Here is a 71,387-nt window from a genome sequence, read left to right on the forward strand (position 1 = left end):
TTTGGGGCTGGCAACCTGGCTCAAAGCGCAAAGGTGCTTGCTGCTAAGCTTGATTACCTGAGTTTGCCGCCCCACAGGGTGGGAGGAGAGAATCAACTCCTAAAAGTTGCCCTGACTGCCACACACACAGACATACACACACGAACACGCACACGCACACGCACACACACCATGGCATGTGTGCATGCACATACGCACAAGTAAAAAATAACTAATCAAACAAACAAACAAAGATTTTGAAACGTGATTGTTTTAGGGACTTGGGATGTACCTCAGCTGGTAGAGTGCTTGCTCAGCACGCACAAAGCCTAGGTTCAATCCCCGCACCCAATAAACTGAATGCGGTAGCCTACCTCTGTCTTGTTATCACTCAGAAGGCAGAGGAAGAAGGATCAGAAATTCAACGTCATTCTCAGCCATGCAGTGAAGCTAAAACCAGCCCAGGCTTCATGCAACCTTGTCTGGAAAACAAAACGATCATGTCAATGTTACCAATACAAAAATATTAATGAGATCTTTTGTTTTTTCACCCACCCCTGACCAAATCTATAAGATGGTTTATCTTTTTGTAAAATTTATAGTTAAAAAGAGTCATGCATCACATTTGTTCGAAACATATTTAAAAGTTTTTCTATAATTGAATGGGACTCAATGGAATATTTATTTTAATTTATATATTTAAATTGTGTGTTTATAGTTGTATGTGTGTGCATGTGTGTGTGTGCTCGCGTGTGCATGTGCGTGATTGTGCGTGTGTGCGCACGTATGCACGTGTGTGTGTGTGTGTGTGTGTGTGTGTGTGTGTGTGTGTGTGTGTGCATTCATATGTATAAAGTGCTGGGAACTGAATCCAGGGCCTCCTGTGTCTTTGGCAAATGTTTCACCACTTATACTCACCACCTTTTTTCTTTTTTCTTTTTTTAACATTTGTGTTGTGTGTGTTGTGTGTGTGTGTGTGTGTGTGTGTGTGTGTGTGTGTGTGTGTGCTCGAATGTGCCTATGTGCTTGCTCAATCAAATGTGGAGGTCAGAGGACAACTTCCCAGAGTCTGTTCTCTCCTTCCTCCAGGTGAGTTTTGGTAATCAAACTGGGGTCCTCAAGCTTGGTAGCAAGTACCTTTACATACTAAGCCATCTAGCTGGTGTCTTCATTTCTATTTTGATAGAGGGTTAAACACTACGTTAACCAGGCGGGCCTTGGACTTGAGATCCTCTTTCGTCATTCAGCCCCAAAAGTAACTGGTCTATGTCAGTTACTGACAGGCTATGTCACCAGGCCTTTCATTTTAATGTCTCTGGGTGTAATGCTGTAGGTGCATGCAGGCTCAGTTGTGCCTGCTCCTGTGGAGATCAGAGGTTAACACGAATGTCTTCTCCTATCTATTCTTTAGTCTTGTCTTAAAGATAGGGTTTCCACTGAATACGGAGCTGACAACTTCAGCTATAATGGCTGGCCAGCAAGCCCAGGCAGCTACCTGTCTGCCGGCCTGGCGCTGGGATTACAGATGGACACTCAGCTATTGTGTGTATGCTGAGCCATCGCCCCAGCTTCTTAATGTTAAATTAAGATTAGAAACTCACACGATGGTCATACTGGCTGCATTTCAGCTATGGACAGTGTTGCCGACCTTATGTTGATGACTTATCCCACAGTCAGCTTGAGAGGGAGGATCCGACAGCTTAAGACAGAGAAAGCATGACAGACAGACAGGCTGTCTGTGTTTGAACCCTAAGTCCTCTGCTCACTGTCTGAGTGACCTTTCGTGAGAGAATTCATCTCTTTGGGCCTCGGAGAACAGGACACAGCAATAGTACCCACTGCAGAGGGCTGCTGTAGAAGAATGTCTGGCTGTGGAAGCTGCTACTCACCTATTTCACGGATGAGAAGACTGACTCCCTGCCAAGTCACTGGACAGTGGGAAGGGGCACACATCAGGCCTCTGGGAAGTCAGAGGCGCCATGCCATCACCTGTGGCTGCTCACCCGTCACAAGCTTCTGACCACCCTGCTTTGCTGTTTGTACTATGACTGCAATGTTACCACTAGAGGCTCTCCTGAGAGGGGAAAGCAGTCTGGGAAGTGATCATGACTGGAATCCTGGGTTCAGCTCCCAGCATCTCAGGGACCTCGAATTTCTGTGACTCGGCAGCTCTGCCTGGAAAATGGTGGTGATTAGAGTATTTACCTGGGACTGGAAATATAGCTCAGTGGGCAGCACATGTGCCTACTCTACCTCCAGCACTGCACGAACTGGGCTGCTCGCCTGTCATCCCAGCACTCCAGACGCTGAGACAGCAGGATCAGAAGTTCAAGTCATCCTTGGCTACTTGTAGGACAGGCTGGGCTACAGGAGGTCTTGTCTCTAAAACAAACAAGTTTATATATAAAAGGGTTACAACACACTTGGTACACATTTTGAATATACAGTTTAGTACACAGTATTAGTGCTCTGACAGAGATAAACTTTTGTTTGTAGGGTTATTCTTAACTATATTGTTATTTCTTTTTTCTAATTCTTAAAGTTACTTTTTGGGAAAGAGCATGCCAAAGCATGTGTTTTAATCAAAGAACGGCAAGTTGATTTCTCTCCTTTCATCCTGTGGGTTCCAAGCATCAAACTCAGTTGTCAGACTTGGAGGCAGGCACCTTTAACCCACTGGGCCACCCACCAGCCAGCACCATTTTATGGGCCACTAACAAAAAAGAGGGAAAGCCTGGGGAGTTGCATTGTGTAATCCTTTTGTAAGGAAGAGATGCTAAAGCTGGGGGAGGGAGAGGCATCATAACTTACTTTAGAAGGCACCATGTAAAAGCCTGGCTTGATGACTCACTCCAGTCTTCCCAGCACTCAGGAGCCTGAGGCTGAAGGATTGGGTGTCTAGACTGACTGGGGCTACACAGACTCTTTCTACTAAAAAAAAAAAAAAAAAAAAAGTGTGGGGTAATTAGTCAAATAAGGCATTAAGCCAAGATAATAGCCACAATTGCTTCAAATGTGGTGCTCAGGGAATCTTCTTTCTAAGAACTACTGGGGTAACTAGAGAGAGCTGTCACCGTGGTTAATGGCACTTGCTGTCCTTGCAGAGGACCTCATCCTGCCGGTCTCACAAATGCCTGTAACTCCAACTCCAGGGCGTATGAGGCCCTCTTCCGGCTCCCATGGGCACCAGGTACATGGTGCACAGGCATATATGCAGAAAAAAACATCCACACAAATAAAATAAAAATAAATAAATAAACCTTTGAAATATGAGAGATCGTTTTAAAGTTCTGAGATGTTATCATCCAGCTTAGAAGGGGATCCCCAGGAGTAAGGTCATCTCCAGAAAGCCCTCAAGACTGATCCTTCTCCTTGGCTCCCCACAGAACATGTCAAAGCCCTCAGAGGCAGCACGTCGTCGCTGCTCCGGCCTGACCCGGCGGGCACTCACGATTATGTTCGCACTGCTCATCCTGGGCCTCATGACCTGGGCCTACGCCGCGGGCGTCCCTCTCGCCTCTGATCGCTACGGCCTCCTGGCCTTCGGCCTCTACGGGGCATTTCTCAGCGCGCACCTGGTGGCGCAGAGCCTCTTCGCTTACCTGGAGCATCGGAGGGTGGCGGAGGCGGCACGGCGTGCCTCGGCAAAGGGACCCCTAGACGCGGCCACTGCACGCAGCGTGGCGCTCACCATCTCCGCCTACCAGGAGGATCCCTCATACCTGCGCCAGTGTCTGACCTCAGCACGCGCCCTTATGTACCCTCGAGCGCGGTTGCGCGTCCTTATGGTGGTGGACGGCAACCGCGCAGAGGATCTGTACATGGTGGACATGTTCCGCGAAGTCTTCGCTGATGAGGACCCCGCCACCTACGTGTGGGATGGCAACTATCATCAGCCCTGGGAGCCGGCGGAGGGGGCAGGAGCAGTGGGTACCGGTGCCTACCGCGAGGTGGAGGCTGAGGACCCAGGGCGGCTGGCAGTGGAGGCGCTGGTGAGGACACGCAGGTGCGTGTGTGTGGCGCAGCGCTGGGGCGGCAAGCGCGAGGTCATGTACACGGCTTTCAAGGCGCTTGGAGACTCCGTGGACTACGTGCAGGTGAGTGCAAGGCGCCCCGTGCCACCTCTGAGTGTGATCTCACACCCTCCACTTCAGAAAGAGTAGTGTGCACCTCAGGCCTTGGGAGGTGGAGGCAGGAGGATCAGAAGTTCAAAGTCAGGCTTTGAAGTATGAAATAGGAGATGCTGTTTCAAACAGATTTGAAGAAACCTCTTCTTTTCCTCTTTTCTTTATTCATTTGGTGAAAAGATCTTTCTATAGTTATTCATGGTTTTATCCATCCTCCAACAGATCATTAATTTCTTCAATGTATCGTTAATCCTGTCTTCTCTTATTTATATGTGAGTGTGTGGGCGTGGGGTGTGTGTGCGCGCTGTGAATAACTGAGAAAGCCATCCTATGTCCTGCTCTTTCATACTCCTCCTCCCTCATTCCTTGAGACATGTCCTCTCACTGAAAGACTAGGCTGCCAGTCAGTAAGCTCCAGTGATCCTCTTGTACACACACACACACACACACACACACACACACACACACACACACAAAACACACACACACAAAGAGAGCGCACACTACGTTACAGGCAGGCACATGCAGCCACACCTAGCTTTTTATATGGAGGCTGAGGATTCAAATCTGGGTCCACCTAGCTATCCCTCCTGCCTTAAATCCTTTCCTCTTTCCTCACTTACCACACATTCAGACAGAAACTCTAATTCATCCATTCACTCATTCATCAACCACAGATGAACTGATTTAATATGGATATTTAGTCAATCTTATCCATCCATGTGATACAATGATTCCTCCTTTTTTATTCCTTTGGTGTGTTTCTTTTGTTAAATGGTACGTGCATCTGCATACACACCCAATACAGTGCTCATTCACTCTATCCATTTGTATATTTGTTGCTGTCACAGAATACCAGACCAAAGCAACTTAAAGAAAGAAGGGTTTATTCTCGCTCACAGTTTGAGGGTGCAGTCCATCATGATAGGGAAGGAATGGATTCAGGAGCTTGAGAAAGCTGGTCACATTGCTCCTGCAGAGAAGAAAGAGAAAGAGAAAAGGAAGTGAGACCCACTAGCTGGCCCCCACTTCCTAAAGGTTATATAACCTTCCAAAACAGTGCCACCAGCTATGAGACCAAGTGTTCAAACACATGAACCTATGGGGAACATTTCACATCCAACCACAACCCTGAATGAAGAAAACCATTCCCCACTTTCTTTCATGCAGCCACTTAAAACAGAAGGAAACTCTGTTTGAGCATACATTCATTCATCCTTCTATGCAACTACTCATTCATTTGATACAGAGATTCATTCGCTTAACCACTCACCCACTCATCTATCTGGGTATTCAACATAATGTTAATTACTTTTTTTCTTCATGCAATATGGAAATTCTTTCCTTCACCATTCTCTGTACCCATGGATCTACATCCAGTGTGGACCTCATCCACTTATATATTCATTCACTTACTTTTTATATAGTAGTTTGTTCTCCCACCCTTTTTTTCCTTTCTTTCCTTCATGTTGAGATTTTTGTCATCCATCCATCTATAGGCCTTTATTTCATCATGCATTCATCCATTCATTGTGGCCATTCACTAACATGCTACTGTCTTAGTTCCTTCTCCTGTTACTGTGAGAAAATATTCTGACAAAAAAAAAAAAAAAAAAAAAAAAAACATCGTAAGGGAGAAAGGGGCTTACTTTAGCTCACAGTTCAGGGTAAAGTTCTTCATGAATGGGAATTCAATTCACAGGAGCTTGAAGCAGCCTGAACTTGTGTTCAGCTCACTTTCTCCTTTCTATATAATCCAGGATCCCAGCCCAGGGAATGCTGTAAACAGTCTTCATGCCCTTCCAAACCCCAGCCCTATATAAGTTTCTGGTCTGATCCTGGTCCTGTCCTTTTCACAGGTCTGTGACTCAGACACAAGGCTAGACCCCATGGCACTGCTGGAGCTTGTGCGAGTGCTGGATGAAGACCCCCGGGTAGGGGCTGTTGGAGGAGATGTAAGGATCCTTAACCCTCTGGATTCCTGGGTCAGCTTCTTGAGCAGCCTGCGATACTGGGTAGCCTTCAATGTGGAGCGAGCTTGTCAGAGCTACTTCCACTGTGTGTCCTGCATCAGTGGTCCTCTGGGTGAGCGAAAGTGGGGCTTGGAAGGCTTGTGGGTGGATGATGATCAGGAAAGGGAGCCAGGGACAGGGTAAAGGTATGGACAAAAATAGGGCTGGGGTCCGGATTACAGATAACGTAAGATTGGGGAGTGGGGAGATGGTGTTAGAGCTGCTGGAGAGGAATGAAGCTGGGAAAGGGAAAAGGATGGAGACTGGGGAGTTGCTGCAAAGGGAGTTGCGGAAGTGAGTGAGATGAGGTTGGGGTGGAGATGGGGTTGAACCAGGGCACTGAGAGTGCTGTGGCGTTGTGGGGGGAGTGGTGACATTACAGTGCATGGTCAGGTGACAGACACGCTGGAACGGGCAAGGGGGTTCAGTTAAGACTGGGCTGTATTTGGGAGTGATGAGGGGCCAGGCTGAGACTAGGATGGAGATGAGGAAGCACAGGGTAGGAAACAGAGATGCATTGAGCACGACATTGACCATATCAGAGGCTGATGCTTGGGTACTCTACCCACCCCCCCAACCCCCACCTAGGCCTGTACAGGAACAATCTCCTGCAGCAGTTCCTGGAAGCCTGGTACAACCAGAAGTTCTTGGGCACCCACTGCACTTTCGGGGATGACAGGCACCTCACCAACCGCATGCTCAGCATGGGCTATGCTACCAAGTAAGTTGAGGGGACCACATGTTTGTGTCTGTGAAGAGTGTCCCTGAGTGAGAGAGACAAAGGGAGAGACAGAGAGAGGCAGAGGATAAATATCATAAGAGGCAGAGGAGCCATTTGTACTCAGCCAATGGCCTTCAAAGAGTTTGATATTAGGAGAGAATTGGAGGTACCAGAAAGGTTGTAAAGGGTTTTGTGAACACTTTTCCCCTCTACCAAACAAGACAAGGTGACGGTGAGCAATTTCACACAGAAGGAACAAGGTGGACAGGGTAAGTGGGCTGTACCATGGAGACCAAGCCGGCGTAGACCACTCAGAAGGGAAATGAGAAGGGTGAGATAAGTAGATGGGGTGGGTTAAAACCAGTGAGAGAAGCAACAAGAAAAGAGGCAACTGAGGAGGAGAGTACCTGATCTCCACATGGCAGACTCTGGAAGAAGTCTTTTAGTGACAGTACGAATTTGGTCACTAAGTCTCTGTTGGATGCTCTAGAGGCAGAGCAATAGGCAAAAGGGCATATATTCCTCTTACACTGAGGAGACAATGTATCTACTAAGTGTGGTGAACTAGGTAGTATATTGTGTGACCTTTCCTGGGGAAGACGTGGTGTCCTAATTTAATATCCTTGCCCAAAAGTAATGCAAGGGAGGGATTGTTTATTTGGCTTACAATTCCAGATCATGGTCCATCACTGACAGAAAGTCAAGGCAGGAACTCAAGCAGCCAGTTATATTGCATCCACCATCAAAAGCAGAGAGAAATGAGTGGACCCTAGCAAGCTGCCGACCTCTGCTTAAGTGTTTAGCTAGCCTTCTCTACACTTAACACTATTCAGCACCCACCCTGTGAAGTAGGGCTACCCAAACTCAGGATGAATCTTCTCACCTCAATGAACAATCAAGACAGTTCCCCCAGACATGCCCAAAGGTCAACTTTATCTAGACAGCTCCTCAGTGGAGGCTTTCTTCTCAGGTGATGCTAGGTTGTGGCAAGTTGACAGTTAAAACTAACTAGCAGAGATGTAAACAAACATCCATTCACCCCAGACAGGGCACAAATGACAGATCAAAAACAAGTAAATTAAAAAATAAAATAAAATAAAATTCTACCTGTCATTTGACGTTGGTCATAGGGGCTGAAGTAGAGAGAGAAGCTCACCAAGATACTAAACCCTCATTTTCCAAAGTAGCAGAGGGGTTCGGTCTTCTTGAAAAAGACTGACTCCCCAGCTAGCTCATTCAAATTACTTTATTCAAACATATACAAGGTTGGGCTGGAGAGATGGCTCAGAGGTTAAGAGCACTGACTGCTCTTGCAGAGGTCCTGAGTTCAATTCCCAGCAACCACATGGTGGCTCACAACCATCTGTAATGAATTCTGGTGCCCTCTTCTGGCTTGTAGACATACATGCAGGCAGAACATTGTATAAATAATAAATAATAATTAATTAATTAATTAATTAATCTTAAAAAAAACATATACAAGGTTAATAGAGGTTAGGAAAGGTTCCAACTATCAAAGTTAACTTGCTTTTGCTGCCCGTGAGAGCAGAAAACCCATACAAATCTCAGTTCCTTTTGCCATAACCAAAAGAAAGAACTCCAGGTCAGCCTGAGAACTTAGGCTGTTTTAGGACTAAGGTTGGTGCAGCTACAAGCTCTCATGTAGCACCAAGTGCAGATTCTGCAGAAAGACAGTATTTTTTCAAAGTTGAAACAGTCTCAGAACAATTTCACAGTATCTACTGATTAACCCAAAGGTAGCAAAGGCTTTGCTGAAACATTTCTCCCAAAGCCAGACACAAGGCTTTACTATATGTTTCACTTAAAGTCAGACACAAAGGCTTTACTTACATATAACTGCATCTACCCAAGTCTAACTTGATGCCAGTGAGTTTATTGGGTGTATTTATGCATGAATGATTCTGAGTCAGCTTTGACTACTCACAAAAGCCTCACTTTGCAGGCAGCTCTATTGAAGGGTCATTCACCACCACCACCACTCGTCAACCCTACACAGTTTTTCACCTCCTTGAGGAGGGCTCCCCTCAATCTTGTAACACGTTGTAATGTTTTAAGCTTCCTGGGTCTGGTAAATTCCTTGAACTTCCATTATGTTTTTAAGTCTTCCCTCCTCCCTCCAAGAGAAAATGTTTCAATTTGGAGGAAACAGCTAGAGTTGGAGCTATAATCTCATTTTAGCCAAGAGCATCAGGAGAGCCAGCAGGGGTCCCCTTGTGAAAGACTCACAGGACCTTCCCTGAAATGAATCATGAAGGGCTTTGAGCAGAGACTGACATGGAACAGCATCCTCCAGGCAGATGTTTTGGGTACAAACAGCAAAGGCAGAAGCAAGCAGAACACTGAGGGTGCCAAATGACACAAGACACTGTCAAGTACTGCCCTTGGTGACAGACTAGTTTGACGGTCGCCTAATGAACTAACTGCTAATGGCCACCTGTGACTTCCTTAACTGGGAGTCTAGCTACCCTGCATGGGTATGGCTAAGCCATGTAAGGACAGATTAATGGTTTCTGACTCAGCCATAGGAAGGGGTCCAACTGTTCTTTTGAGAACTCCTCACACAGAGACTAACCTGGGTAGTGGCCAGTCGTGTCTTACTCCTCATGGCAGGACCTGCCAATTTAGTCAGCATTTAGTCATGTCACTGATGGTGTTTGTGTCAATGACTAATATTAGTCATGTTTGTAGTAACAGTGTTAGTCACAGTAAAAACAGCAGTAGCTCACACGGACTGAGCAATTACTAGAAACTGCCTGGCGTACCATCTTCATCAGTCGTAGCTGTTGCAAATATTAAACGATGATAAAGGACCATAGAAACGATGCTGAGGAGGCTGGAGAGGTGGTCCATCGGTTAAGAGGACCTCTTCTGGAGGAGCCAAGCTGAATTCCAGCACCTTCATCTGGTGGCTCACAGTTGCCTGTAAGTCCATCTCCAGGAGACCTGAGACACTTTTCAGGCTTCCTTGTGCATCCATACACTTAGACATACTCATACACACACCACACATAACCCCACACCACACACCCCCACACCACACACACACACACACACACACACACCACATACACACACACCACACATACCCCCCACACCATACACACCACACACACCCCAGGATTCATTCCCCTCTGCTTCCTGTCCATGGATTCAGTGGGATCAGTTGCTTCGTATTCCTGCCTGCTTGCTTTCCCTCCCAGGCCAGACTTTAACTTTGAACTATGAGCCATAATAAAACCCTTATTTCCTTTACCTGTTGTCGTCAGGTATTTTGCCACAACGACAAGAAAACAAATACAAACAAACAAAAAAAAATAAACCCTTCACCCAATAGCAGTTAAAGTGGTCGCTTCGAAATTCTGCTCACTGGACTACAGAGGTAGCTCAGCTAATTCAGAGCACTGGCTGCTCTTGCAGAGGACCTGGGTCCGATTCCCAGCACCCACATGACAGATCATAAGCATCTATAACTCCAGTTCCAAGGTCTGTGATGCCCTCTTCTAACCTCCTTAGGCACCAGGAACACATGAAGCACACGTACATACATGCAAGCAAAACATCCATGCCCATGAAATGATCTTAAAATTTAAAGCTCCTGCCCAAGCCCCAGGGAGAACCACACTGATGTCTTCTCTTGTTTCTCTGTGCCTGTCAGATACACCTCGCGCTCCAGATGCTACTCGGAGACGCCCTCTTCCTTCCTGCGCTGGCTGAGCCAACAGACCCGCTGGTCCAAGTCTTACTTCCGCGAGTGGCTATACAACGCCCTGTGGTGGCACCGCCACCATGCATGGATGACCTATGAAGCGGTGGTCTCGGGCCTCTTCCCTTTCTTCGTGGCTGCCACAGTGCTGCGGCTCTTCTACGCTGGGCGCCCGTGGGCTCTGCTCTGGGTGCTGCTGTGCGTGCAGGGTGTGGCACTGCTTAAGGCGGCCTTTGCAGCCTGGCTACGAGGCTGCCTCCGCATGGTGCTGCTGTCGCTCTATGCACCGCTCTACATGTGTGGCCTGCTGCCTGCCAAGTTCCTGGCATTGGTTACCATGAATCAAAGTGGCTGGGGCACCTCAGGCCGGAAGAAGCTAGCTGCTAACTATGTTCCGGTGCTACCCCTGGCACTCTGGGCTCTGCTGCTGTTTGGAGGCCTGGTCCGCAGTGTTGCCCAGGAAGCGCAGGCCGACTGGAGTGGCCCATCCCGGGCAGCTGAGGCCTACCACCTCGCTGCTGGAGCAGGCGCCTATGTAGCCTACTGGGTGGTAATGCTGACTCTCTATTGGGTGGTTGTGCGGAGGCTCTGCAGGCGTCGGAGCGGTGGCTATCGAGTTCAGGTGTGAGTCTGGCCATGAACATGACCACTGAGGGCGTTAGGGGAGGCAAGAGGAGTCCTGCGGGGTAGCTGCAGGAGCCATGAATTCCATGGGGGCTCCCTGGCCTCAGTTTCCCTTCTCTTTGAAATGAGGGAGCCATCCAAGATTCTTGGAATGCATTATTGGAATATAGCCAATGGACTGTGTTGGAACTCAAGACTTGTGGGTCTCTGGGGAGGGGTAATTTATTGATCAGGGTGTGTGTTTGTAGGACCACGGCCAGAAGGTCCCTGTTTTCTTCCTGTTGCTATTTAATGTTTGTACTGTGACTAAGATATAATAAATTTTTTATTTATTTTCTTCCAAGCACCTCTACCTGTTTTTCTTGTCATTTAGAATTAGGGACACAGGGTCCAATAAAGGGTGATGGATTTTGCGCCTCCACCGGGCACTCTTCCTGGGAACATAGGTTCTGTCTTCATACAATACAGGTATTGGAGCTGGGGAGATGGCTCAGCAGTTAAGAGCACTGGCTTCTCTTTCAGAGGACCTGAGTTCAATTCCCAGCACTCTCATAGTGGCTCACAACCTCTGGAACTTCAATTTTAGGGAATCTGGCCTCTGTGAGTGTAGTGCACAGGCATGCATGCAGGCAAAGCACCCATACATCTTAAATAAAAATTAAAGAAAACACAAGTATTAGGCAGACGATGTGAGTGAGGCACACCTATAATCCCCTGGAATTTGAAGGCAGGAGGATCAGAAGTTCATGGTCATTCCCATTAGTTTTGTTTCCTGTGGCTGTAAGAAAACACCCTGGCAAAAGCATTGAGGAAGAAAGGGTTTATTTGGTAATTCCAGGCCACTGTCCATTATAACAGGGAAGTCAAGCCAGCAGGAACCTGAAGCAGCTGCTCACATCACATCCACAGTCAAGAGCAATAGATTAATGCATACATGCTGGTGGTCAGCTCAGTCTCCTTTTCAATCAGTCTAAGGCCATCCCATAAAATGGAGTCATCCCATGTCAGTTCACCCAGTTAAAATCACTCGCAGTCATACCTAAAGGTAACTCCAGTCCAGGTAATTCTATGTGTCAAGAATCAAAACAACATCACACTCTGCTACATAAGGAGTTCAACGCCACCCTGGTTACACAGAATCTTGTCTCAAAAACCTTCTAAGACTCTCTTGACCTCAATTTCCTCCTAAACTACTGTGCCACTTCCCTTTCTGTGGATAGCAATATTCCACGAAAAACCTTCAATTTTAGTAAGTTGATCATTAAGTAGCCATAGCTACAATCTAACTTTATATTTTCATGTCTCCCCAGGGGATTCCATACCCACTGGTGGTCATGCCTCATCCCACTGCCCCTTACACACACACACTCAAGGCATCCACTCATCTTCTGTGAACTGGCCTGTTCTAGATCATATAAATGGAATCGGGCAGTCTGTAGCCTTTTGTGACTTGATTTAGCATAACACTTTCAAAGCTCACCTTAGCCATTGAATCTCTGATTCATTCCTTTTTATTGTTAAGCAGTATACCATAGCAGGACACAAACCATTTTTATCTACCCTATTATCAGTAGATAGATATTTAGGTTGTCTCCAATTTGGGACCTATGATGTTCTTTGGTAGTTTTTTGTGTAGAGTTAAAACTTTAATTCTTGAGTGTACATTTAGGAAAAGAACTGCTGGGTCTTATAGTTCACTTATTATTTTTTAATATTTCAAAACATTTATTATTATATAATAAATCATTCATTGTTTTAAAAATAATTTATTATTGTTATTATTATCATTATTATTATTTTTTTTTTTTGAGACAGGCTCTCATAGAGCACAGGTTAGCTTCAAACTTGGCAAGGATGACCTTGAGCTTCTGATCCTCCAGGCTTCATCTCCCAGGTTCTGGAATTATAGACACAAAGCAGCACTTTGTGTTCAGGGAGTTCTGAGGATGGAAACTGGGGCTTTAAATGTGCTAGGCGATTGAGCCACTAACTCAGCCACACTTACAGCCTCAGCCATTGCTTTAATTTTGTGTTATCTTTGTGTGTATACTCATGTATGTGACTGTGTCCACACAGGTGGGGGTCAAAGGACATGTCACCCGAGCATCCAGTCCTTGCTGTCCATCTTCTTTGAGGTAGGGTCTCTAATTCGCCACTACATCTAAAGTCTTGGTGGCCCACAAGCATCTTGGGGTTCTTCTGGCTCCATCTCTCATCTTGCTATAAGAGAGCTGGGATACAGAAGTTCAGTGTCTTGTGCCGTTTTACATAGGTTCTGGAGATCCGAACTCAGGTCCTCATGATTCACTGCAAGTCTTTTGCTCACCAAGACAGCTTTCGAGATCCTAATTCTGGGAAGACACCACAGATTTTTCCACAGAGGCAATTCCGCTTTACCTCATTGCTGGCAAAAGCGATGAGGGTTTTGATCTCTCCGCCTTCTTGCCAACCCTATTATGTAACCCTTTAATTACAAGCTACCCTCGTGGCTGTGGTTGGGTTTCTCTGTAGTTTTCATTTCCACTTTCCTAATGACTAATGTTGACTCCTGTTGTTGGGAAAACCAAACCAATCACATGACCAGCACTCCCTCCTCACCTCTCCCCCATTCCACAAAACTGGTCATTAAGTTCATTAATGATATCTCCACGGCTAAAACCACGAGCCTCCCATTGAGGTGGCAACTTCTGCAGTCTGTCCGCTTTCCTCACCCCTCCATGCCCCATGTATGTATAGGGGTGCATATTGGGGTTTTTTGTTGTTGTTGTTATTTTTGGTTTGATTTGTTTTCTTTTGCTTCTGAGACAGGGTCTCTCTATGAATGAAGCTCTGGATGGTCTGGAACTCACTATGTAGATCAGACTGGCCTTGAGCTCAGAGATCCACCTACCTCTGCCTTAGTTTCCTGAGTGCTGGGATTCAAGGCATGTGCCATCATAACCTGGCATGGAATGTTTGTCAGGAAGAAACAGGAGCCTCAGCAACCCCTACTCCTCAGTTTTTTTTCCCCCTGGTTCTGTGCTAAGGATGTTGCTTAGCTCTTACAGTGCTTCTGAGCATGCATGAAACTGACTTTGACCCAGCACTGCATAAACTAAGAATGTTAGTGCAGACCTTGATCCCTGTACTTGTAATCACTGCACTCGGAGGGTGAAGGATCAGGAGTTCAAGGTTATCTTTGTCCAACTTAGCCAAGGAAACACAAGCTCCAGATTCAGGGAGAAAGATGGCAAGTGACAGAGCAGGACATCTGAGACTCTCTCTTGGACTCCAGAGCACAGAGAGGCAAGCACACCCATTTGCATAATAAAATTGTCATACTCTCACCCAATATAAATACGAAAGTGTTTCAAAGCCTTTCTTTGGGTTCCTTCTCATGCAGTCATTAGAGAACCACTTTTCTCATCTGCCTACACATGGCCTGTTAGTTACTCAGCATTATGGCTCTAAGTACCCTAATTACACTCTCCACCTCCAGACAGAATTCCTAAACATTGTCTAAATTCTAGACTAGTGTATCCAACAGCTTCTGAGATGTTTCCACTTAATAGTTAAATGGCATCTCACACCCAACTCCAAACTTTCCTCCTCTTAATCCATCTCCCTGTCTCAGCCAACACAATAGTATCATCCTAGCTCCCTGGGCCACAGATTCAAGCCAGAGTAACCACTACAGCTGTCCACCAGCTCATTGATTCAGTCAGAAACCCAAGTACATTACCAATTCGCAAGGAAAGAGATATAGATAAGTTCACAAGAGAGTCCTAGCCAACCCACCAACTATGTTCTGCAATTAAGAATACCAGCACGGTGGCCTAATGCAGAGGCTCTCAACCTTCCTAATGCTACAACCCTTTAAAACAGTTTCTTGTGTTGTGGTATCTAACCATAAAATTATTTCATTACTACTTCATAACTGTAATTTTGCTACTGTTATGTAAATGTAAATATCTGATATGTGACCCCTAGGAAAGGGTCAGTCAACCCCAAAGGGGTCACAACCTACAAGTTGAGAATCACTGGCCTAGTGGGGAAAGGCTCTTGCCGTCAAGTCTGGCATCCTGACCTCAATCCCCAGTACCCACAAAGTAGTAGAGTCCACCCCTGTAGGTTGTACTTTAGCCTCCATGGAAATAAATGAATTAATTTTAAAGATTTAAAAAGACTCCCCAGAAGCAGCAGGCATGGTAGTACACACCTAAAATCCAAGCACTTTGGAAACCAAGATAAGACCCCAAGCTCTAGGCCAGTCTAGGGTAGACATGGAGACCCTGTTCTCAAATTAAAACAAATAAAAATAGTTAAGAGTACCTGTATATTGAGTGTGATGCCACATAGACTCTCCCAGCATTTAGGGAGGATGAAGAAAGAAAATCCTGAGTCCCAGGACAGCTTTGGCTACAAAATAAAACTCTCAACAAATAATAATAATAATATTAAGAAAGTGTTTCAGTTGGTAAAGTGCTTGCTGCCTACACACAGAGACCTCAGTCCCTCCTCCATAATCTACGTAAAAACCCAGGGGCAGTAGTGCATGTCTGAAATTTCAGATTGGGGGAGGTAGAGATAAGTGGGGATACCTGGAGGCCAGCAAGTCTAGTTAAGTGGGTGAGTTCCAGGTTCAGTCAGAAACTCTGCCTCAAAAATATTAGCAGGTTTGATTGAAGGAGATGCCCAGCATCAACCTCTGGCATACATGCAGACCAAAAAGAAGGAAAGTCCCAGACATACGTGCCTCTGTGACTTCTGGTGCCCTGGAGCAAGTACTGCACTAAGTATAGTTACCTCTAGTTGTAAACACATGCAGCAAGACTTGTCCCTTTCAAGTCACTTGCAGACAGTGGGTAGCTGGTACAGCTCTGGACAGACCAGCATTAGGTCAGGTCCATTACAGAGAATGCTACTGAGCTTTCCTTGGGGTCTTCTTGTCTCTTAGACTCTGCATTCCCATCTATTGCTGGGTCCATCTTCTGGATAGAATGGAGTTATGGTTTAACTGAGATATGTTCCCGTGTATGTGAACACTTAATCCCTAGTTGGTGCTGTTTGGGGGAGGCTATGGAATCTTCAAGAGGTGAACCTTGCGGTCAGGCTTTGAGGGGTTCTAGCCTCTCTGCTTTTTCTATTCTCTTCACTGCCTATGTGTAGATGAAACTATGATCAGCCAGTTTCCTGTTCCTGCCTTCATGCCTTTCCCTGCCTGCTGCCAGGCTTTCCCCACCATAAGGGACTGCCAGTTAACCTGGAATCATAAGCTAAAATAACTTGCTTCCTTAGGTTGCTTTTGGTCATGGTGTTTTATCACAGCAAAAGAAATGTAACTCTTAGACTGGGAGTTACTCCCCTTCACCCTTGGCCTAGATCTTTGGTTTTTACCTGGTTTCTACAGCACCTCAAAGTGAGTGACACCTCCAAGACTTGAATTTGAAATACCAGCCACAGGCTTGTATTGCTTGCTCCCTAGTAGATCTCAACATTTGGGAAGACTATGGAGCCTTTCATGAGGTGTGTGGCCCACCAAAATAGGTCACTGGAGATAGGCTCTAAAGGTTTATTAGCCAGACCCCTGATTCCTGTAACTCTCCACTTGCTAGCAGGCCACAAACCTATGATCACACACTCCTACAGCCTTGGATGGAGCTCCTCAACCCTGCCAAAACCTAAGAAATTTGAAACCACAAGCCAAAATAAAGCAGTCCTTTCTTGCTTTTGTCGGGTACTGTGGCTACAGAAACAGGGAAGTAGCTGATACAGTAGCTGTGTAGTGTATGACCTTCCATGGCTCAGTGTGGTGATTCAAATGAGGAATGTCCCCCATACGTTCACACATGTTGATTCCCTTATTCCCCTGTTGCTGGTGCTGTTTGGGGGATGTTATAGAACTTTGCGAGTAGAGCCTTGCTGGAGGACGCATGTCGCTGACAATGGCCTTCCTATAGCCGCATCCCTCTCCCAGCTGGCTCCCTTGGCTTCCTCTGCACATTTTGAGATGTGATCTCTCATCTGTCTGCTGCCATATATCCCCTGTCTTCATGACCTATCCCCCTGCAACTGTAGGCTAAACTAAACTCTTTCTTCTGTAAGTTGCTGTTGTCCATGTTTTGTCGCAGCAACAGAAAATTAACTAACACACTCAGAAAACTGTCAGTGGCTCAGGGCAGAGGAAAATTGAAACCTTGCCCTGGGAAATATCCTGCCCAGCCTGGCCCACCTTTCCCTTTCCCTCCAGGCTCTCTGACCTCACAGTGTGTTCATTTCCAAAAACTCTGCTTCAGCCTCTTCTACATCCCTGCACCTGCTGCACCAGAGCTCACAAACACGAACGCAGCTTGAGCCTCCCGGTCCTTCCTCAAATGTCACCTTCCCAGTCAGTCTGCAGAGCCAACCGCCACTGTTCTTCAATGTTCCAAAACTCCCCCTTATCTTTCCCTCACAAATATTGTGTGTTTTACTTCATTCTTGTCTACTGCCCATGGCATAAGCAATACAGAGGTTTGGGGAATGGCTCAGTCAGAAAGTGCTTGGCTTGCAAGCAGGAGGACGTGAACCCAGATGCCCATCGACTAGGAACACTGGCACAAGTAATCCCAACTACAGGGAGGCAGAGCCAGCAGTGTGCCTGAGAAGTACTCGCAGGCCTGTCCAGCCTAGTCTTCAAGGTCCAGAGACCTTGTTTCAAATTACAAAGTGGAAATCAATTGAGGAAGACCCTTGATATCAACCACTGTCCTCCACATGTACTGTGTACCCACACACATGTGCACAAAAACAAAAGAAGGGTAGATGGAAGGAAGGACACTAGTGATATACAACACTGTCACTAGCACGACTAAGCCATGTTTAGAAGATGAGAAGACTCAGCCTTTCCTATCATCATTGGAGGGGGAAAAAGACGGGGGGTGCTTAATAATCGTCTAGGGCTAGGAGTATATAGCTAGTTGGCACAGTACATACCTAACAGGCACAGACCACTCCGTTCTGCCTCCAGCACTGTACAAAACTGGGGCCAACAGTGCACACCAGTCTTACCAGCACTTCGGAGGTGGAGGCCAGAGGATCAAAAGTTCAAGGTTATCTGGGTTTTAGGTGATCCTTGACTACAGGAGACTGCATCTCAAAAACTAGCCTTCTATCATGCCTACATAGAACAGGGACAGACAGACAGACAGACAGACACACACACACACACACACACACACACACACACACACACACACAAAACATAAGGAGTAGGCACTAGCCAGAGAGAGTGCCTGTGCAACGGGCGGGAAGTGAGGTCATGAAGTTCGAAGAGAAGTCATTTCAAGATGGAGGAAGAGCCTGGTGAATGTTCAGACATGGAACACATCTCTCAAAGTTCAGGAGACCAAGGCTGAGGCCACCTGAGCTGAAATGAAAAAGGAAGACATGAGAAGGGATAGAAGCTATATAATAAAACAGTGTTGGTTTTGGATGGTTGTCCTGGGTATTTCCTGGGCCGATGTAATGGTAGAAATGAGCAGGGGGGCAGCAGGGATAAGAGAAAAGGAGGTCATGAGGATAGAAGCAGGGAAACAAACACATTATTGTGAATAGGAAACATGTACCAAGACGGGGGAGGTGAGAATCGTAATGGGTACCACAGGCAGAAAAGGGAACTGCAGGGGAGGATGGGAAGCTCTCTTCCTTGGTAGGCACAAGGCTAGGAAGACCAATATGGGACAGAATGTTGAGCTTTGGAAATTTTAACAAGTAGGTTTGATTCCAGTGACAACAGAAGCCACCGATGGGTTTAGGGCAGAGGAGTAACCCACTGTGACAAAATACTAGATTGGAAACTAGTGGGGATCTGAGTACATGCCCCAGAACTCGGGTGTTAAGAGCATGCAGTTGTAATTGCAGGGCTGGTAAGGTAGTGACATGCTGATTCTTAGGACTTGCTGGCCAGGTAGCCTAATCAGGCAAGTCCTAGCTGTTGAGAAACACAGTGGATTGTGCCTGCAGAGTGACACTTGAGGTTGACCTCTGGCCTCCACATGCACATGGATGTACACAAAAGCACCCCACCACACCCACACATCGCAAGAAACCAGACTAGACATGTAACTCACCTCTACAGTACCTGTCTAAAATCTACAGGAAGGGGCCGGAGGCGTGCCCCAGTGCTAGAGATATTGCTTAGTGACGGGGCTGAGAATGCAACTCAGTGGTAGAGCCCTATCTAAAATATTCCAGCAAGTAGCTGGGGTGTGGCTCAGTAGTAGGGCTCCTGCCTAGAATCCCCCAGGGTGGCGCTAAGGCTGTCATCCAGCGGTTTCTGCATTAAACTGCTGGAAGGCTACAGATAACTTTCTCTTAGAAGAAAGCCTTGTTTGCCTTTTTTTTTTTTTTTTTTTTGAGGGAGTTAGGGGGAGAAGGGCACCATATATACTCTGAGAGTATCTTCTACGGATGGAAATGTCAAGGAGTTTGCAAAAGAACGGAGAAGGGTCTGAGCTGGTGGTGTCAAAGGGCGCCAACGAAGAGCCTCACAAACCGATAGCTTGTGTCCTGTCACATGGGTCCATACACCTAAGCATTTGGGGGTATTTTGTCTGTCTTCCTCTGTAGGTAAGAGTGACCTCAACAAAAAAAGAGAGAGAGAATCCAGAACTAACTGAAATACATTCTTTATTTCAGGGATGAATGTCAGATCAGGACAGATACCCTTGTTAGTCGCCACTTACGTACCATCGAAAAAACACCCTGGGAAAACAATGGAATGTGTGCTTTAGGAGGGCTCAGGGACAGAAACACATTTGGGTTTCAAAGTGCAAGGAGCCTAGACCTAGACCTAGAGTCTGCAGGAAGGCCTGGTGTCAGGGCCATATGAGGTTATGAGACATAAGGACAGAGACCTGGATTTCTCAGCCTGAGCAAGAAGGCTAGGACCTGGACTCTTGGATCTCAGAAAAAAGGGTTAGGACTCCTAGGTCTTAGGGGGTGGGGACTAGACTCCTAGGTCTGAGAGAAGACCTGAGTACCACTGAGGGAGGAGGCTGGGGTCTGTACTGAGGACCAAAGGAAGCCTGGACACCTGGGGTCGTGAGGCGGAGGCCTGCGGCGTGGACAAGAGGAGCTGGGGGAGGGGAGGGTGGAAGCTGGCACTCACCACACTAGCACAGTGACACTAGCAGACATGAGCGCAGCGATTGCCGCGATCAGGAACAGGATGCCAGGCGTCAGAGCCGAGGGCCGAGCAAGCAGTTCGCTTAGGCCAGGCCTCCAGGGCTCGATCGTTTCCGCCTCCCGCGGCGTCCAATTCATCACTTCCCGGAACGTGACCTGGAGCTCAGTCTCCCCAGGAGGAGGAGGGCCAGTCACTGCCGGGACGTGCAAGTTAGGGGGCGGAGCCCCGCCCTTGGCCCCACCTCACATCCTCGCCCCGCCCGCACCGTTCAGATAGAAGTAGAGCCGCGCCAGGGGGCGCTGGTCGTGCAGGATCACGCAGGAGAAGGTCCCCCGGTGCGTGGGTTGCACTGGCCGGATTCGCGCCAGGTACCCGTGGGCGCCTGGCACATCACGGAAGTAGGACACGTCCTGAGTCCGGAGCTGCGAGATGGAGGAGTTCAAACGCACCGGGACTCAGCCAGAACGGCAAGCCCCTCCCAGACCTGACTCAGCTCACAAGCCTGACTCTTTTGGCTGCCCTAAGCAACCCTTCCCGACATCCCTTAAAGCCTGACTCATAATGCACATCTAAGCACTGGTCTTCCATATACTTAACCTTGGTCTCTCCCTAGGTCCCCGACCCTCCTCTCACACTAAACCCAAGCCCTACGCCCACTACTCTGAACTTAGCCACCTCTTTCCCTGGAGCAGAGCTGACCCCTTAAGCCCGCCAGCAGGCCCTGTTTCGACTCACACCTCCTGCCGCGAATTTCCAGGAGTAAGTGAGCTCTGATTCTGGCAATTGGAACCCCACGATACAAGAAAACAAAGCCTGATCCCCTCGCTTCACCGTCACGTCTTGAACTGGAGAGAGGCAAGGTGATCCTGGTAGGCCTGCACAAGCCTCGCCCTTTTTCCCTGGCATCCCGGCGCCGCCCCCTCACCTGGACAGTCTAGAGGGAGGTCACAGATTGTGGAGAAGCAGCCCCAGCAGTGGAAACGCCTAGTGGCCTCCTGGACGCCTGTGAGCCGAGACCAGGAGTGTTGGGCTCCTCTCGTGTCGTTCCCCACCACCCCACCCCCGCCCCCGCCCCGCGGTCTCCTGACCAAGTTTCCGAACCTTCTTGAATCTATGGGGAATTCCAGGGTTCTACGGGGAGATAGAAGATAGATCCTACCTTTTCTGCATTTAGATCAGTCTGTCCAGTCGGCTCCTGGGCCACTTACTGGCTTGTTTAGCCAGTTTTCTAAACAGCATTTACCTGGGTGTGTGTGTGTGTGTGTGTGTGTGTGTGTGTGTGTGTGTGTGTGTGTTATAACCACTGGAATGGAACCTAGGGATTATGTATGCTAGCTAAACTCTCGACCACTGTACCATGCTCCCAGTCCCCACTTGGGAATTCTAGTAAAGTCTACCACTAAGAACCCAGAACCCCCCAGGAGTCTAGGCAGGGCACCTACCAATGACGCACGCCCCCAGCCCCTGGCTGGGAGATTCTAAACAAATGCTCCACTGCTAAGCTATATATATATATATAATATTATACATACACGAATAGCTTGTATATACACGTGTGTGTATATATATATATATACATATACATATTTGTATGTATATATATATATATACCTTCAGAATTCTCTTTAGAATTTTGAGACGGGGGTCCCCCTAAGTTGTCCCGCATGACCTCAGTGTAGCCCAGGCTGGCCTTGGATGTGTGATCTTCTTGTCTAGGCCTCTGGAGTAGCTAGGATGACAGGCCTTCACCAGCAGTACCTGCTTCTATCAAGTTTTTGAATACCTAGTTTATGCACTTTCCTATTGGTTTTCTTTGGATCTAAGGCCTACTCATGGTCTCCATCTTAAGTTCCAGATTTCGACCCCAGCTTCCCCTGCTGTTTTAGGTTTGGGACTAAGTCCTTACCACAAGGAAGGATGCAGTCCTGGACTGTGGAGAGAAAAGAGGCATTAGGAACCAGGTAGTTGACAGACCTACCTAAAGCCTCTCCAGAAGGTATTACAGGCAGGGAATCCTCTCCTCTGGAAAAACAGGCCTAGGCTACTAATAGAGCACTTGGAAGGGACAACAGAGCAGATAGTTCCTACAGGGCAGGGCCAAGTCCACAGCACTTCATGTTTAAGGCTTGCAGCTAACCATCTATGTAAAGGGAAATGGGGGGAGGGGAGACCGAGGACACAGGAGACTTGAGGAGGAATCAACCTTGGGGTATTAATTACCCTGGGGGTGGGAGCAGATCTCAGGCAATCCTTCAAGGAGCAAGCACCTAATTAGTAGGCCTAGTTAGAGAAGCACCAACTTGAGAGGATGCTTTTGAGCACAGGGAGAAAAGCAGATCCCAGAAGAGGCCTGGGCAGATATGGGGTAGGACTGTCTGTCACATGATCTGTCCTGGGATAGAAAATCCACTGGTCCCAGGGCTTAGGCTGGATTCAGAGGGTGTGTGGTGTATTGTGTGTCTGCAGGGCTTGGAGGTGGAGGCTGGTTTACCTTTTTTAAGGTGATGAATGGTCCTCTTCATTTTTGCGGCAGCACTAGGGAAAGCGGCCTTAAAGGACCCTGGAGGATGAAGCAGGGTGGAGATATACTAACAGTGCTTTCCCTATGGCTGAATAGTCAGGACTTGCTGTCTCTCCCATAAGCACATGCTGTGTTTCTGCCTCCCACAGGTCCAAAGCGAAGGCTGGCAAACTTTTACAAGGTGTTCTTTCTGCCTCCTGAGAGCACCATACATTTATATCTTAGTGGGAAGGGGAGTATAATGATCAACTCTTCTGCAAGTCTTACTAAGCCCTACAGTGATGGTTGTCTCCTCTTCCTCTCTTACAGCTGCTCTTGTCCGCTTTCAATCTCCAGGTTACCTGGCACCGTTAATTTGTTTATAAACATCTTTGCCCAGCTCTCCATTATTCTACTTATCTTACCATCTCATGTGTCACTGCAAGGGTTTGATTACCCCAAATCCTTACTAAAGTCCCTTACTTTTCTCTCTCATTGTGCCTCATTCACAGTGTACATAGGCTTCACCAGTTTGCAATTACACATATGCCAATTAGACTGTGTATGTAAATTAGGTGTGTAAATTAGATGTTTACATATGGTAACAGCATAAACCCATGTTATTAGTATTTTGTTTTGTTAAGACCACTGGCTGCTCTTCCAGAGGACCCAGGTTCAATTTTCAGCACCCACATGGCAGCTCATAACTGTAACTCCAGTTCCAGGGGATCTGACACCTTCACACCAATGCATATAAAAATAAGGTTAAATATAAAGAGGAGAGAGAGAGAGAGAGAGAGAGAGAGAGAGAGAGAGAGAGAGAGAGAATAGATTGATTGATTGATTTAAAAAAAGTGGCTCACTATGTTCCAGGCTAGCCTAGACCTCTCCATGTAGACCAAGGAGGCCTTGAACTCAAGAGATCTGCCTACTTCCGCCTCCCCAGTGTTGGGATTAACAGTACACAGAACCACACCTGGCTCCTTTGGGGTATGTTTTTAATTAATGATTTTTGTTCTCTGAGAATTTCATACATGCATGGACTGGAGCACCGTGAACCTACCAACCTACCAGGGCCTGCATGTACCTTTGAAAACTGGCTCTCTCTCCTCCCTATCAGTAGCACCTCCGTTTGGGGGTGGAGGCTTGTGAGCCCCTCCCCCACGGCACTGGAATGTTGACCGACTTGATCTTGTGCAGGCAACCACAGCTGCTGTGAGCTCAGGAGGACATTGGTCCTGTCATGTCCAGAACACACCGCTTTGTCTAGTCCTCCCCAACCTCTGACTCTTCATGTTTCAACCCTCTCTTCTCAATGTTCCCCAAGCTTCCCCCTTTTGAATACAGCATTCTCTGAAACACACAGGAGGGCCCTAGGTCTTACAAAACAGCTCAGTAAGTGTATGTTGAGTGAATTCTAGAGTCCAGCAGGAACTGTAGGTCACGAGCAGTGGCCTTAGACCCAAATGCATCACCTGGATGTGATAAAAATCAGACAGGAAAGTGTTCCTTTTCCTCTTCTTTCTTTCCTTTTTTCAAGATAGAGTTTCTCTGTGTAGCCCTGGTTATCCTAGAACTCACTTTATAGACCAGTTGGGTGGGCCTTGAACTTGGAGATCCACCTGCCTATGCCTCCCAAGTGTTGGGATTATAAAGGTGTGCAGTGATTGCTGGCTTGTTTCTTTTTCTATATATGAACTGGTTACCAATATATATCTTTGGGACAGTCATACAAAGTTTTGATGTATTTGCCAGGCACCGATGGTGCCGCACACCTTTAATCCCAGCACTCAGGAGGCAGAGCCAGGCTGATCTCTGTGAGTTCAAGGCCAGCCTGGTCTACAGAGTGAGATCCAGGGCAAGCACTAAAACTACACAGAGAAACCCTGTCTGGATAAACCAAAAAAAAAAAAAAAAAAAAAAAAATTGATATCTCAGCGGGGAGGTGGTGTTACATGCCTTGAATCCCAGCAATTAGGAGGCAAAGGCAGGAGGATCTCTGAGTTCAAAGCCAGCCTGGTCTACAAAGTGAGTTCCAGGACAGCCAAGGCTACACAAAGAAATCCTGTCTAAAAAATTTAAAAAATGAAAAAAGGGGGTGGGGCAGGGGGAGCTGAAGAGATGGCTCTGCAGTTAAGCCAATGTCTTGCAGAAGATCCAGTTTTATTTCCCATCACCCATGTCAGGAGTTTCACAACCATCTGTAACTCCAACTTCAGGTCATCTGATGTCCTCTTCAGGTGTTCAAAGGCTCCTGCTTCTGCACTCACATGCACCAACACCCCAGCCCCCATCCATATAACTAAAAATAAAATAAATCTTAAAATATAACTAAATGAACTGGTTGCCAACACACAAAACAGGTCACAAAAATGCATCCTTTTAAAAAAATGTACAAAGCTAGAAAACATAACCCACAGGGCCATACGGCAGCACTTAGCAGGTCAGTGACCAGCACTCCCTCGAAACAGAGCATTTCCCAGTCCTTCCCCAACCACCATTCATTTCTACCCCTCCACTCTTTTATGTTCTGAGTCCTTGATTCTTACCACCACAGTACCCTCCAGATCATGAGGTGGAGCTCACCAGAGACCAGCAACCAGGTCGGCAGGCCTTCTGGTGGAAATGGTTCTATGACAGTGTCCACCCCACCCACTCATATGTGAAATCCTAATCCCCAGTGCAGCATGGAAGAATGAGACAACGTTCTCAGAGGGGTTAAAATGATGTCATTTAGGTGCACCTTAGACTCGTACGGTAGTTCATCTTTATTGTCAATTTCACAGGATTAAGAATCACCATGGAAACAAACCTCTGGGCCTGTCAAGGGTAGGAAAACCCACTCTGTATGTGGCTGGTACCATTTCATGGGCTGGGGTCCCAGATGGAATCAAAAGGAGAAAGCTAAACACACCCGCATTCACCTCTCTCTGCTTCTGAACTGTGTATACAATGTGATCAGCCACCTCAGGCTCCTGCTGTGTCTTCCTGTCACAGTACACCAGTGGTTCTCAATCTTCCTAATGCTGCGACCCTTTAATACAGTTCCTCATGCTGTGGTGACCCCAACCATAGAATTACTTTTGTTGCTACTTTGTAACTGTAATTTTGCTACTGCTGTAAATTGTCATGTGAACATCTGTGTGTTCCAATGGCCTTAGGCGACCCTTGTGAAAGGATCCCAAAGAGGTCATGCCCCACAGGTTGAGAACCACTGGACTACTCTAAAACAGTGATCCAGAATAAATGTTTTCACCATTAAGGTGATTGTCAAGTATTCTGTCACAGCAATGAGGGCGATGACCAAAATATACATGTGTATGAAACTGTCAAAGAATTGAAGGTATTAATGAAAAGATGGTACATTGTTGTCTACAAGGAGAATAGCACCAAAGCCACGAAGCTAGTTCAAAATGAACAATCTGAGGTCATTCTCCTAACCACAAGAGCCGGAATATGATCTAGAAATGGCAGTACCGTAAGGAGGATACAGTCAGAGTGGAGCCCTCAATGAGAGCCTGGATCCTGAACGCCTTACCCAAGATACATCTAGGAGCCAAATCAATGACTCACAGGAGGGTGCCAGTGGGTACGACATATCAAGTGCACCACAGAGACCTGTGAGGTGGACAAGGGTAGGACAGGTTTATACATCTTGTACACATGGGGTCAGGAGTAAAGGGAAATATCTTAAACAGGGTAAATGGAACATGCAATATGCCAACTGAACCATAATGGTACAAAAGGTGCTGCAGTTTCCCTGGTGAGGGGCATGTGTTAGGAGCTCTGACACTGGATTTCAGTCCTGGCATGTACAGCTGTTGAGTACATCTGTTTCACACTGAGGTACATCTATCCACAGATCGTAAGTCTGCCTCCACATGTGAGGTTGATCAGGTGACAACTCTCTGGTCCTCAGTTTCCCCATGCATCAAAACAGCAATGGTGGCAGTGTCTACCATAAACACATGGGTGGTGATGGTGTATGCCTTTAATCCCAACACCAGAAGGCAGAGGCAGGTAGATCTCCGTGAGTTCAAGGCTAGCCTGGTCTACAAAGTGAGTTCCAGGACAGGCTCCGAAGCTACACAGAGAAATTGTCTCATCCTCCCCCCCAACCCCCCAAAAAAGATGTGGGGGCAGGATTGAGTGCTATGAGCGATGGAATCACTTCTCAGCTGTCCAAATACTTGTTACAGTAACTAGGAACAAAGGCAATTGGTGGTGGAACACTATTACACTGATCTGAAGTGTGGAGTTCACATTTCCTGTTATCTGTAGGAACAGCCCTTTATTTGAACACTTTACACACTGGCAGGCCTTGTGGACCATCGTATGTCACTGTTTTATTTTGTCTGTTTTTTTATTCTGTGTATGTAACCTAGGCTCCTTCAACCCTACTGCCTCAGCCTCCCAAATACTGGCATTTTGGGATGGCAATACACACATCCCAAAATGTGGCTGTGCCACTGCCACACCTGGATAATGATTTTTCTTTAAGACAGGGTCTCTTGTATCCTGGGCTGGCTTCAAACTCACAATATAACCGAGGATGATCCTCCTGCCTCCACTGAGTGCTGAGATCACAGACATGTGGGACCCAGAAGTATACTAGGGTCTGGGAATAAAACCCATGACTTGTGTGTATAACAGGCAAGTACTCTACCAACTGAGCTACATCCCTAGCCTTTAAAAATTCTTTTCCACTTTGTAGTCAAAGGTGCTCTCAACTCTTGACCTCTCTGCTTCATCCACTGCCCTGACATTGGAGTGATGAGCCACAGCTAGCTTAGAAACAGTTCAGCTTTCAGATTACTGTGCTAAGGATATCCAACCTATACTCACATTATAAACTTATGGTGTGTATACAGAGACATTATCATCTGTGTAACCTCCAAGAAACGGTACTCATCCAAAGCACAATTATCCTAATTCCCGACTACACATCTTCAAGCCCAGCTCAGTCCTAACTTTTCCAATTGGAAGGTAGGGCTGTGAAACTCCACATCACAGGGGTGATAATGGAATATCCCTTAGGAGAATAATTAGCATAAATGACGATGCAGGAGACACAGACATCCAGGCAAATGCTCTACAGCTTAGCCATAGCTCCAGCCCTTCACTGCTGGATTCTACGTGAGGGCTTTATTACAAAGCCATAACCCTAGAACCTCACTGGTGGCTTCTTACGCAGGTGTCTACCCCGAGCCACACTCTCAACCTCACACTTTATTGGCTGTTTGTGCTCTGCCCTTAAATACAAGCATCTCTAGAGCAGAACATTTGCAGTTTTGGTCCCAGCTCTGACTCTACGGGTAGTTCTGGAATATTCCATCAGCTTCTGTCTGAGGAACTTGCTAGGCCAGTTTCTCCCAGTCTTCAGTCTTTCCTTCTGTGGGGTCCCAGAATCTCTGTCTACACCTAGAGCAGCAGAAGCTCCTCCACCCTGCCTATATCACTCTGTGCTTTTCTAGGTCCCTCAGAACATCTTGACTGATCCGACATCCAGGTTTCTAGATCCCTTGTGGATGTCACCAGGATCCCTTTGTGGTTACTGTGTTATTACCCTAATCATTTGTCCGCAGTCCAGCTCTGGCGTCCATGCACCCCATCTTAGAGATGTCACTCCTAAGAAGTCAGACCCTAGGTGAAGGCACTCCTATAACCCCACCTTTTTCCTTTCGCTGTCATAGACCACCAGATCCAGGCCCACTTTTCTATTTCCTAGTCCCTCCTCTTCACCATGGTCAGATCTGTGTCACAGACCGCCTCCTCTCTAACCCCAGCTTCCATCTGCCGCCAAGCCTCTGTCCCACACTAAAAAGATCTTCCACTCCTAGGTATGCACTTGGTGGCTTTTTCCAAGTTTCAAAAAGGAGACAAGAACAGACGGCATCCCTCAGAATCCTGCATTTCTTCCATCTCTCAGTTTCCTCAAGTTCTTCTTTGGGATTGGGGACCCACAGAAGATCCTCTTCCATGATGGTCCTGGACACCCACTGAATCAATGGGCCCTTTGTTTGGGATGGTTTTGATATCAAACTTAGCAGGAACAAAATGAACCATTGAAGATGAAAAAAAAAAAAAAGGCCATGAACTCCCAGATCCTTGGGAGCGGCCAATTTATCCTTAAACAAAAATGACTTCTCACAGTGCCATACATACAACTACATAGAAGACTGTGTGTTCTGTGGCTGGGGTGACCTGGTGTGATTGTGTTTACACGTCCCCAGAGCCTTAAGGGCTGCTCCATACAGCTACATGGGCATGCTTTTCCCTGATGTCCCAAGCAGGAGTCTGGCCTGACTCTACAAGTCTGTGCCCTGAATGGCTAGCTCTACTGCTCTTACCTGCCTTTGTTAGCCATGGAAAATAAGTGTTTGTGTCTTGTCTAGATTTTGTTTTGTTTTGTTTTGTTTTGTTTTTTTGTTTTTCCAGACAGGGTTTCTCTGTGTAGCTTTGTGCCTTTTTTTTTTTTTTTTCTTTTCTTTTCTGGAACTCACTCTGTAGCCCAGCCTGGCCTCGAACTCACAGAGATCTGCCTGCCTCTGCTCCAGAGTGCTGGGATTAAAGGCATGCGCCACCACTGCCCAGCAGGAAGGATTTTTTTTTTTTTTTTCGAGACAGGGTTTCTCTGTTGCATCTTTCCTGGAACTCACTTTGAGAGCAGGCTGGTCTCGAACTCACAGAGATCTGCCTGCCTCTGCCTCCGAGTGCTGAGATTAAAGGCGTGCGCCACCACCACCCGGCTGTATCTTGCCTTAACAAATTACGTCCTCCATAACACCTGTCTCAAAAAGAACCATTCCCTCCCAATGAGCTCTGAGTACTCTGGGAGATAAAGAGAACATCTCACCCTAGGAGATGAGAATGTTCTACCTTATAGGTAAGTGGAGCCCAGGTGAGAGGCAGGGACACACCCAGACTTCAGAGCCCAAGTGTGAGAACCACAGATAGGTCACATGGACTTGACCCCACAGGCCTTCAGACTTTGTGACTTCTATACCTTCCTCTGTTCCTTGCTGTGTTTGACTCTACTCACCTCTGCACTAATTCACACAGGTTTCCAGTATCACTCCCTCCAACCGGGGGAATCACTTATGCCTTCACATAGTCCTGGGCAAGGGGGCGGGAGGGGAAGCCAAATTCCATAGAAACACTCACCATGAGCTGCAGCCACCTCCTGGAGGGAGAGGGTCATCTGTGTAAAGGCGTCATGCAGGTGGCTCCGCTCATCATAGTCTGAGGGTGGACGAGAAGCAGGCTGAGGAAGCACTGTGGCACACATCTGGTGCCGGCATACCTTCTATGTCCGACTCGTGGCTCAAAGTGTCCATCCCCCACCCCAGGGTCGAGGTGCCCTCTCTCTCTGGGTTTCCATTCCCAACTCTAAGCCCCAATCTGGATATCTGTCCCTCCTCTCTAGTCTTTCCTTATCTCTCTCTCTAGGTCTCTGTCTGTCACACCACCCTGGATCTGTTTCTCCCTGTCAGTCTCTGCTCCAATCTGTCCTACCTCTGGATCACTGTCTCTCTCTAGGTCCCTGGCCACCTCTCTGTCAGCCCCTTTCTCCCTCTGGGTCTCTGCCTAACTTCAGGTCTCTCATCTCCCCCTCATCTGTGTCCCCATCCATACCCTCCTCTCTCTGAGCAATGCTCCTTCTACTCTTTCTAGTTTTCCATCTCTTTTCTTGTAATTCTGTCAAGGCACTCCCTGTCCTTAGTATCTCTCTGAGGCACTGTCTCCACCCCTCTCTGAATATGTTTCCTTCCATTGCTTCCCCCTGTCTCTCTTCCCTGCGTCTCTGCCATAATCCTGTACTTAGCTTTTCTTCTTGGAGTCGCTCAAGGTCTCTCCTGCCCCTCCCCATGGCCCTGGGTCAGGCAGGAGGGTCTCCTCACTGATTTCCATGTCTGAGAGACCCTTAAAGGCAGCTGTGAGAGCATCTTTACACTGGCCCAGCTTGGAGCCCTCTGTGCCCACAAACATCCGGCAGACACGGAGGCGTTCCTCATGGGTAGTGAAGCAGAAGAGACAGGCCCACGTGGATGCCCTGAAGATCAGTGGGAACAGGACAGTGCTCCCCACCAGGGCAACAAGGGCCATCTCAGAGGGTCTCTGGGTCTGAGGAGAAGCTAGTAACCTTTGTGAGGTCACTGTGGGGGAGGGGGAGCTGTAGCCTAAGATCAGAGATTGTCTTTCAGCTGGTGGTCAAGTGCCAGGCTCCATCTAGAGGAAGGTTGTCAGGGGTCACTTGCAATCCCTACATTTGTGGCTGAGCCAGGCGCCAGGCTCCCAAGAACCTCACCTGTGACCCGGACGTCCTCACAGGTTAAAGGGTCTCAGGGACCCAGAGGCCGGCAATTTAGCTATGGTGGACCAGAAAAGCCCTCTTCCCCAGAGGTGGGAGCAGGGAAATGAGAGAGAAACACAGATACACTGAGTCCCTGAAGACAGAAAATGGGCAAAGAAGACAGAGAAACCTGGAGAGATACCAAGAGGCTCTGAGACCCACAATGTCACAGAGATAGATTCACAGCACTAGAGAAACAGAAGCTTCTAGAACCCCCGGAGACGGCGGGGTAAGAGACAGAGACAGAAAACGTGGAAATCTCCTGATGGCAGAGAGACGGCAAAGAAAAGAGCTAGGACACAGGGTGTGGACAGAGAAGACACCCCAGCTCCTCCCAGGAACTCTGGGGCAGTGGTGTGAACTTGGGGTCCCCGCCGGCCCCTTCCCGTGCTGGGCGCAGCCTGGGGAAAGCTAGGAGGCCGTATAGTGATCTCCTCGGGTGTCTTCCTCAACTATACAACCTCCTACCTCAGCCCGGGGGGCGCGGCAGGTGGGCAGATTGACAGATGGAATGATGGGGGACCAAGAGAAGTAAGGAGGGTGGGGAGGGCCGGGGAGGTCCCAGCCGCGATGGTGAGCCCCCGACACGGACCCACAGACACGAGCTTGTGTGCGGCGAAGGCCCCGCAAGGTCGGTTCTACGGGTGGGTGCCAGGACCCAGGAGTCCGGGCCCCCGGCCCCCTCCTCCTCCCCAAGGAACCCAGGAATTCAGTCCCAGCTCTTCTGGCACAATCTAGGCCCCATTCCCCCTCCTCCAAAGCCAGGGATCCAGACTCCAGGCCCCCTCAGATCCAGGTGTACTTCCTACCACAGAGTCAGAGGTCCAGGTCCCAATCCTCCCTCAGATCCAGTGCTCCACACCCAAGAGCCCTCAGACTCAGTTCTCTGTCAGACCCAGGGGTCAATCCCCCGCCCTCAGACCCTGGGTACAACCACAGGAATGTCCCTCAAAGGAGGCACCCTGGGAAGAGAGCTGGCTTTTGGAGTGCTGGAGGGAGAGGGCCTCGTTTGTCTTGGTAATCTGCCCCCCTCCTGAAACCCCTCAAGGTTTCGGACCCCCAGACCTGAGCTTAAGGGCTCCTGGGTACCAGGAGTGCCTCTCAGAACAATCCGTCTCTTCTACCTTTCCCCCCCACTCTGAACCTTTAGGGTGACAGCTATGAGCCAGGAGTAATGACACCAACCAGGGTCCTGTCTCCTAGACTCCTCCAACTCAGGGGTGAGGCTGTTACCTGCACCCCTGAGCCCGGAAACCACTTGGCCAAAGTCAGTCGGCTGCAGGTGGGAGGGGCCCCAGGATAAGCACCCACCCTGAGGCCGAGCTCAGAACTGGTCCTCTGGGGCTCCCAGGTTCCATGTCCATCTTGTTTCTCTCCGCCCGTTTTTCTTACGCTGCCCATTCCCAGTTCTCCCTTTCTTTCTCAGTGTGTATCTTCCCTGTCTAGGCTCTCCTCTCCAGCCCTATCTGCACGCCTGGTCCTCACTCGTCTCTGTTCTGGCTGCCCCTCTGCTCTTCCTCACCTCCTGTCTTCCATATCTACCTCTCACGTCTCTCCCTCTCCTTCACTGTCTTCCTTCGCCTCCTCCTTTCCTGGCTTTGTCTCTCATTTTCTCTCTTTATCTGAATTTCTGTCTCCCTCTTCTCTTTTCCACCCCGCTTTTTTATTCAGTCTAGCCTCCACACTCCTCGCATCTTCCAGTCTCCTCTCCAGGGTCTCTCTCGCTCTCCCTTTCTCTCCCCCTTTTCCCCTTCCCTCCCAGGTCTCCTTCTCTCTCCTCCCTCCCCTCCCCCACCCCCTCTCTTTTTCTCCTTCCCTCTCTCCCTCCCTCCCCCTCGCTGCTCAGAGCCAGGTCTGGAGCTGGGAGTGGAGTGGGGGTGGGTCGAGAAGGGGCCCTGGGCCGGGGTAGCGACCTGCTGAGGAGGGGGGAGGAGAGGCGGGAAGGGGGCGGAGAAGCAAAGCGGGAGGCGGGGGCCTGAGACGGGTCTGCGGCCCCAGCTCAAGTCTTCCTTTCCCTCCTTCCCAACCTCCCAGACCCTCAGGCGGGGCGAGAGTCAGGCCAAGGTGGGGAGGAAGGGGAAGGGAGGAGGCTCCCCCCCCCCACCAACCTGGCCCAGAGCCCAGGCCTGGGTTCCCAGCATGCCCCGGGGCTGCCTGGGGCCTGAGGAGGGGGGTGAGGAAAGCGGGGAAACTAGAATCTTAAAGATTCTCCAGACCAGAGCATCTCTCCCACACCCAGTAAGTTTCTCCTCAAAGGGGAAACTGAGGCTCGGAGAGAAGGTTCCGGGCTGGTTCAAGGTCACTGCCCCAGGCATGGGTGCATCTCCTTTGGGTTCACAGGCTTGCTTTGGGGAAGGGGTAGGCACTGGACTTTCCCCTGGGCCTGGGTCCCCTCCCCCTCTTTGCAGACCCTAGGGAGCCCCCAAGGGTCAGAGAGCAGACCCAAACAGTCTGGCACCATAGCAACCAACTGGCCCCGCCCCCTTAACCCCTGGAGGGCTGGACTCCAGTTGGGGCTAAGAAGGGGTGGGGGACTCGTGGTTCCTGGTAAGGAGCCCCCCACCTATGCCCCAGTCCTGGCAGCTAAGAAGAAAAATGCTTGGGGCTCTGACTCTTAGGTTCTAAAGGAGGAGGGAATGGGAGGGTGGCCTTGCTTCTGGGCAGGAGGTGGTGGCCGGAGAGTGGACTCTCGGGTCAGAGCCAAGAAGCAGCTGGGTGGCCCAGGCTCCTGGGTCCTGGGCACACCTCAGCTAGAGCTTCGGATTGTGGAATTTTGGTAAGCGGCTGGAAGGTGGACTCTGAGGGAGGAGGGGGCCGAGGCCTGGAATCCCGGGTCCCCAGAGGAACCTGGACGCTGGGCCTCTCCACTCCCAGACATCCCCTGCCCCGGGCTCTGACCCGGGCCCGTCTGGCAGCCCAGACAACCTCCCCCTCCTCCTGACACCCTCCCACTCATACGGCTCACCCTTGACCCTGCAAAGCCCCGCAGCCCCATCTCTGCCCCTCCCCCTCCCTTCCAGCCAGACGTTAACCCTTGGGCCGCCGGAGGCACTTCCAAAGCCAGACAGGCTTCCTCCACCTCCCTGCGGTCTCTGGCATCTGGTCCCCAGTCCTTTACACTCTGGGATCCTACATCCTTCCTTTAGAATCTCAGATCCTCCCAGCGTCTGTAACCCAGGGACCCCTGAATCTAGACCTCCAGCCCCCTCCATCAAAGACTGAGGTGTCCCGACACCCAGCTCACCACCACCACCACCCCCAACCACAACCGCCACCACCACTTCTGCGCCATCCAAGTGAGAACCCAGAAATCCAGGCCCAGGCTGGCTGCCTCCTCCCTTGGGGACCCTGGAGTCCGGCCCAGGTCCCATCCCCCTCCGGTTCCGCAGACTCACCGCTCCGCGGCTCCAGCGTCGCGGGGACCCAGTGTCCTCCTCCAGCCCCAGCCCCAGGTTCTCCATCCTCTCCCTCCTCTGCCGCCCGCGGCCTCTCTCCTTCCTCCCGCCAGCCCCGCCATCCTCCGCCCCCGGTCGCCTGCTGCCTCCGGCCGGTGTCTCCTCCCGGCACTGCGCGCCGGGGCTCCTCCACCCTCGACCCCGCGGGCAGCGTGGCCTCGGACCGGCCCCCTCCCCGGGGGGCCCCTGCCCAGCCCCTCCCCACCGCCCAACCCAGTCCGGCCAGGCTTCCCCCCCACCCCCCTGCCCCGAAGCTGGCCCGAGTCCAGGGGAAAAAATTCCATCCAGCCCTAGGGAGGAGGAGCAGGGCGGAGGAGGGAGCGGGAGGGGAGGCCGGGCTAGGGGAGCATGACGCAGGGAGAAGGGAAGGGACAAAAGAGAGGCCGGGAGGCAGTGGAGGCAGGCTCCCTCCCTCCCTCCCTCCCTCCTCCTTGGCTAGGGCCCGCTCAGTCTCTGCAGCTTTCTACCCTTTCGGTTCCCTCCATCTCACCTCCCTTCTCGGCGCTCGGCCTCCTCCCTCTTTTCCCTCCCCCCATGTCATTCTTTTTTCTGGCCTCCCTTCTTTCTTTCTGACCTCCCTTTCTGCCTTTCCCAGTCTCTGCATCTTCACCTTTTTTTTTTTTTTCTGCTAGCGACTAGTCTTGCATTTTTCTGTTTTTCTCCTTTTCTGGCTGGATGTTTTCTCTCTCTTCTCTTCCTCAGTGCACCTTCCTCGACCAGGGGCTGCATTCCCACCCACCCCTTTCGGCTCTCCCAGTCCTCCGCCCCCATTCTCCTGCGCTGTGTTTCTCCCCTCCCCGGCACTGGAACTCAAAAGGTGAATTAGACCCCCATATCTACCCTGGCACACTGAGCTCACGGACTGATGAAGGAATCAGACCCAGCCGCAGAATGTCCCGTTCCAGGGTGAAGGAGTGTGACGGGGGCGGGGGTGTCCAGAGACTCAGGAGATAGGGGGTGGGTGGGGCCGCGGATGGAAACCCACCCTACAGTAGTGAGCAGACGACCCACCGAGAAGGCGTGGTTGCTGGTGCTACCTCAGAGAATCAGAAGTTAGACCTTAATTGTTGTAAGGAAGGTCCAGGCCGAGGGCACAGTTTAGGCAAAAGTCCAATGGCAGCAACCAGGGTGATAGGGGAGGGTAACAAAGCAGTCCCATATGATTAGGGGCCAAGAGCCACGAGCGCAGCAGATAGGGTGAGTGGGCGGGCAATTCTGAGCGTGTTCAAGGCCAAACTCAGAATGAAGTTGCCTGAGGCTAAGTAGGAGCCTTGGAGCTTTTTGAGCAAGAGGAGGAGATGGGTCAGACCTGATTGTCAGACTTTTCTGAGGCCCGGGTGAGCTGGAAAGAAAGAGATGGTGGACTCTGAGAAGCAGGCCTCCTCTCGCCTGGGTAGGGACTAGGACCGAGGAGGAAGGAGAGGGGAGGAAAATGTGAGGAGCTAGTGGGGACTTTAGGGGTGGTGGGCTGTCAGGGGAGAAGCGGCAAAGAGACGTGAAGCTGGCGGTCTGAACCAGAGAATATGAACGAGAATATTGTGAGCAGCCTATTAGAACCTAAAAACACTAGAGGGGTACGTAGGGAATTTTGTATGTACTTTTCTCCCCAGGTAGGATCATTTTTATCTCCACCCGTTTCAGCAGCATAACCCCAAAGGTTCCCTCATACCCATTCATTTTAATGACTGTTTTAACATTTTATTGTCATTATTGTATAATTAAAATAATTAATATCTTCTGTGCTATAAAATGTTAATTATTTTATAATTTATAAATCCAAACAAGAGACCGGGCCTTTTTTTTTTTTTAAAACACATGTGCCTATTCAAATATTATAGGGTTATTTTTTCCAGTACTGGGGAATGAATACAGAAAATCAGACATGCTGGGCAAGAGCTCTGTTACGGGCAGCCCCTCCTAAGAGTTGCTGGGTTTTGTTTTGTTTTTAGACAGGATCTCACTATGGCCTGAAACTCAGTTTGACTAAGATGCGTGTGAGTACATGTGCCTTCAGAGACCAGGAAAGTGCACCAGATACCCAAATCTGGAGTTACAGGCAGCTGTAAATCACCTAGGGCTGCTTCTGGGAACGGAACACCAGTTGTCTTTAAGAGCAATACATGTTAAGCTATAAGCTGTACCTCCAGCCCCTCTTATTATTTTTTATTTCAAGATAGAGTCTCACTAAGTTGTCTAGGCTGGCCTCAATTTAACAGTTTTCCTGCTTCAGCTTTCTAGAGTTTTCTTTCTCACTGTACCTAAACCATAAATTAAACTTTGCCGTAAATATATATGACAAAAGAATAAATATATTCTATACAAGGTTCAGTACTAATGGTTTCAGGTAAGTATGTGGGAACATATTTCATTTCCCCACCAATAAGAGTGAATACTGCTGGCATTGACAATTACCACACACACTCCTTGTTGAGAGATTTGAACACTTCCTGGGTTTAGTAGTCTCAACAGAGCAGAGTTTCTCAACATGTAGTCTCGACCCCTTGAGGGTCAAATGACCCTTTCCTAGCAAAATCACCTAAGACCACCCTGCATGTCAGATATCTACATTACAATTCATAACAGTAGCAAAACTATAGTTTGAAGTAGAAATGAAAATAATATTATGGTTCAGGGTCACTATATCATAAAGAACTTTATTAAAGGGTCATAGCATTAGGAAGGTTGAGAACCACTGCTATAAAGTATATCATTTAACACACATTTTATTGTCAGCCATGGGTATTAGTCTCCATGTAAAGATGAGGGACCCAGATTCTGCCATGGTAGGGTTGGAAATCAGGGCCTCACGTATTCGAGGAAAGCACTCTATCAGTGAGCTAAAACCCCATCTAGTACTTGAGGTTCTTAATAGGGAAAAGCACAGACTCATCAAATAAGCCAGAGACTTGAGCCCAGGCCCCTTTGTCACTAAATGCTATGTTCCTCCTCTGGAGGTGTGATGTGTCTGTAAAACATGTGGGACGGACACTGGCACATTTTTACTTCTGCACACAGAATTACGTGTGATTTAAAAGCACACTTTTTATCAGTCCCTGTACATAGAGTAGGTGTCTGGGACTGCTGTCACACAGCCACAGTCCTGATGACCAATCTCTTGTCCTGGCTTGGATTCGGCTGTGTTCTGTTGTGACTGGGTCTGACTGTGAGCACTGTTTGAGGTAACAGCCTATATCTGAGTCACCTCATGGTCCTCAGTGTCACCCAACACAGGCATGGCTCGGAGTAGGGACCAGGAAGATGTTTGTTAAGCGAGTAAATGGAGGGATGGGTGGATGTCAAAGGGGTTATTTAGAGAATAGTCTGGCACTTGTTTTACCCTGTGGGATAAGGGAACATAATTCCTGAGACATGAGCCCTTTATTACCCTCAGAAGTCATGGGGGCAACTGCTCCTGTCCTCTGCTTCAGAAAATTCCAATTCACACAGAACCTAAGAGTCATACCTGAAATTCCTACAAATCCCTGAAACTTAGGACCCATCGTTTGGATCATTTTTGGAGACAGGAGTGTCCATTTTCAACTCCTGGTGTTCAAGATCTGCCACTCCCATCACCCATCCCCTGGGCCAAGTTGCTTGGCACAAAGCATACCCATGCACACACCCATACATGTACACATAATTAAAAGATTTTTTTAGAGTACTTAAAATTTCAAATGAGTTTATTAATTAAGGGCTAGGAAGAAGATTCAATGGGTAAAAAGCATTTGCCATGCAAGCTTGATGACTCACTCAAGTCTTCAGAACCCATATAAAAAAGCCAAATGTGATGTCTCACAACTATAACTCAGCAATCTTTTTTGTTTGTTTGTTTTCGAGACAGGGTTTTTGTGTGTAGCTTTATGCCTTTTCCTGGAACTCACTCTGTAGCCCAGGCTGGCCTCCAACTCACAAACATCCACCTGCCTCTGCCTCCCGAGTGCTGGGATTAAAGGCGTGTGCCACCACTGCCCGGCTAATAACTCAGCAATCTTAAAAGCCAAATACGAAACAAAGGAGAAACTTCCTGAAGCTTGTGGACACATGAGTGTTCCTCACAATGATATTAAATGAATAAAATTTAAAATAATATTTTTTAATCGGCTCAGCGCTTGTTCCAGGTTTATCCTCTCTGTTTACATTGGCCTCACCTAAGTCTTTTGAAACAGGCCAAGCTGCTCCCATCACCTCACTCCACACGTCAATAGGTTATTTCCTAACTAGCATAGGATGAAAGGCCAGGTTTCGCTGTGATATTTTTGTCTAAGTTTGTCGTATTTTGCTCATATTCACCTCCTTGTTGCCCTCTTTAGCTGCCTTTGCACCCTGCTTCTTTCTCATGGTTCCCTTCTTGATTGTATCCATTTTACATTTTTATGCCTGTGTGTACATGCTTTTGCATAAGAGTGGGTGCATGCAGGGGCGCAAGGTTGATGGCACTAATTACCTCTATTGATGGTCGACCTTACTTATTGACACAGGATCTCTTGGCCAGCCCTAGAGCTCGCAGATACAGCTAGTCTCGACATCGAGCTTGACCAGTCTCTGCCTTATGAGGCTGGAATTACAGGCAGGCTGCCATGTCCACTTGGTCCCCAGGTTTGCAGAATAAGCTCTTCACCACTGAGTGGTCTTCCCCAGCCCCTTTTTACTTAAATGTTAGTTTTCTTTTAAGAGTTATTTTATTTGAATGGGTCTTTTGTCTGCATGTATATCTGTGCTCCACATCTATGCCTGGTGCCTGCGGAGGTGAGGCAGAGACTATTGTGGGCCACCGAGTTGGTGCTAGGAATTAAATCCAAGTCTTCTTTCTGCAAGAGCAGTTAGTACTCTGAAATGATGAGCCATTCCTGCAGCCCCTGCTGTCTTTTTAGCTTTTCAGTGTACTAAATAATGGGATTCATTATGACATTTGCATATACATATACTGTGGACTCTGTTCACATTCACCTCTACTTTACTTCATTTACCTCCCCCCACCTCCCACTGGCCTCCTACCCCAAACAGCAAACAGTCCCCTTGCTTCTTTCATATCCTGTGTGTGTGTAGACAGATTCTACATATGTGAAAACACATGCCATATTTGTCTCACCTGACTCTGCCCTCTCTTCTTCCCTTTTCCTCTTCAAAATACTCCGCCTTCTGTGTTCCCATCATATACTTCAAATATGTGTTTGTGGATCAGTGGAGAGATGTAATGTTTTATGGCGAGAAATCCACAGAGTCTGTTTCAAAGGAAAACTCACTGTATAGTACAGAATAATCGCAGGCTCTGGACTGCTGTTCTGGCTGCCTAAGTCAATCTTAAGACCTGCATCTCATGTCTTAAGGATCTTCGAGAGGCCATGCCCCGTGTACATGTACTTCAAGGTCATAGGCAGGTAGTGCAGTAACCTGCTGCATCTCTAGGACGCTGCTTCAAAGTCATAGAACAGCTACCCACTACAATGTTTGTCTTCCAAATCTGGCAATTTTGCTTGACATGGTGACATCCAGGTTCATCCACTTTCTTGCAGATGATATAATTTCTTTCTTCTTTGTAAATGTTTAATTACGTTTTCTTATGTGAGGACAGTAAACGTGTGCCACAGTCAGAGCACAAGCTGAAGGAGTCCATTTTCTCCGTCCACCACATGGGTCTTGGGGATCAAACTCCGCTTGTCAGGTGACTTCATGACAAGATCCTGTACCCTCTGAGACATTTTCCAGAAGTTTGTTCATTATTTAGTTTGAGATAGGACTTAACATAGCCCAGGCTGGCCTTGAACTGTCTATGTAGCTGACAAAATCTTTAAACATCGTATCCTACTGCCTCTACATCCCAGATGCTGGGATACAGATATGGACTCTCATGCTGTTGCACACAGTGCTGGGAATTAAACCCTGGACCCTGTAATGATAGGCAAGCACTCTACCAACTGAGGTGCATCACTGGTCCCATATTTTTTTCCGTATACCTAATAAAAAAACAATGTTTATTTTGTCACCATGTTTTGTGTTTATTCATTGTCAATATGTTTTCATTCAGGTGAAGTGTTTTTGTTATGTAATTGCAGGAGCAAGAGGCTATAATCATCAGTAATGCTTGGAAAAGCATGGAGGCTGCAAATGACTCTTCAGGAACGTGACTCCAAAGCAGAGATCAGAGTTCATAGGATTAAGTGGGCAGCTCTCAGATTCATAGGTGGGGGACAAAGCAAAGAGAACAGAACCTGTCAATGGGAAAACCCAAGCTGCCCAGCAACCACAACAGAGACTTTAGCCAATCACACTCTAGTGATTGCACTGAATCTTGACAAAAAGATTGTGTCTGAACATTGCACACTGAAGAGTTATGAAAATAACTTTAGGCCAATGAGATGATTCCAGGAGTGATTACCAATGCTTGCTGCCAAGCCCGATGACCAAGTGTGATCCCTGAGATCAATTTTGTGGAAAGAGAGAACAGACATACGAGCATTGTGACATATACACATTGTACACACACAAAACAATAACCTAAGACATATCAAATTACTGTATTTAGTTTACAGATGTGTGTGTGTGTGTGTGTGTGTGTGTGCATGTGTGTTTACAAGTGTGTATACATGCACAGGCACATGTGTGGGGGTCAGGAGACAACTTTTAGAAGTTGGTTATTCCTTCTACTTTGTGATTCCCAGGGATGGACTTCAAGTTGTCAGGCTTGGTGGCACATACCTTTACATACTCACTGAGCCATCTCACTGGCTTTAACAAATTAAAATTATGATTCTCATTTGAACAAAGAATGGTCCATGCGTTAGGCAGTGCTAAAAACTAGAATTTGAAGAGCTTCTTCGCCTAGCAGGGATCAGGGAGCTTCATACCCTGAACAAAAGCTAAACAGGGAAAGTGCTGATTGGCCAAGCCTGACAGCTAAGTCTGCCTTATTTGGATGTGACATGGTTGGACATACTCCAGACAGAGAGCTGCCTAAGATCTGCCGAAACTTCTCCGTTTACAACTAGTAGAAATATGCCTATTTGTTTACACACACACACACACACACACACACACACACACACACACACACACAAATTATACAAAGTTAATGTGATTGCAAATGAGTCCCTCCTTTAAAAGTCTGTTTTTGAAGTTCTGTCTTCAATGCAGCAGAGTTGGGAAGAGAGCCCTGAAGGACAAAGTTGTGAGGATAGACCTAAAGACAGTGCTGCCTGGAGCAGCCTTGTGGACAGAGCTGGGAGGAGAGACTTCACAGACAAGCTTAGGAGGAGTGATTTTATGGATAAGATCAGTAGGAGTAGCCTCAAGGACAAAGATGGAAAGAGGGACCATATGGACACGTTTGGGAAGAAGGGGTGTGGTAGTTTGAATGTAATTGGCCCCCATAATCTCATAGGGTGTGGCACTATTAGAAGGTGTGGCTTTGCAAGAGTGGGTGTGTTCTTGCTGGAAGAAGTGTGTCACTGTTGAGGCTGGCTTTGAGGTGTCATATATGCTCAAGCCACACCCCATAAGTCAGTCCACTTCCTGTTGCCTTCTGATCAAGATGTAGCCAACTCCATGTCTGCTTGCATGCTGCCATTCTCCCCACCATGATGATAATGGAATGAACCTCTGAAATAAAGTGAGCCACCCCAATTAAATATTTTCCTTATATGAGTTGCAATGGTCATTGTGTCTCTTCTAATTAAAACAAAGGGCTTCATAAACAAAGTTGGGGAGAGGCCTCATGGATAAGATTGGGAGGGTGCTCAAGGACAAGGGTAGGATGATGAACCTGATGGACAGAGCTGGAATCAGGGGCCTGATGTGAGTTGTTCAGGTCATGAGAATTCCAGACTCATGAATGTCTTCAGGTTATAAAGCCGATTTCTCTCCTTTTTTATCCTCTCACCTTACACCATGAGTTTTAGGAGCAAGGACTCCTATGCTAGAAGCCAGCATCTAGACACAGAATTTCTCAAAACAAAGAAGAACCAATCTTTTTCTTCTCTGCTCTTTTTTATTCTTTATTATCATGCAGGTATATCCTGTGTGTTTAGCACATCCTTCCCATTCTCTTCTAACCTCCATTTTCTTACCCTCTTCCCTCTCTTGTTTCTAAAGACAATTTTCACTCTTTCATTTTTAAAAAAAGATTGTTTTTTGTGTGTATGTCCATGTGCCACATATATGCAAGTGACCATGGAGGCCAGGAGAAGATGTTGATTCCTTGGACACAGGGTGGCACCAAGGGGTAGGTCAGAATATTAACAGGTGCTGGGAAGAAAATCTATCCTTTGAAAGAGCAGCAAGGGCTCTTAAGCACTGAACCATAGCTCCAGTCCTGGTATTTGTCTTTCTAGACTGACATATAAGATTATGTCCTGCTTTTTAAATTTTATTTTATTTTGCTTCTTTTTTGAATCAGGGTCTCACACTGTCCAGGTTGCATCCAGATTCACTATGTAGCTGAGGATGGCCTTGAACTTTCTTCCTGCCTCCACCTCCCAAGAATTAGCATGGCAGGCATGTGCCACCATGCTAGGCTCAGAACAAGTACCTTCAATGAGAATGTTTTGTACTCTTGGGACGAGAAGGGGTAGAAAAAAAATGAAGGGAAAAAAACTGCAAAAAAGATGTAAGGTGGAAATAGATGGGTTTTATGATAGGCAGAATTCTTTGTAGAATTGTTTATGGTTTTGGCTTTTATATCATTAAAGAAAATAATCTTTAATATCAGTATTTAATGTTACTTAATTCCATTTAGCCATGCATCTTTTAAGAAAAGGTATTATTTGAAAAGCCTTTACATCTGTGAGGTGAGTTTTGAACAGTGATTGACAGCTTTCTTGAAGTAGAAGTAAAATCATGTATAAAAATCTCTGTGGTAAATTATTTTTTGTCCAGACAAAGTAAATGCAGAGAGAGGGAAAGCAAGAAAGCACTGAAGTGTATCGCCCCAACAATATTGTTTCTCACTAATTAAACTTCAAAGCAATTCAGTTTATTAGAAAAATAAGTTTGTCATAGTTTCACGTCTATCAAAGATAAAAGCTTGAACAGGAAATGTCAAATTGATTGTAAAATATTATCAAGCATTTCCAGAACAGGAAGGTGAGGCATTTTTATAATGTGCTCAAGTTGTGACCCTTAGAAGTTCTTTCAAGAAGGAAAAAAAAATTAGGAAAAGTATATTGGTTACTATGGTCAAGGCAACAGTTTCTTTTGTCTTATGGATTCAAAGAATTACAAGTCCATCATGGTCAGAAGACAAGACAGCAGGCAGACAGGAAGCCGAGAGTTCAGTCTTCAAATGCAAGCAGGAATCAGAGAGCAAAGTAGAAGTGGGGGAGAGCATGTATAACTTCAATGCTCACCCTCAGTGATATGTTCATTCCAGCGAGGCTGGACTTCCTAAACTTCTGCAAATAGTATCTCAAATTGGAGGCTAAGTGTACAAATGCATGAGCCTGTGAGGAGTGTTCCTCATTCAAACCAACACAGAATGAAAAATGACTAGTTTGATACATTGTTTGCTGCAGATGCAAGAGTGCCTGACTTTGATGGCCAGAACCAATGTTACGACAAAAGAAAGCAAGAAAGTAAAAAAGCAGAGAGAGAGAGAGAGAAGAGAGAGGAGGGAGGAGGAGGGAGGGAGGGGGGGGGGGGGGGGGGGGGGGGGGGGGAGGGAGGGAGGGAGGGAGGGAAAGAATAGTGCTAGGGGACAGAGACTGCTGAATCCCTGAGGATTCAGGACTGCCAGCTAGCCTAACCTGCCTGGCAAGTTCCAGGTCAGTGAAAAATCGTCTAAAAGACAACAACAAACAGGATGCTCTGACCAAAAGCAATTTAGTAAAGACAAGGTTTGCTGTAGCTCACAATTCCTGGTTACAGTCCTTTATTTCAGGGAAGTCAAGGCAGAAACTTCAAGCTCATGGTCACATCACATTCAGAGAGAATCAATGCGTAAGTGCTTAGTACTAACCTAGCTTTCTTTACTCTGTACAAGTTAGACCCCAAACCCAAGGAATAACGCCACCTACTTTCAGGCTAGGTCTTCCCACATCAGTTAAGGCTATCAACACAATCCACACAGACATACTCATGGGATAACTTGATCTAGACAGTTCCTGAGAAGACATCCCCCCCACCTCCAGCCAGGCGATTCTAGGTTATGTCAAACTGAAAATTAAAACCAGCACAGCTTCCTTGTCATTTTATCTATCAGGTGGAAGAAGCAAGAAGGACAAGTCCTCTACTTTTTGGACTTGTCAGTGTAGACTCCGGCCCTGGTTCTGTATATAGTGTGATGGCTTCAAGCCCCTCTCTTCTGTTAGACTCTTCATAGCCTCACCAGGTGAGTGTTCACTCCCACAGTCTGCAATCGCTCACTCCACCAATGCAATGAGCCATCTGTTTCTGCCTCAGTTGGTCATAATTTCTTCTCTTCTCTAGTTTAGTGTAAAGGACCTAGAAGGATCATGTCTCTGGTTGACCTGGCGCTAGTAGATTCTCTTAAGGCAGTCATAGAGAGTTTTTGTATTTCCAACACATGTCTAAAATTGGGAATGCAGAGGTTGCTCTTCATCTTCCTCTTGTTTGGTCTCCAAGTCAGTGGGCGGCAGCCAGTCCACCACAGAGTTCTTAGTGGCCTTTGTCACCAAGGTGTTACTTAATCTCTCCCAACGCTTTGCCCTCTACCTGCCCTCCATCCTCTCCCACTATTGGTAATAATCTGCATCCGTTAAGCTCGGCTGGTTGGCCAGAGAGTCACTGTGATGCTCTTGTTTCTGGCTCCTCGGTGCTGGGATTACAGATGCACATACCAGGCTGTTTGCTGTAGGCACTAAAGACCTAAAGACGGAACTCTGGTCCCAAGCACTTTACTCACTGACCTGTCTTCTCAATCCCTGGTGACATTTTCTTTGGTAATAACTGAGACATGACATTTTACTCCGTCCCCACAACAAATTATTATCTTGTTCCAAATGTAAATAGTGATAAATTAAAATGTTTTGGTGTGACCAGACATGACCATGAGTTATTGTGTAATTTTGAGGTTTATTTTTTTCTGGTTAATTTCACATTTTCTAGGTATAGAAACATGTTAAATGCACATAGTAAGGACATATCCTTTCCATCATTAGTACTTTTTAATTGTTCTGTTTGTAATTCTATTTGAATTTTTTCAAAAAATAGTTTCTAAAAGATATCTATTTTATTTTAAATCTTGTATGTCTGTGTATGTATGTATGTGCCTATGAGTACAGGTACCTGAGGAAGCCAGAGTCATTTGATTCCCTGGAGCTGGAGTTAGAGGTAGTTGTGAGCAACCCTCGATGGGAGCTGGGAATTGAACTCCTGTCTTCTGCAAGAGCAGTGTGCACTCTTAACCTCTAAGCCATCTCTCCATCGCAGAAAATTGTTTTCAGTGAGAAGTTGAACTATCATCTCCCTTATGGAGAGTTCATCATTTTGTGAGAGCTCATGAGAACTCCTACATCAAACGACTAGGAACCTAAATGCTAGATACTTGTCTTCCAATATAACAGGGCCCCAGACCTTAGCACAACTGACTCCATGATGGAAGTACCATCCAAGTCATAAAACTCAGGACATAGACAGTACCACTTGCCAAAATGAAAACAAAAAAACTCAATCTATTAAAGACCATAGCTCTGGGGAAGTCTCTAAACGTACTAACCTTACTTTTTGGCGTTTGTCGTTCTGTTTCTGGCTAACTGTTCTTGTTAACTGAAGTATGACAACCCAGGACATGTTTTCTGTGCTTAAAAGCTCACTCTAAGGAAGGTTTCAGTCTACCCTGGGATTCTGAACACCCAATGTAGTCTCTGGCTGGCTAATGAAGACTTCCTATTGGCTCAAATCCATGTCATAGCAGTCCTCTCTGGTGGATACCCCACAACACCAGGGAGCTTACTGGCTAGTGTGGGGTCATGCTAAACTCACCCTGAGACTTTAACATGGCACAAAGAAGAGTTTGGTGCTCATTCTCACAGCCTTGGCACTTAACAAATGAGACTGTCCCTAGGAAAACTTGGCAGTGGCTCTGCTGTCATTGTTTCCTTGAGTTGTGGCCTAGTTTCTGAACTCCATATTTTAGCTATTGCATGTTGTCAAGTACCCCAAATCCTGTAATAGGGAGTCTTTTTTGATTGTTTAAGTCAACCCAATCAGTTAACTTTGAAAACAAGTATCCTGCTGATTGAATGTTAAATTATATGACAGTGCCAGACTGTAACCCTTACTGCCTGGAAGGCTCAGACAGGAAAATTCCAAATTCCATGCTTTCCTGGCACAGGGTAAGTTCAGGGTTAACTTGAAACTTAGCAAGATTCTGCCTCAAAATTAAAAGTAAGTGGACTGGGGATGTGGCTCAGCAGCAGAGCACTTGCCTAGCATGAGAAACATCCCGAGATCCCCGGTACTACAAATAGGAAAAGGTAAACAAAAATGTTTGGGAGAAGAGGTGTGGTAGTTTGAATAGAAATGACCCCATAGATTCATGTGTTTGAATGCTTGGGTCATAGGGAGTGGCACTATTAGGAGGCGTGGCGTTGTTGGAGGAGGTGTGGTCTTGTTGGATAAAATGTGTCATGGTGGGGGAGGACTCTGAGGTCTTCTATGCTCAAGCTATATCCAGTGTGATACACCGTTGTCACTTCTGCCGTCTGCTGATCAGATGGAGAACTCTCAGCTTCTTCTCCTGCACCATATCTGCCTGCATGCTGCCATGCTCCCTGCCATGATGATAATGGACTAAACCTCTGAAACTGTACGCTAGGCCTAATTAAATGTTTCCCTTCTAAGAGTTGCCACAGTCATGGTGTCTCTTCACAGCAACAGAAATCCTAACTAAGACAAGAGGTCATTTGCATTCATTCATAAAACAAATGTTGAAATTCATACCTTTGGATATCCTGGCACACCCAGCTCTACCAGAGGCCCTGCCAGTACTTGGAACACCAAGTAAGGCCCCACCCTGGAACCCCAAATAAGACCCCACCCACAGACCACCAATACTCTTCAGAGCACCACCCAGTTTTTCCACAACAGCCCCCTTCTCCTTGTTACCATATCCTGGCCCCAATTCTGGCAGAAGTCCCCTGCTCTACCAGAAGTACCCTACTCAGTTAAGACCCTGTCCATAAGACTGCCAACACTCCTCAGAGCCCAACCAGCTTTCCACCAACATATCCCACCCCACACCATATCCCAGTCCACAACTCTGGCAGAAGCCCCCTGCTCTATCAGCGGCCACTCAAGTACCCGGAACCCCAGGTAAGCCCCCTACTGGAAGATCACCAACACTTTCTCAGAGCCAGTGCAGGCTCCCCCCCCCCACAGCTCCCTCCCCATCCTCGTCACCAGCTCCTGGACCACAACTCTGGCAGAAGCCCCCTGCCCTGTTAGAGGCCTTGCTGGTACCCAGAATCCCAGTCCCCTGCTCTTCCAGAGGCTATGCCAGTTCCCAGAACCCAGACGCCACACAGACCACCAAAACCTCACCAGAGGCAACCTCCTAGAATACAGGACTGCCTGTCACCAGAATGACAGGCCCCTCAGACCAGAAGACTAGAGAGGAAACAAAAACCCAAGGGAAAAAGCACTGATCCAACAAAGACAAACTCAGAAATCAACACTTAAACCTATAATCACCCCAAACCCAAACACCTAGAGGCCAGCTTAAGTAAAGCACAGTTGACAACAACCAGGTCAATATGACATCACCAGAGCCCAGCTATCTTACCACAGCAAACCCTGAACATTCCAACACAGTTGAAATGTAAGAAAATGACCTTAAAAACTAACATTATGAAGATGATAGAGTTCCTTAAAGAAATCCAGGAAAGCACAATTGGTGAGTGGAAATGAATAAAACCCTTAAAGAAAACCAAGAAGAAGAAACAAACAAAACAGGTGAAATAAATTAATGAAACTGTTTCAAGACCTGAAAAGGGAAATAAAAGCAATAAAGAAAACACAAACTGAGGGAATCCTGGAGACAGAAAATCTAGGTAAGTGAACAAGAACTTCAGATGCAAGCATCACCAACAGAATATAAGAGATGGAAAAGAGAATATCAGGCATAGAAAATACAGTAGAAGAAATTGATACATCAGTCAAAGAAAATGTTAAATCTAAAAAACATCCTGACACAAAACATCATGGACACATGAGATTCTATGAAAAGACCAAATCTAAGAATAATAGGAGTAGAAGAAGGAGAAGAATCCCAGCTCAATGGCCCACAAAGTATTTTAAACATAATCATAGAAGAAAATTTCCCTAACCTTAAGAAGGCCATGCCTATAAAGGTACAAGAAGTTTACAGGAAACTGATAGATTGGACCAGAAAAAAAAGTCGTCATCCCCCCCCCCACCCCGTGCCCAGACACATGTGCTAATCAAAATACTGAATGTATAGAACAAAGGAAGAATATTAAAAGCTGCAAGGGAAGTAGACCAAGTGAAATACAAAGGCAGACCTACCAGAATGACACCAGACTTCTCACTGGAGACTCTAAAAGCCAGAAGGGCCTGGACAGATATCTTACAGACTCTAAGAGATCACAGATTCCAGCCCATGCTAGAAGGAAAATTCCGACCCAAGGTGGCTAACTACACCCATGTAAAAACAAAAAATAATCTCAAACTAGCAAAACCAAAAGATGGGAAAAAACACACATACTCACACCACCACCACCACCACCACCATCACCAACATAACAGGAATTAACAATAATTTGTCTTTACTCTCTCTCAATATCAATGAGAGATTTCCCATTTCCTACTGTATTTTCCATGCCTGATATTCTCAATTTCCCAATGAAAAGCAGAGGCTAACATAATAGATTCAGGATCCATCCTTCTGCTGCACATACCATAGAAACATACCATAAAATCAAAGACAGACATTACATCAGAGTAAAGGGTTGGAAAAAGATTTTCCAGTCAAATGGACCTGGGAAGCAAGTTGGTGTAGCTATCTTAATATCTAACAAAATAAACTTCAAACCAAAATTAACCAAAAGAGATGGAGAAAGACATTTCATATTCATCAAAGGACAAATCCAAATTCACCAGGATAATGTCTCCATTCTGAGCGTCTATGTCCCAAACACAAGGTCACCCACATTTACAAAGGAAACATCACTAAAACTTAAATCACATATCAAACCCTACACATTAATAGTGGGAAACTTCAACAGGAAACTCCCACCAATCTGTGAACAGATCATCCACACAAAACTAAACAGAGAAATACTGGAGCTATGCTTGGTTGATACCCTGGGAGACCTGCTCTTTTATAAAGAGAAACAAAGGTGGGGGCTGTATGTGCTGGAGAGGGAAGGTAGTGGAAAGGGACTGGAAGGAGAGGAGAGAGGAGAATCAGCACTCAAGGGAAGAGTTTAAAAGGGGGGGGGGAGAAATGATACCTTTGCCTCTTTGATACCAGTTACCATTCACTACCATATAAATCATCATTAAGTGTAAATCCCTTCTCTGAGATTGGGAAACTCATTTCCCATTTCCTGGAAACTATTTACTATAGTATACAATTGGTCCTTCATCTTACCACTGTTGTCCAGGGCGGCTGTGTCCTTACCCTGCCTGGCTCTGCTTCTCCACACTTCGATGCTCATTCATTAACTGGGGAGGCTCTCTCATCACATGACTCAGGCTCTGGCACCATTCCCTCTTATGGACCTAACACTTTTCATTGGCATTTTTTTGTTAGAAACCATCCCTATTACCTTGAGGGCATCCTGTTGCATGTCATCTTTCAGCAAAGACACATCCTTTGCCTGTGGGTTAGGGCTCCTTTGTCAGAAAAGGAGAGAAAAGGCAGATAGGGAAACAAAAAGAAAGAGGAAAGGAGAGGAACAGGGGGAAAAGGAGGTGTGGGGGAAAGAATGGGGAGGACAATGAGGAGGAGGAGGACAAAGAGGGGTGGGGGAAGAGGAGGCAGAAGATAAGGATGAAGAAAAAAGGATGAAAAGAGAAGTGGGAGAAGAGAATGATAAGGAAGTAGAGAGACAGAAAATGGAAGGAGAGAAGGAGGTAGAGAGGCAGAAAGGTGGAAGAAAGAAGCAGAAGAGGAAGAAGAGGAGGCAGAGGAGATGGAGGAGGAAAGGCACAGCAAGAGGAAAAGGCTGAGGGAGTGGAGGGGGAAGTGGACGTGCAGTGGTGGGTGTTTGTTCTTGTTCTGGGTCTGTTTTGAATGTTAAGCTCTGAGGATTTCTGGCGGGGTGTGTCATAAGTGGGAAATGGAGGCAAGAATGACTATAAGACATTTTGGCCAGGGACTCCCGAAGATGGAGCCTATATCCACTGGAGTAAGAAAAAAGCCTGGAGTGGAAACCTAGGGTAAGGCTTGGGCATGGTGAGTTAAGGTGTGTGCTTGGTACCTCTGCAGACATCAGTGTTTACATGGAGCTCCAGAGAAAGGGCCAGGAGGAAGGTGGCTCCTGGGCAGGGGCGTATTTGACAGCATCTGCAGCCTTTGACATGGGGGACATTGCTCTGTGTTGAGTCAAGACAGAAAAGGAAACTGGCTGAAGGCGGCTGGGAGCAGGCCATTGTATTATTTATGTACAAGCATTTAATTTGCTTAGGGCTCTAGGCTTTGCATAACTATGTAATTACAAGGATAGAATCATAGGTTGAGGAAATGATTTTACATAAGGAGTTTGTTAGGAAAAGTATTTGAATTTTAAGGGATGTTCTTTGAGCCTCTAACCAGGTGGTATGTTTAGTCTTTTTTGGGTTTTTTTTTTGTATGATTATTTTAATAGATTTTCTAATAATACTATTTGTATTGCTAAATAAGGGTGTATGTACGTATATATGTATGTACATGCATACATATGAACACAAGTATGTAATAGAACTCATGTGGAAATCTGAGGACATCTTCAGGGACTCAGTTCTGCCCTCTCATCCTACGGATCCTGGAAAGGGAACTTAGGTCATCACGTTTGACAAGGAGGTATTTATCCACTAAGTCATTTTGTGGTACCTAGATCAGGGCTTCTTCTTCTTCTTCTTCTTCTTCTTCTTCTTCTTCTTCTTCTTCTTCTTCTTCTTCTTCTTCTTCTTCTTCTTCTCCTCCCCCTCTTCCTCCTCCTCCTCTCCCTCCTCCCCCTCCTCGTCCTCTTTCTCCTCCTCCTTCTCTTTCTTCTTCTCCTCCTCCTTTCCTCTCCTCTTTTCCAAAGGTTTTATTATATATGTGTATATATTCATTTATTTTCTTTTGTGTATATGAACGTTCTGCTTGCATAGATATACGCATACCACACATGCGCCTGGTACCTGCCAAGGTTAGAGAAGGGCATCAGAGCCCCTGTTACTGCAGTTATGGATGTGTGTGAACTGTCATGTAGATTCAGGGAATCAAACTGGGGATCCCTGTAAAAGCAGCAAGTTTCACAGCTGCTGAGCCGCTGCTCCAGCCCCCCATGATTATACATCTTATCACGTGTACATTTGTTTGCTATGTATGGGTTTGGGTGTGTGAGTACAATGCCCAAGGAGGCTAGAAAAGGATCAGATTCTCTGGAGATAGTATTCAGGAGGCTCTGAGCTGCCGGACATGGGTTCTAGAGCAGTAATGCTCTGAACCACTGAGTCATGTCTTTAGCCTCAATGGAGGTTTCTTAAATCTTTTCATTCACAATTTCTTTGTACCCAAGAATTTATTCCACAACCTTGAGTATATACGTGTACAAAGTAGAGATACAAATTAAATACTAACCGATAACTATAAAGACATTTGCTTTGACACAATTATTTAGTATGTGTGTAATTATACTTTTTTTAAGGATGCAAGTAAATTTGCAAAATTGTGAGGTGGATATGTTTATTCTTATATAAATTTTGGCTAAATATTTTTGATACTTTAGGATGTAAAGCATCCTTGATGCTGTGGTGGCTTGAATAAAAATGGCCCCCATAGGTCCGTAGGCAGTGGCACTATTAAGAGGTGTAACCTTGTTGGAGTAGCTTTGGCCTTTTTGGAGAAAATGTGTTGCTGCAGGGGTGTGCTTTGAGGTTTCCAAAACTCAGACCAGGCCTAGTGGCTCATTGTCTCTTCCTATTCTCTGTAGATACAGATGTAGAATTCTCAGTTTCTTCTGCAGCACCATGTCTGCCTGCAAGCCACCATGCTTCCTGCCATGATGATGATGGACTAAACCTCTAAAAGTGTAAGCCAACCCCAACTAAATGTTTTGCTTTATGAGATTTTCTGTGGTCATGCTGTCTCTTCCCAGCAACAAAACCCTGACAGAAGTTTTTCCTTCCTTCCTTCCTTCCTTCCTTCCTTCCTTCCTTCCTTCCTTCCTTCCTTCCTTCCTTCCTTCCTTCCTTCCTTCCTTCTTGGCCTGACCACAATTTTCCCTCTCTCTTCTCCTCCCTCAATCCACTCCTCCTCTGTGTCTGTTCAAAAAGGGGCAGGCCTCCCTTGGGTATCAACAAAGCATGGCATATCAGGTTGCTGTAAGACTACACTCCTCCCCTTGTATTAAGGCTCAGTAAGTTAATCCAGTATGAGGAATAGGTTCCCAAGAGACAGCCAAAGTCATTAGGAACAGCCCCTGCTCCCATTGTTGGGAGTCCCACACCTAGACCAAGTTATACACTGTCACATATATGTAGAGGACCTAGGTTGGTCCCATGCAGGATCCCTGGTTGTTGGTTCAGATTTACAGGAGTATTTTTTTAAATTATTTTATTTTTATTTATGTGTCTGTGTGAGAGTGGGTGCCTGCAGAAGCCAGAAGAGGTCTCAGATCCACTGGAGCTAGAATCACTGGTGGTTGTGAGCTCCCTGAGGTAAGATTTCTGGGAACCAACTCAGGTCCTCTGTAAGAGCAGTAAGCACCTTTTCCTTCCTTCTTTCCTTTCCTTTCATTCTTTCTTTCTTTCTTCTTCTTCTTCTTCTTCTTCTTCTTCTTCTTCTTCTTCTTCTTCTTCTTCTCTTCTTCTTCTTCTTCTTCTTCTCTCCTTCTTCTTCTTCTTTTTTTTTGAGACAGGGTTTTTCTGTGTAACCCTCGCTGTTCTGGAGATCATTCTATAGAGCAGGCTGGCCTTGAACTCAGGTATTCACCTGTGTTTGCCTACTGAGTGCTGGGATTAAAGGCATATGCCATACTACCTGGCAGTAGTAAGCACTCTTAACCATAGAGCCATCTTTCCAACCCATCTTCCATGCTTTCCAAAGATAATTTTTTTATTTTTAAAATTAAATTAATTTATTATTTACTTTACATCCAGACTACAGGTTCCCCCTCCTCCTCTCCTTCCATTCCCTACCCCCCCCCACCTCTCTTCTATCAATCCACTCCTTTTCTGTTTCTGTTCAAAAAGGGGCAGACCTCCTATGGTATCAGTAAAGCATGGCACATCAAGTTGCAGTAAAACTAAGCACCTCCCATTGTATTAAGAGTGGGCAAGGCAATCCCATATGAGGAAAGGTTCCCAAGAGCCAGCCAAAGCATTAGGGACAACCACTGCTCCCATGTTAGGAGTTCCACAAGTAGATCAAGCTACACAACTGTCACATATCTGTAGATGGCCTAGGTTGGTCCTATCCAGGGTCCCTGGTTGTTAGTTCAGACTGTGAGTTTCTATGAGCGAGGTTAGTTGTTTCTGTGGGTTTTCTTGTGATGTCCTTGACCTACCTGGCTTCGTCCCATCCATTTGCCTACAAATTTCATGATGTCATTGGTTTTTGTTTGTTTGTTTTATTTTGTTTTGTTTTGTTTTACAGCTGAGTGATACTTCAATGTGTGAATGTAGTACATTTTCTTTATCCATTCTTTGGTTGAGAGGAATCTACATTGTTTCCATGTTCTGGATATTCTGAGTAAAGCTGCTTTGAACATAGGTAAGCAAGTGTCCTTGTGGTATGATCGAGCATCCTTTGGGTATATGCCCAAGAGTGGTAAAGCTGAGTATTGAGGTAGATTGATTTCTAGGAATTGATATTTTTACTTTATGATTTTCTATATTAAGAATTGCTTCAGGAGGCAGAGCCAGGCGGATCTCTGTGAGTTCGAGGCCAGCCTGGGCTACCAAGTGAGCTCCAGGAAAGGCGCAAAGCTACACAGAGAAACCCTGTCTCGAAAAAACAAAAAACAAAAAACAAAAAAACAAAAAAAAAAAAAAAAAAAAAAAAGAATTGCTCCTATAGTATAAAATCTGAGCACTGTACTTAAGGGTCCATTGTTGAATATTCTGTCCTAATAAAAAGTCTAAAATTTAGTTAGCAATTGTTGATGAATTTCAAGTCAGAACCTCAAATTTTTTTTAAAAAAAATTCAAACATCTGAATGCAATACAATCTAAAGGTATATTTATTTCACATTTGCACAGCAAAGAATAAAGGTAGGAAAATATTAAAAACTTTTATTCTTTGTAAGGAAGCCTTATCTTTGAATATGTAGTAAAAAGCCCTCAATTAATAACATACCAAAGTGTCAGAACCGAGCCTAGGTGTTTGAGGCAGTGTTTGTTGGCCAAGTGTGTGTGCTGTGCTCAGAACCAACAATGTAGAAATGTAACCAGGTTGAAACCTACCAGCTCTCAAACTCATTATTTTAGTTAACTGAGACAGGGTCTCACTCAATAGGTCACCCTGGGCTGCCTGGAAACTCTCTATATAGACCACGCTGACTTCCATCCGCCTCCCCCCTCCCACCCCCAGGCCCCGCTCGCCCCCTAGGTGCTGGACTTAAAGGAATGTACCACCATGCCTGGAACCATGCATTTGATTTTAAATTAAGTTTTGATCCTCATATGTTCATAAACTTTTTGCTCTTGTCTCATTTTTTTCTATCTGCTACATTGAGTTACATGAGCCCAAATGGGATCAAACCCAATTTAAGAAGTTGCTATCAAGATAATATCAATATAGCCACAACATTGTGTTTGTGTGTGCATGCAGTCATGAAAGTGCAAGTGCATGTGTGGGTCCTATGCCTGTACAGAGAAGAAACTCAGACATTGTTCCTTAGGCACTGCTATTTATCTGTCTCTCTCTCTCTCTCTCTCTCTCTCTCTCTCTCTCTCTCTCTCTCTCTCTCTCTCTCTCTTTCTCTCTCACTTTTCTAGATAGCCCAGGCTGACCTCAGACTCACTGTGTATCCCAACACTGGACCCTATCACAGGATCCTCTTTCTTCAGCTAGCACTCTCTTCTAGTTATAGGCATGCACCCCTAGTTTAACTTCCAGGCATTGAAACATTGTTATGTTTCTAGGGTAGTTTGTTTTTTCTCATTGTTTAATTTTCCCCTTAACCTATTTTTTTACCTTCATTTTTATATTATCTGATTGCTTATATCTTAGAGAAAAACATTTTTTTTAAATGTGAGAAGCTGTCAGCCTACCATTTTTTCATATATTCAAAAAATTATTTCATATATTCAATCAATGAAGATGGTCTTTAAATTACTTCCATGTTGTTTTAAAATTTGACATTATTGTATGTCAAAACTTGATTTGGGAAATGAAGCTGGCATGTTGGGTTTTAACTCTGAATATCTGAGCCTTATCTAACAGGGCAGATGTGGACTGAGATTGACCTAAATTGGCTCCACTACTACAAAATTAAGTTGCACAATAAACTTTAAGGAGGTAGTTGATCACTTTTTGTTGCATCTGTGTACCTGCTTTCACAGAAGGGACAAAATTAAGTACCAACAGAACACAGAAAGGCATAGAAAAAATAAGTCGTAGGCCTAGGGTAACATAAGCAATGGGCCAAGAAACCTGTCCAGGGTTACCTGAATGAACTTGGTATCAAGAACAGTTAACACCAGTGGACATGCAAAATTGAATAGGGAAAAAAAAACCTTGAGGTCTTAACCTACCCCCAACAAAGAACTGAGGAAAGCTGGGGTTGGAAGAGGTGGTCTTTCCCCATGGAAAATCACACTAATTTGTTGTCAATGCCAAACTGTCAACCCTGAAAACATACACACAAGTAACATATACAGTCTGAGCAAGATGTATTTAGGAATATATATAATAACAATTAGTTTAAAAAAAAAAAAAAGATGTGCTAGGTGATGGTAATGCAAGCCTTTAGTCCCAGAACTTGGGAGGCAGAGGCAGGCAGATCTCAATGAGCTGGAGGGCAGTCTGGTCTACAAAGTGAATTCCAGAACAGCTAGGACTGTTACAAAGAGAAATCCTGTCTCGGGGGGAGAAAAAAAGGAGGCAGTGAGTTTGAAGGAGAGTGGGGTGGGGTATCCTATCAGGAGTGTTTGGAGGGATGTTATAATTAAATTATAATGTCAAAATTTAAAAAAAGAAAACAGGATAAAGTGGAGCAGTCCCTTCTCATCTCTAGCTGAGCAGTGCCACTATTTAAGTACTTTGATAGCATCTTCTCACAGAGGTGGAAAAACTGCCTGGCTCTTCTTGGGAGAGGGCCCTTAAAGATAGCAAACAAAGGGCTGCAGGCAGGACAAGTGATCCTTATCATGTCACACCCTAACTAGACCTAGCATCCCTCAGACAAACCTTATCCAGTAATGTCCTGGTGAACTTCCCAACACCTACTTCAGCCAGGAACAGGAGAAAACATAATGTCCCTGAGTGAACCTTCAGTGATGTCAGCTGACCTTGAGCCCCTTTCCTTAGAACACACATTTCTCTCCCCGCTAATCCCTCAAGGAGACCTTAAAAGAACAGGTTCGGATTCTTCTTCCTCTCCTTCTCCTCCTCCTCCTCCTGTGCATTGGTGTTTTGCCTGATGTAGGTCTGTGTGAGGATGCCAGATACCCTGGAACTGGAGTTACAGTCAGTTGTGAGCTGCCATTTTGACACCGGGAAATAAACCCAGGTCCTCTGGAAGAACAGCCAGTGCTCGTAACCACTGAGCCATCTCTGCAGCCCCCAAGAATAGGATCTTCCATTCCTAAGCAAATTGAAGCTTTTATTTGTTTAACTTAGACTCCACCATTCTGCCTAAGCCTAATGAATTTTTTTTTTTGCCTCAAGTTTGCTTGCACTCTGACTGTCTCTGTTTGTCTCTCCTCTCTTCACCTCTTCTCTCTCTCTCTCTCTCTCTCTCTCTCTCTCTCTCTCTCTCTCTCCTAACAAATAAGAACTAGTCATTCAGATTATTGGGAAAAATCTGCAAATTTGAACTTGAGACCAATGAATTAAAAATATTTTGAATCAGGGGCTGGAGAGATGGCTCAGCAGTTAAGAGCACTGGCTGTTCTTCCAAAGGTCCTGAGTTCAATTCCCAGCAACCACATGGTGGCTCACAACCATCTGTAATGAGATCTGGTGTCCTCTTCTGGCCTGCAGGCATACATGCAGACAGAACACTGTATACATAATAAATAAATAAATCTAAAAAAAAAATGATTCAGTGGGAACCTACCCTTTCCCCACTTTATCCCAGCCTGCAACTCCAGCAGGCATTCCCTGGGAAACCTAGGCCACTCTGACTAGGGAAGCAAGAGGCTAATTGCAGATCTTCACCTTCTTCTCTATTCCTCCAAATCCATCCCCACTCCCATCCCTAGCTCTGTAGCAGACCTGCTGGAGCCTCTCCTCACTATCTCTCTCACTTCCAGGGGACTAAGCAGACTTTGGTGGAACACTTTGCTCTTCTCCCTGCTGTGGACCCCCTAAGCTCCTCCACCCCCATTCCTAAGTGTCAGTTCTAAATGCCCAGAAACACATTTTTACCTGAACCCCTAGTGTCCAAGTTTGTCATGACCCTAGAATTTCCTATTAGGAAACACAGCCACCATATACTCCTAGAAATCAGAGAGGAAACAGATACCAAGGAACAAAACCCTCATCCAACAAAGACAAGACCAGATACCAGCACCTAGAATTTTAATTTTCCCAACTGCAGATGTCTAGATGCCAGCATAAAAACACAATGATGATAGCTATGCCAATATGTATCCACGAGAGCTCAGCAACCCTACCAACAATAGGCCCAGAGTACTCCAACAGAGCTGAAGCACAAGTACAAGACCTTAAAACAGCCTTTATGAAGAGGATAGAGGTCCTCAAAGAGGAAATGAATAAATATTTTAAAGAAATCTATGAAAACACAAACAGTGGAAGGAAATGAATAAAACAGTTCAAGACCTAAAAGTGGAAGTAGAATCAATAAAGACAACCCCAAATGAAGGAAAGTTGCAAGTGAGAAATTTAGGAACTCATACAGGAACCACAGAGAGAAGCCTCATCTACAGAAAACAGGGATAGAAGAGAGAAACACAGGCATTGAAGACACTACAGAAGAAATGGATACATTAGTCAAAGAAAATGTTAAATCTAAAACAAAAAACAAAAAACAAACAACAACAACAAAAAGGAATCTAGAATACTATGGAAAGACCAAAACAGAGAATGATAGGGATTGAGCAAGGAGAAGACTCCCAGCTCAAAGGTGCAAAAAATATTTTCAACAAAATAATAGAAGAAAATTTTCCTTCCCTAAAGAAGGAGATGTCTGGCAAGGTAAAAGAAGCACACAGAACACAAAATAAATTGGGCCAGAAAAGAAATTCCCCTTTGGCACATAATAATAAAAACACTGAAGTTACTAAAAAGGAATATTAAAAACTGAAAGGAAAAAAGACACTTTATAAAGGCAGACCTATTAGAATTACACCTGACTTCTCAATACAGACTCTAAAAGCCAGATGTGTTGGTGCAGATGTGCTATAGACTATAAGAGACCATAGATCCCAACTCAGACTACAACACCATGTAAAGCATTCAATTCCCACAGAGGGAAAAATCAAGACAGTCCATGATAAAAACCAATTTGAGCAGTATCTATCTCCAAATCTAGGCCTGGAACAGGTGCTAGAGGGAAAATTCCAACCTAAAGACGTTAATTATACCCAAGAAAACACAGGGAGTAAAAAAATCCTAGACCAACAAATCTAATGAGGGGAAACACACACACACACACACACACACACACACACACACACACACACACACACTGCTACTACCACCAACAACAGTAACAAAACCACCAAAATAATAGGAATCAACAAATACTGCTCATTCATATTTCTCAACATCAGTGGTTTAAATTCCCCAGTAAAAGTACATTGACTAACAGAATGGATATGAAAACAGCATCTATCTTTCTTCCAAAAAATACACCTTAACATCAATGGTAGATATCACCCCAGGGTAAAAGGGTAGACAATAATATTTCAAGCAAATGGACCTAAGCACAATGGACCTAAGCTGGTTTAATAACTTTAATATCTGACAAAATTGACTTTAAAGTAAAATGAATCTGGATAGCTAAGGGTGGATACTACATACCCATCAAAGGAACAATCCACCAAGAGTGCATTGCAATTCTTAACATCTATACACTAAACACAAGGTTATCCAAGTTTGTAAAAGAAACACTACTATAACTTAAATCACATAATGACACCCACACATTGATGGTGGGAGACTTCACTGTCCCACTTATATTAGTCAAGTCTCTCTTGTGTCACAAAACTTATGGAATGAGCATCTATCTATCTATGGGAACTTATTGGAATAACTTAGAGGTGGCCATCCAACAATGGTTAGCTGTGAATGGATAGTCCAAAAATCTAGTAGTTGCTCAGTCCCAAGAGGCTGAGTGTCTCAGCTGATCTGCATATGCTGGAATCCTTAAAAAAGTAGGTGTTGCAGGAATCTTAGAAGGTCTTATTAATAAAATCAGACCTGAGGCCAGTTATTGGAGAGAACGCTGGAAGATCAGAGAGACAGAACAAGCCACAGATAACCTCACCTGGCCAACTTCTCAGCTGATCTTGTTTCCTCAGACTGGAAGCCTCTGTGAACTGTGCTGCTCAAAACCTAAAAGCTTAACCAGCCAAATGCGTCTAGTTTCTGGTCCTCACGCCAAATATATCTTTCTGTCTTCTACCATCACTCCCTGGGATTAAATTCTCGCTTTCTGGGATTAAAGGTGTGAGTCATCATGCTTGGCTGTATCCTTGAACAGATGGATTTCTGCCTTTGGAAGGCTAGAATAAAAGGTGTGAGTGCCACCATTTTCTATCCTTTGTATCTTGTGGCTGTTCTGTCTCTGACCCCAGATAAGTTTATTAGTGTGCATATATTTGGGGGAACACAATACCACTACAAGTAGGCTCCCATGCCAGTTAAGAAATGGATATGCTGATAAAGGAAGGGCAAGCAGGTGAAAAATGAACCAAATCTTCCTTCTTCCATGTCTTTACATAGGCTTCCAGTAGAAGGTATAGCCCAGATTAAAGGTGTGCCTTCATGTCTCAAGGTCTGGATTAAAGGCGTATGTCATCTCATCATCCAACTTTAAGATCTAGATCAGAGGCAAGTTGTCTTTCTGCCTTAAGATCAGGATCACAACTCTGCTCTCCAATGTTAATGAACTAGACATCATTAATGTAATTTTTGGCTGTATATATTGTATATACTTATTGGATAGTTTTTCTTGTATTAGTTATAAGCTTTCTTTAATTTTAGACAAAAAGAGAGGAAATGTGGTGGTATTGTGTTCCACAAAATATTGTGTACCTTAATAAACTGGATTGTAGTTCATTTCAGATATAGTCAAGTTGACAACCAAGAATAGTCATCACAGTCCACCCCTTGTCAACTTGACACACAATCACACCTCCTTATGTCATAATTAACTTCCAAATGAAAACAATAACCTGGTCATAACAATGCCTAAACATAACTATCCCATGGACAATCACAAATGCATTATATATTTAACCAGGTTGTAATTACACCTAACATGATATAACTATTCATTGTACAACTGCAAATGCTTTATAAATTTCAAATAGGTGGCAATGTCCCTTGGGGGACAGCCTATTAGTATTCTTTTCATTGATATTACAATATATAATAAGGAAATTGAAAGAAAACACAAATATCTGTACAAGTACATTCTTTTTTGGAAGGAAAGGGTTTATTTGGCTTACACCTCACATTATCACAGTCCATTATTGAAGGACTTAGAGTAGGAACCTGGAGGTAGGTACTGAACAAGACGCCATGGAGGAACACTTTTAATTGTGTTTTTTTTTTTTAAATTTAACGTAATTTCTTTATTGAATCTTTGGTAATTTCACATCATGCCTCCAAATTCTGCTCAAGCCCTCTATGCTGCTGACACCTAGTTGGCACTGTAACTGTGTCCTCAAAAGGTCATTCCATCTTTCTATTGAACCAGCTGCTTCAGGATTGTGGGGGAAGTTGTAAGGCTAGTGGATTCCATAATCATGGGCCCATAGTCACACTGCTCTGGTTATGAATTGAGTTCCCTGGTCAGAAGCAATACTGTATGGAATACCATTTCAATGGATAAGGCATTCTATAAGGCCATAAGTAGTTTTGGCAGAAACACTATGTGTAGGAAAGGCAAATCCACAACCAGTATCTACTCCAGTAAGAGCAAAGAATTGTCTTTTCCACAAAGGAAGTAGTCCAATGTAGTCAACCTGCCACCAGCTTGCTGGCTGGTCATCCTAGGGAATGGTGCCATATCTGGGGCTCAGTGTTGGTCTCTGTTGTTGGCAGTTTTGGCACTCAGCAGCAGCTGTAGCCAGGTCAGTCTTGGTGTGTAGAAATCTATGTTGTGGAGCCCAGGCATAGCCTCCATCTCTGCCACCATGGCCACTTTGTTCATGAGCCCATTGGGCAATGACAGGAATGGCTGAGGAAAGAGGCTGACTGTCCACAGAATGTGTCATCCTATCTCCTTTATTATTAACTCCTCCTCAGTTGAAGTAACTTTGGTCAGCATTTACATGGAACACAAGTATCTTCACATCCTTTGCCCATTTGGACAGATCTATCCACACACTTGTTCCCTAGATGTCTTTCTCACCAATTTTCAAATCATGTTCTTTCCATGTCCCTGACCATCCAGTGAATCCATTAGCTATAAGCCATGAATCAGTGAATAATTGCACATCTGGCTATTTCTCCTTCCAAACAAACTGCATTACCACATGTAGTACCTAAAGTTCTGCCCACTTTGAATATTTCCCTTTACCAGTATGTAGATGTAACCAACCATCTTATTAAATAAGAAACACAGAACCAATGTAAAAGAGAAAGCCAAGAGGTCACAACTCAGAGCTAAAATCTTAGCCTTCCTCCTGTGGTGCTCCTAGCTCCCCGAAAGAGAGCTATTTCCTGTATGTATGTCTTTAAATAGTCTTTCTGTTCTGCCTTCTCATTGGTTGTAAACCCAAACACATGACTGCCTCGTCACTGCCTGTAAGTACAGCCCTCTAGATCTTAAAGGCATATGTCTCCAATGCTGGGTGTATCCCTGCCTGAACACACAGAGATCTATGGGATTAAAGGCGTGTGCCACCACCGCCTCGCTCTTTCTATGGCTCTAATAGCTCTGACCCCCGGGCAACTTTATTTACTAACATACAATTAAAATCACATTTCAGTACAAATAGAATACCACTATACCAGTATCTTTCAGGGTTGTTCCAGGAATGGGTTGAAAGTCTTGTACTTCTGGGTAGTGCCTGCATAACATACAGCAGCATAAGTAAACCAGGCTCTAATCTTCTCTTCTTCAGTCAACTGATCATAGGAAACATTCTATGAGTGTAACAGGTTTTTCTTTGGACAGCCAATGTTTTGGAATAATCCTTTTGTACACTGTGAAGATGTGTCACTCTAATTGGTTTAATAAAAAGCTGAATGACGAATAGCTAGGAAGGATTTTCAGGGCAGAGAGTGTGCTGAGGAAGAGAGTAACCAAGAGACACAGAGCAAGCAGGATGGGCAATACGAAGATAAGGTAATAAAGCCATTAGGCAGAATGTAAATTAATTAAAATAGGTTAATTTAAGTTAGAAGAGCTAGTTAGAAATAACTCTAAGCTATTAGATGAGCTCTCATAATTAATAATGTGTCCGTGTTATTGTGGAGCCTGTGGTCCCAAGAAAAAAGTCCAACTACAAATGACATCCAACATGGGGGCACATATTTCCACATAAGACCTGAGACAGAATAAAAAAAAAAAAGATTCCAAACACACAAAAATGGAGCCAAACATGGCTTCCTAGTCCCATAGTCTTTCATACAGCTGTGGTATAGAGAGACATCTCCCAGCCGCTGCTTGCAGACTTAAGTCACCAGCATTCCATGAGCTAAGCTGGGCACGGCTTGAATTTTTCTCATGCAGACAGAAAAGGTTACAGATATGCAGTGAAGCAGGTTCAGACAGAAAATGCCTCTAAACAGGTTACAGTGCATTTATCAATATGAGTAGGCTAAAGTGTAGACAGTCATAAAAACTAGTTTAGAAATAATAAGGTAAAATCTTTAAAAAGAGAAGTAAAGTATTACAAAAAAAGCCATGTAAGGGTGAAAATTTTTATAACACATGAAGTTTGGACCTTATATGGTGCTTTGTTAATTTTGAATTTTTTGAATGCTAATAAACACACAACAGCTGCCGAGAGAGATTGGATTGTGGAAGGGACTGCTGAATTAAACCAACCTATATATTTTAAAAATGTCTCAACTTAAAAATGGAAGTCAAATAAAATGTACTATGTTTGGGAAGAGGTTATGCTTTTGTTTCCATAGGAAAAGAAAAACTGTGGATTCCTTCCAGGTTAATAAGAGATCAGATTTGACTTGGGAAGACACTCTTCAGTATCTTGGCTATATATATATGAGGAACCAAGAAAGACTACAGGATAGGTGATGGGTAAGCTGATCTCTCTACACAGGAACAGCTTGGAGACAAGATGATATATGATGAATATTGTTAGCTACAGAGTCCTCATGACTGATTATCACATGCCATTCTTTCATATGGCATGAATAGAGATTTATATTACAGTTTGGTTATGTAGGCCAAATGGACTTATAAATTTGAGAGATGTCTTTAACCTGCTCAAACATAGAACAAAAAAATCTTTAATTGACTTTTGCACACTGCATATTCTATACTTGTGTTAATGCAGATATATTTTTTTTGAAAGTTTATGCATTTTCAGAGGAAGAAGACCACAAAACCAATGAAAATGGGTGACCCAGAGGATCCAGTCTCTAAGAGTAACTCTGTTACAATTTCCTTAGAGTTCTACATACAGAACAGCTTCAAAGACTGCTGAGATGATCCAGCCTCACAGACTATTCCAGACAGACTTAAGACAAGCCCTACATTTTCCTTCCATACTGGGACTAGACAACAGCTAGCTTTCCCAGGACTTGACCATTATCTTAATTTTTTTCAGGGTGCCCTAAAGATTCAGCACCCCAAGACTACAGGAAGCAGTCTAAAGAACACAATGCCCATATTCCCAAGAGGTAGGGTGGGTGGTTGTGGTCATTCAGTGTGTTATGGACGTTTATCATAATTTGAGTTGGGGACTACAAATTGTTACTTGTTATGGTCAGGGAGAAAGCCAAACAAAAGAGATTAGATTCAGAGATCTCTTTCTGAAGGGAAAAATAGGGATATAGTATAGAAATGATGGGGTAAAGAACAGACTGTTGAATCTACTTTTAAACAACCAATAATCTCAAATATTTTACATTGGCAAGGATTTTTGTTTATTGATACAAATGTAAGGTTATTTCTGTTATACTGTATATATATATATATATATATATATATATTATATATATATATTTCTACTTTTGTTTAAGATATTTTTGTATATCAATACATACTTAAAGTTATTTTTGTTGGAACCCCCACTTGTCACTGCCCCAGTTGCTAGCCAGCAGGGAAGACTTCTCTGGGCGGGCTTTCCTATCAAAACCCCTCATTGGACCATGCAATCTACAAGGTCCATGCCCTACCCAAAACCTACCCACCCTCCTGTGACTCTGGTGGCTTCCTGAGACACAGAATTTACCAGCTCTCATTAGACCAAGAGCAGCTCCCTGAGACACTGACACAGCAAGCACAAATTAAAACAAGAGAGCTCACCCAGACACAGGCATCTCTTGTACCTATTGGAGGAAGAGATGGGTAGACACCAGTGCAAAAATACATGAAATAACATAAATAGCAATATGGCATCACCAGAACCTAGCCCTTCTACAAGAGCAAGACCTGAACATCACAACATAGAAGAGGCAGAAGAAAGTAACCTTAAAAATAATTTTATGAAATTGATAGAGGTCTTTAAAGAGGAAATGAAAAATTCTCTTAAAGAAATTGAGGAAAAGATAAACAAAAAATTGGAAAAAAATCAATACATCCCTTAAAGATAAAAGAAATGCAAGGAAGTGGGAAGTGTCCATATTGAAACCTGGCAATGAGAATAGAGCTCTCAAAGATGCACTTCTTCTAGGAGAAGAGGCAGGGAGAGATTTCTCGAGCCTAAGCCCTTGAAATGTGGGCCACTCTCTGCTTGTCATCAGTGCAGGAAGCTGTGGAGAGACAGATTTCAGGGTTACCACTGTGCTAGTTATGTTGATGAGTCTGATGATGTTGCTGATAGAGCAACATATGTTTGAGGATAGTCCATCAGGGTGGGAAGGTATCACAGCAGGAGCATGAGGGAGCTGGTCACATTGCACGCTAGCCAGGAGCAGAGAAATATCAGTACTGGTGCTCACCTAATTTTCTGCTTTGTAGTCAGCCAGAAGCCTAACCCATGGAATACTGCCACACATATTTAGCGCAGGTCTTCCTCATTTAACCCAGTCTAAAAACTCCCTCACATGCAGGCCTGAAGTTTGTCTTCTACAAGTTCTAGATCCTGTTGACTTCACGGTATGAACCATCATAATTACCTTACTATGTGTTTCTTCCTCAGCTCCCAGACTCCTAAACCCTGGCCTATCACTGTCTTTCCTAGAAGGCCAGCCCTGGTGTATGAGACTGATAGCAACCCTTCTGCATCCCTGAACTGGTACCAGAAGGGAAAAAAGCCAGAATACTTCCTAGATGCCAGTGTCTGGCATCTTGGAACTTTCCCACATAGAAGTTGATGATAGAGAATTCACAACAGTGCTCAGAATCTGCTGGGCTCCCAGCACCTTCCTATGAACCTCTACACCGAGTAAGGAGCAGGACAACAGTGTAGGTGTGGATATGTGCCTGGATAAGTATTGGGGATGGGAGTAGGAGAGGAAGAAATTCAGTTAGGTAGGAAATAGAAATATAATGTAGGAATATTAGGGAGAAAATGTAGCATAAAGATAAGCAACTAGACAGAGAAACTATGGGGCTATGAATGCAAAATCTTGGGAAAGAATCGGAGGAAATATGTTTCAAAAAGCCTTTCAGAACTTTCTCTCTGAGTTTCTCTTTCTGTAAGGGTAAAATTAGATTCACCTATACCTCTATAGGAAAACCACCTGTGATTGGCTCTAAGGAAAAACAACAAACCTTTCAGGAAAGGGCAAAAACCTCCTAAGCTTGAAAAATTCTCCCTGCAACAAGGGAGGCAGGGCTTGAGTTTTCAAAAACCTCTCTTCTAAGCTCTGTCTTTTAAAGCCAGGAGAAAAAGCAGTCAGAAATCCGTCTTCTGCAGAGGCAGGCAGACCCCCCTGACGGGAGGGGCTGCTGGGCGAAGCAGTCAAACTGTACTGCGTTTGCAGCTGTGCTGCCACATCAGAGACACCGTGGGGGAAGGAGCCAGGCCAGGAGAGAACAGGGCGCTGTCCAGGAGAGAAGCTTTCTTTTCTATCAGAGAAAGGACCTTTCTGAGACAAATTCTTTCCGTTTCCCTCACTGACCCAGAGTGAAGCCCAAAGGGTTTTGCCTCAGGCAATAAGCCACAGCCTGAATGCAGGGACAAACAGATGTAAAGCTCAGGAACTGGGCAGACGAAAGGTCTAATTAGAGATACACCTGTTAAATGTGGCACAGGTGTTCTAAAGCAAGCTTAGGAAAGAAAAATCTCAGGTAGCAAAGGTAAAACCCTGTGTAGGGAACTGGAAGACTTTCTGGGAAATGGAGGCTCAAGATAGATTTGACAGGAATTTCATCCTTAGCCTGAAGCGAGGTTTCTTTTTCTTTTTTTTTTTTTTTTTTTTTCTTTCTTTTTTTTTTTTTTTTTTTTTTAGAACAACCTGAAAGTTCTGCTGTAACAGAAACGTTTGTCTAAATTATGACACGGAAGCTCTTATGAATTTGGGTGAAGGGACAGCCTCTGGTTAGAAACTGTTTGCTGTTGATCATCTCTGCTGGTTCTGGAACAGCTGAGAGAGCGTAGGTGGGAAAGGTGATGTTGGGGAGTGGCTTTTGTTCTGAAAATGTTATAGTTCTCTAGCAACAAGTTACAATTCCATAGCAACAGAACTTACCAAATCCTAGTTTTGAAAGAGTCAATGATAAATCCTGTTTCAAATGTTCACAAACTTAAACTCTGAACTTTACTAAACTCAGAACTTTAGAAATGGTTTTCGTACTTCTGGTCTTGTTAATAATTCAGCTGAAAAAAATATTTTCTAGATGTTAACAAATATTGAATAGATGTTTGCTTTGGTGTTAAGTTAGTTATGTTATATGTAAAGTGATAATAGTTAAGAGATCTCTTCTAGATGTTATAAAGTAAACCTACAGAATGTATCTAAGACTTAAGTAAGGTTTTAGAATGTAAGTTTATTGTGTAGGCTTAAGTGAGACTTAGGTAAGTATGGGATGACTCATCCCTAACAGGCTTGAGGGCCAACTGGCCCAAACCAGTAACAAAACATACTTTCTGAGAGCCAACCTAGGTCTGCCTAAGGGCCTTAGCAAAAGCAGCTGAGACATGATCTGGACATGACCAGGACCAATGAGAGGCAGCCATGTCACACCAGCAGATGCATATTCATCAGACCTCCCCTGAGGGTAGTGTGGAGGGTATATAAGGCTTGTCTTTTCTGAATAAACTGAGGGTGTTGTTTCAGCATTCTCCCGGAGTCTGTGTCATTGACTCTGCACCTACTTGGCCCCCTCCCCCAAAGAGAACAACAGCACAGGACCCTGCCTCATCTAGTGCCAACACCCGGGACATTTGGTACTTGAACAGGGTCTGTTTCTCTCCCTTTCCTCGTGTGCAGCACTGGTAGAGCACCCCCTTGAGCAGTGCATTTCAGTGAGTAGGCCCCTATACATTGTACCTTCAGCAGGTAAGTTCTAGGACCCCCACGTTCTTCTTTTGTTTGTCTTGTTTGTGAGTCTGTCTGTACAATAGGGTGGCACATACTTTTGTTCAGACTCACCTGGTGTTTCCATATAAGGGCTGGTCCTCAGGAAATGGAGCCATGGTCTGACTGATTTTAGGTGTGTGTGTGTGTGTGTGTGTGTGTGTGTGTGTGTGTATGTGCTTGTGGAATGTGATGCTTGGAGAGATGGCTCAGCAGTTAAGACTGCAAGCTGCTCTCCCAGAGAACATGTGGAAACCTGATCTTTGGATGAGAGTTTTGTTCCTGGCCAGAAAAAGGGAAGCAGCCTTGGGAGTAACCTTCCAGTTGTTTTTTATGCTCACTTTGTTGGCTATAATCACTGGTCTAAAGCCCTCCTGTACTGAGGAGATCATTAAGGCCCACAATAAGCACTGCCAGGAACAATGTAACACCAACTTATCTATCACCTTCATTCTGTCCATGACTGATACTTTTTCTGCCTCTGCTGACAAGGAGATGGATGAGAATAGGCATAAAGTAAAGGATAGGGGTGGAAAAAGGGAGGAAATGATTGTGGCAGCACACACGCCTATACTGGCACCCCCTCTCTGTTCCCCCATCCCTCAGGTGGCTACCCCCCCCCCACTGCAGTATCCACTGCTTCCAGCTGACTTGATGGACGTCAGTTGGCTCTTGGGGGGAATAGGGAGGGGAGCTTCTGAAGTCCTGGGATGATGAGCTGTCTGTCCTCCATTGCCCTTGAGTCGTCCATCCTTTAGGGCTTGGAACTTTTTGGCTGACAGCATACTGGTGACACAGAAAAAGCTTAGAGAAAAAGAATCATTATTATTTTATTTTATTTGAAGTGTTCCCAGACCTGGGGAGTTGGCATTTATTTGAAGTAGATCCAGTCTGTCCAGATGGATTTAAGCTGGTTTGTGGAGCTTGGGAAAAATTTTGAACATATTAAGAAGTAGCCATGAGAAAATTAGTGACCATTGTGATATTTAGTACTCTGCTTAATTTTTACCTGAGACAAGCTTTAGTGGAGGAAGTTTATTTAAGGCACCTGTATCCTTTATTAATTTAGCCTTCAGGAGAAACGGGTGATCAATTGCTGAGAGCATTCAACAGTGATAGACTGTTACATTAGAGTCTGTTTTTGCAGAGCCCAGACACTTTTGGGTCTGAGAGTGTAAACACCTTTGGATTATTACTGGGTTTCTGTTTGTTTGTTTGTTTTGTTTTTTCCTTACTGCCTGGATATTTTTGATGGTCCTTTTGCCTCTGGCTCTGTGTAGCCCTAATTAGAAAAAGAAGTGCTTATGGGGTGATACCTTGTTCCTCTGGAATTGGTGACAAGGCAATGGATCCTGATGTCCTCTGGAGCTTGAAAAAACAGGGCCCTGTCCGTGTTGCTGTATGTGAAGTGAGATTTTTCTGGGATGGAGGTGAGATGAAAGGTTTCAGATGAGATAGGTGGAACCAGTGAGGAAAGCCCTCGAGTTTAACAGCTGTGGAGGTTACAAGAATTACCTTGAAGGGTCCCTGTCACTTAGGAGAAAGGGGTGAAGGGCACTGGCCTGTAGGGGAAAGAAGAACCTGATTCCCAATGTGGATTGGAGTGGGCAAGGACTGTCACATGGCTGAGGTAAGGAATGGTCTGCACAGTTCCACAGGATAGACCTTAGGTGGCAGGGGAATTAACAGGCTATCTGGAACAGTTGAAGGGTTGGATAGAAGACCTGGTGTTAGAACTGGCCTTCCATTCATTGGTTCAAATGGAGAAGTTGAAAGAGGCTTTTTAGGAAGAGTCCTGAGCCTGAAAAGAGCTAGAGGCAATAGTCTTACCCAGCTGAGGTGAAGTTCCTGTGACATCTTAGTAAGAATAGATTTTAAGGACAAGTTGGTATGCTCCACCTTTCCTGAGGATTGAGGACGATATGGGATATGAAAATGCCAAGAAATGTTAAGAGCCTTAGCTAGCATCTCGGAAACCTGGGAGGTTAACTCTGGACCATTGTCAGACTGAAGGGAAGCAGGAATCCCAAACTGAGGAATAATTTCTCAGAGAAGGAGATCTGTAACTGTCTGAGCCCACTTATTAAAAACAGGTTATGCCCCTGCCCAATTTGAAAATGAGTCCACCATCATGAGGAGATATTTAATTTTCCTGACAGTGTGTATATGGGTAAAATTGAGCTGCCAGTCAGCCGCTAGAAGGGAACCTCTAGCCTGGTGGGTGGGAAAAGGCTGACTTCTGTACTTGGTATTGCAATCTGTTTTTTCGGCAAATCTCACAAAAGACAGTAATAGTTCTTAAGAACTGTAAGTCCTCAGAGGTGGGCTGCAGGTGGGCTTTGAGACAGAGCAAGACTATTAGGGTGAAAGAGCTGGTGTAGATAGGACAGAATTTGCCTAGTGTTAGGAGTTCTCTGTGAGAGTATGAGCTGCACTGTATGGATTCCCTGTGGTAGGTGGGGTGAGACTTGACCCTAGAGGGCCACTGTCCTGGCTGTCTGGTCAGCCTGGTTATTTCCCCTAGAGATGATGGAGCTATTGGTCTGATGAGACCGGCAGTGGACAATTCCTATAGCCTTGGGGATGTGAGAAGCCTTTAGCATGGCCATTATTTGACCTGA

The 71,387-nt window shown here is 45.5% G+C and overlaps 2 protein-coding genes across 5 annotated transcripts; one reads left to right on the forward strand and one right to left on the reverse strand.

Moving 5' to 3' along the window:
- Nucleotides 1-2,949: 2,949 nt before the first annotated feature.
- On the forward strand, nucleotides 2,950-11,530 carry Has1 (hyaluronan synthase 1). The gene is made up of 4 exons (XM_028859795.2): nucleotides 2,950-4,076; nucleotides 5,966-6,191; nucleotides 6,707-6,839; nucleotides 10,516-11,530. The coding sequence occupies exons 1-4, from the start codon at nucleotides 3,369-3,371 to the stop codon at nucleotides 11,189-11,191; spliced, it is 1,743 nt and encodes a 580-aa protein (XP_028715628.2). The 5' UTR covers nucleotides 2,950-3,368; the 3' UTR covers nucleotides 11,192-11,530.
- Spaca6 (sperm acrosome associated 6) lies at nucleotides 4,479-35,573 on the reverse strand. Of its 4 annotated transcripts, XR_005090738.1 has the most exons (10): nucleotides 30,737-32,919; nucleotides 30,000-30,077; nucleotides 22,827-22,895; nucleotides 22,242-22,265; nucleotides 21,261-21,338; nucleotides 21,071-21,180; nucleotides 20,601-20,757; nucleotides 20,318-20,528; nucleotides 5,523-5,699; nucleotides 4,973-5,079 (listed from the first exon to the last, which is right to left on the reverse strand). XR_005090738.1 is itself a non-coding variant. In XM_037202259.1 (9 exons), the coding sequence occupies exons 2-9, from the start codon at nucleotides 30,034-30,036 to the stop codon at nucleotides 4,977-4,979; spliced, it is 789 nt and encodes a 262-aa protein (XP_037058154.1). In that variant the 5' UTR covers nucleotides 30,037-30,077; nucleotides 35,484-35,573; the 3' UTR covers nucleotides 4,479-4,976. The 4 variants fall into 4 exon arrangements, 3 of the variants coding, with proteins under 3 accessions (XP_037058154.1, XP_037058153.1, XP_028715629.1); XM_037202259.1 differs by lacking the exons at nucleotides 5,523-5,699; nucleotides 30,737-32,919 and adding an exon at nucleotides 35,484-35,573 and having other exon boundaries at nucleotides 4,479-5,079; XM_037202258.1 differs by lacking the exon at nucleotides 5,523-5,699 and having other exon boundaries at nucleotides 4,480-5,079.
- Between the last annotated feature and the right edge of the window lie 35,814 nt (nucleotides 35,574-71,387).

The sequence above is a fragment of the Peromyscus leucopus genome, chromosome 1, assembly GCF_004664715.2.
Source record: "Peromyscus leucopus breed LL Stock chromosome 1, UCI_PerLeu_2.1, whole genome shotgun sequence".
NCBI classification, from domain to species: Eukaryota; Metazoa; Chordata; class Mammalia; order Rodentia; family Cricetidae; genus Peromyscus; species Peromyscus leucopus.

Bases quoted from the DNA above. Each gene is read 5' to 3' on its own strand.
- Has1 (XM_028859795.2), top strand. From the start codon at position 3,369: ATGTCAAAGCCCTCAGAGGCAGCACGTCGTCGCTGCTCCGGCCTGACC. The intron at 6,192-6,706 runs GTGAGCGAAAGT...ACCCCCACCTAG, and splicing joins CTGCATCAGTGGTCCTCTGG to GCCTGTACAGGAACAATCTC. The intron at 6,840-10,515 runs GTAAGTTGAGGG...TGTGCCTGTCAG, and splicing joins AGCATGGGCTATGCTACCAA to ATACACCTCGCGCTCCAGAT.
- Spaca6 (XM_037202258.1), bottom strand. From the start codon at position 30,941: ATGGCCCTTGTTGCCCTGGTGGGGAGCACTGTCCTGTTCCCACTGATC. The intron at 22,896-29,999 runs GTGAGTGTTTCT...TTCATCCTCCAG, and splicing joins GGAGGTGGCTGCAGCTCATG to GGTCCTTTAAGGCCGCTTTC. The intron at 20,758-21,070 runs GTGAGTCGAAAC...TCCATCTCGCAG, and splicing joins GGAAATTCGCGGCAGGAGGT to CTCCGGACTCAGGACGTGTC.